General features: G+C 36.7%; 2 protein-coding genes across 2 annotated transcripts; both read left to right on the top strand.

The window, feature by feature from the left end:
* Positions 1-31,469: 31,469 nt before the first annotated feature.
* LOC139191845 (uncharacterized) lies at positions 31,470-35,782 on the top strand. Its single transcript, XM_070812870.1, has 3 exons — positions 31,470-31,577; positions 31,659-31,726; positions 35,386-35,782. Exons 1-3 carry the CDS (start codon positions 31,470-31,472, stop codon positions 35,780-35,782), a joined length of 573 nt encoding a protein of 190 aa, XP_070668971.1.
* Positions 35,783-44,655: 8,873 nt separating this feature from the next.
* On the top strand, positions 44,656-45,075 carry LOC108174761 (uncharacterized mitochondrial protein AtMg00810-like). Its single transcript, XM_017336210.3, has one exon. The coding sequence runs from the start codon at positions 44,656-44,658 to the stop codon at positions 45,073-45,075; it is 420 nt and encodes a 139-aa protein (XP_017191699.3).
* The last annotated feature ends 27,014 nt before the right edge of the window (positions 45,076-72,089 follow it).

The raw sequence follows: 72,089 nt of genomic DNA, 5'->3' as shown, positions 1-72,089 counted from the left end.
TCGTAGAAGGTGGAGATGTACAAATCCAGATTACTTGTAAATGAACAAACAACCGTGAGCAAGCTAAAGACTAGAGAAGGGTAGCGGGGTGAGTTGGTCAAAGGCTTTCTGACAGTCAAGTTGGTAAGCAATATTAAGACTCAAACAATGGGCAAAAGAATAAGTTTGCAGAGATTATGTTACCTGAGATTAACCTCAGAAGAGTGTATTTATACCATTTGAAAGAGATGACCTTTTATGATAATAGAATCTTTATAAAACTAGGAGAATCCCAAGTAATATATAGGAAGTAGATGTTGCATATTAATCTCTATTTTTTATTATAGCAGCAGTATTTAGAGAGAGAAGCCGACCCAACACTATTTCAAGTTTTTAACCATAACCTACGAGTCATTTGCAAAAACATTGAATAGATGGACCAACAATCGAATTATCAACATAGGCCATTAAGATCGATCCTTAACAATAGGCCTTACCCAACACACACTATAATTTTGTGTGTGAGATAAAGACATGTTAGTTTCATATTCCAGATTTTAAGTCTTGAAAGATCTACCATGACTTTGTTTTGAAAGACTGCGTTTTGCAAGAAATACAAGGACAGAATGAGAGAATGGATGGAGTCGGAGGGAAAAGATGGGTGAAGGTTCCAGAAGCGGTAGAGTGGGAAGAAAGAAAGAAAAGGGTTAAATTTGTTGTGGTCTATTTTATCTGACAAGGAGAGAGAGGGTCGGCGGCAACGAGAAGAGAGAGAGATGTGTTTGTAGAATTGTAGGGGAATATGTGTGTTGTTATCCCTCCTACATTGTGCCTTTATTTATAGTAATATAAGGAGAGAAGATATTCCTTCATCCCCAAGGAATACAATATACAATAGGAAAGGATAACTAGAATCAAATCTAATCTAGGATTTACACAATCACACTTAAATTAGGAATGTTTATAACACTCCCCCTTGAGTGTGTAAATACTCATGGTAGATTTATCATCATACAGAGTTAAGGAAGTCAACTCATTGGCAATAATTCTAAGGAACAATGCTTATTCTCAATAAGGTAGCAACTTGCATAAGTAGTAAGTCTCACTAAAAAACCTTAAGGCTATGGAAAAAACCCGAGTAGGGACAAAATCCACAGTCTAAGGAAAAATGCACGAGAAATGCAAAGTCAAAATAAGCGTCTATGGGACGTCATCAGGGATATAACCAACCCAAGGTGGGTGCCTCATTAAAACCTAGTTAGGTAGCAAAAACCCAGTGGGAAAAATGCTCCTAATCGTAAGGAAAAAGAGTACATTAAGATCAAGCAAGTATCTATAGGATACTCCCCCTGAGTTTGACACAATTCCAAAGAGAAATAGCAAAGTTACAACTCAAAAAGTTTATGCATACCAATTTCATGAACAAGCTTCTGAAACGTCGCCTTCAGCAGTGATTTGGTGAAGAGGTCGGCCAGATTGTCTTGTGAACGGATTTACGTGACTTCAATCTTCTAATGCTCTTATTATTGATATGAAAAGAAAAACTTCGGCGTAATGTGCTTGGTGTTGTGTCATTCGATGTAACCCTTCTTGAGCTGATCGATGCAAGCTGCATTGTCTTCAAAGATAGTCGTCGGGACATCAACGACGAGATACAAATCATAGGACATTTGAATATGGCACACTACTACTCTCAACCAAAAGCATTCCCGAGTTGCTTAATATAAGGCGAGAATTGCAGCATGGTTAGACGAAGTGGCAACTAAGGTCTGTTTAGTTGACCTCTAAGAGATTGCAGTGCCTCCAATGGTAAAGACATAACCCGTTTGAGAACACGCCTTATGCGGATCAGATAAGTATCCTGCATCGGCATAACCAACAAGGCAAGAATTGACTCAATGAGCATAGGGTACGGCACCATTTGAGGATTTATAGGGATAGAACAAGCCCAAATCCTTAGTACCCTTAAGGTAACGGAAGATGTCTTTAACGCCAGTCCAGTGTCTACGTGTTAGTGCATTACTGTATCTTACCAAAAGATTAACATCGAAGGAGATGTCGGGTCTAGTGCATTGAGCTAAGTACATTAAAGTGCCTATCGTACTTAAATAAGGAACTTCACGCTCTAAAATCTCTTCTTCATCCTCCTTCAGAAGGAAGGGATCTCATTTTGCATCTAGCGAGTGAACAACCATATGAGTACTTGAAGGCTTCACTTTATCCTAATTAAAGTGGCGTAATACCTTCTAGTTGTATTTCGATTGATGTACTAAGATTCCATCCGAACAATGCTCTATCTTAAGACCGAGACAGTATCGGGTCTTACCTAGATCTTTCATCTCAAATTCCGACTTCAGGTGTGCGGCAGTTCTCGCGAGCTCTTCAGAAGTTCCGATAAGATTCATGTCATCGACATATACTACAACAATCGCAAATCCGGAATGTGACTTCTTAATGAACACACAAGGGTATAGTTCATGGTTCACATATCCCTGACTAGTCAAATACTCACTCAGACGATTATACTATATTTTTCTGGATTGTTTCAAACCGTAGAGTGAACATCTCAGGCGAATTGAAAGCGTGTTCCGAGATTTGGAAATATTTGAATCAGTCAATGTAAGTCCTTTGGGAACTTTCATATAGATTTCTATATCAAGATACGCGGTTACAACCATAGAGATACATGGTTACTACGTCCATTAGCTGCATATCTAGTTTTTCAGAAACTACCAAACCGATAAGGTACCGAAAAGTAATCACATCCATAATGGGTGAATAAGTTTCATCATAGTCAATCCCGGGGCATTGTGAGAAGCCTTGTGCAAGAAGATGAGCTCTGTAATGCACAATTTCATTCTTCTCATTATGCTTCCGAAAGAAAACCCATTTATAGCCAACAAGCTTCACATGTGGAAGAGTATGAACTACAGGTCCAAGCACCTTACGTTTTGCAAGTGAATCGAGTTCGCTTTGGATTGCTTGTTTCTAGTTTAACCAATCAGTTCTACGTTGACATTCATCAACGGAACGCAGTTCAATGTCATTGCTCAACATGATCTCAGTAGCTACTACAAATGCTAATGCATCGTCGATAATCATCTTATTTCTACGCAACACATCATCTAAGATAGTATAATAGACCAAAATCTCACGATTCTCGAGATGAGGATTCATCTCTTCAAGGACTCTTCCATAATCTAGAATTTCCTCATGATTTAGGTATAATGAGTAAGCGATAATCGAATTCACGGTAGGTTATTCATGACCTTGTGCTTTGGTTTTCCTCTTCTAGGGGTGAGAATCTTTTGAACCAAGGGGTCTGCCATCCTTTTGTGTAAGGGCAGATGATTGGCTAGCCGCTAATATATGTGGATCACCAAGATTGGCGTACAGGGCTTCTAGAAGGGCAGTCTGTTGTACATTTGGTACATCCATCTTTGCAGGGGTATTCGCAGCTGGAATATGTAATCTTGTCTCCTGCGCTAGATCGGTGAAAACATATGGCATGCCCTGAGCTATGCTCTAAATATCTAATATGTGTTGCACTTCAGGAACGGTGACGTTCTTATCTCTCCTTAATGATGAGAAGACTGTCTCATAGAAGTGACAATCCGCGAAATGAGCAATAAATAGATCACCTGTCAAAGGTTCTAAGTAATGAATAATCGAAGGAGAATCATATTCGACATAGATTCCCATTCTTTGCTGAGGCCCCATTTTTGTACGTAAAGGTGGCGAGATCAGCACATTTACCGCACAACCATATACGCGCATTGTTGGGTTCGTATCCGGTAACCAACTAAAGGGCACTAAATGGTTGTGTCGCAATAGGCCTCAGGCAGACCAGCTTTGATGCGAGCAATATTGCATGGCCCCAAGCTGCGATCGGGAGCTTGGTACGTATAACCAATGAAAGCCTATCCCAGGCCGTTCTGTGTATGAACATAGGTACATGATGTTTAACTTCAACCCCAACTGAAATGTAATAGTCATCAAAAGTTTTATATGTGAATTCTCCAGCATTATCCAATCGAATAGATTAGATCGGATAATCAGAGTGGTGAGCCTTGAGCTTGATAACTTGAGCCAATAGTTTGAAGAATGTAGCGTTCCTTGTGGATAACAAGAACACGTGTAACCAACGTGTGGAAGCGTCAACAAAAACCATAAAGTATCTAAATGGTTCGCAAGGAGGGTGAATCGGTCCACAAATGTCCCCTTGAATACGTTATAGAAAAATAGGAAGATTCAAATGAATCTTGTCATAAGAAGGCTTAGTAATAAGCTTTCCCATCGAACATGTTTGACATGCGATTCCTTGGATCAAACCTAAACTTTGGGTTAGTGGATGCCCGTGTGAAGATTTAAGGATACGGCACATCGTTATTCTATACGGCGTATCATTATTCTATGGGGCATATGGTCGTAGTATATAAACGGCTCAGGATATGCTTCATCATTTCTAGAATACGCTTCTGGCCATATTTGTAGGAAGTTATGCACATAAATTCAACTCTTTTTTCTACGTAGGTCTCAGCATGGTAATTGTTATCTCTAATATCCTTGAAACTTAATAACGTTCTTCTGGAACATGGAGAATAGAGTGCCTCAGAAATGGTCAAGATTGTATCATTAGACAACATTATACATGCCTTACCGTATCCTTCAATCAGGTTAGATGGGCCTGAGAGGGTTGTCAGAGGTATTCTTAGGTATGAAGTTAGTGAAATAGATGCGTTTACACAAAACAGTGTGCGTGGTTCCACTATCTGCCAGACAACTAACTTTCCCACTAGTCATACCTAGAATGAAAAATTAATTTGAATCGATCACATGCATAAAAGTTTATAAAAACAAATATCAATTCAAAACAATTTCGTTTATCCAAGGATTAAAAACTTAATATCCAAAACAAATCACCAACTAATAATCCAAAGATAAAGGAAAATTGTTCAAGGGGTGGTATCCTCCTGAAAGTCAGAAACCTTCATCTTTGTAGTCTCTGATTCGTCCACTTGCATGAAGTTTGATTCAAACTTCTTACAACGAGAATGATATTTATCTACAACCTTCTTGGGAGCTCGGCAAACACGAGACCAATGGTCATTTGAACCACAGTGATAGCACATGTTCGCATCTAAGGTTTCAAGTGCTTTGCCCTTATTCTTGAAGTTTTGGGCCTTGGGAGCAAGGTTTGGGTGTTTCTAGGCTTTGTTTCCTCCCGTAGATAGGCCTTGAATCTATTGACCTTGGTGAGATGGCTTTTGGCCGCCCCTACCACGACTATTTTGGTGTTTTGGGTGTTGGTGCTTCAGGCACAGCAGTCGCCCCAGTAGGTCGAGCTTGATGATCAAATCCGAGAACTTGATAAACTTATGAGCTCTATATATATTTACTTCAGGACAATATTAGAAGGAGAGAAGGTCAAGTATGTCTTCTCCAAGCAAGAATATGTTAGTTTGGTGATCAAAACGATCAACCAAAGTGACCCATAATGCACGTGGATCCTCCTCAGCAAGATATTAAGTTTGCAAATCGTCGTGAATATGTCTTCGGATGAAGATCATAGCAGTGGCTTTTTCAACTTCGCGAAAAGGCTCGTCCGTTGCTTCTTCAACGGCAGGACACAAATTCTTTACAGTGAGGTGGAGCTTCACATCTTGGACGCACTTGAGGTAGTTCCTTCTAGAGACCTTCAAAGCAATAATGTCGAGTTTGTTCAAATTCGACATGTTCCTATCACAAAATAGATGGACAAGATGTGTTTAGTGTAATGGAGAAAAAATCAATCCATTCACATAGAAGTAGAACATATAGGTTCTAATAGACATGATTTGGTTAAATTTTGCATGAAAAAACTTCGAGTTTTCATGGGTAATATGTTTAAATGAAGAACTTCAGGTTTCCAAACAAGGCATGTTTATAAGAAACTTCAGGTTTCAAAATAATTATGAACTTCAGGTTCATATATTCCTGCAGGCAAACACAAATATATATGAAAACAAATATGCAACAAGAATATGCAAAAATATAAAATTTAGGTTTACATTTATAATTGAATTTTAATTATTTGGACTTCGGGCCAAATTAAAGTGTGGGTGAAAAAATATAAAACCCATTGGGCCTAAAATAATTAGGCAAATAAAATTTGGGGCCCAAAAGAAATGCATAAGCCCACAGGTTGGCTTAATAAAATGGGTGCCATGCTTCCTAGACCCCAACATTGGGCTAGGGGTCTCGAGTGTAGGCTGCAGGCCTACGGGGAAATGTGCCAATGGTATGAGACGTTGCAGGCAAGCCCAAAAACCAAAATTTTTTTATGCGAGCCAAGAGATGGAGCCCAATAGAGCTTGGGTCATACATCCCAACCATGCTGGGTGTGCGCTCCCAAGGAAGAACACCGGGTTTGGTCGACGGCGTCGCGTCAGGCGGTCAGCGTTGAGACAATAATGCTTGGGATGAGTCCGTGGGTCATGAAAGACCTCAAATATAAACAGAGATTTGAAAAAAAAATCTCGACATTCGTTGTAAAGCCCTAGAATTTCGAATCAGGATTTAAAAAAAAAAAGCTTATGAGATTCAATTGAATCTCAGCCAATTGATGTCGGTGACGAGCTTCAGGCCGTTGAACATGGTGACTCGAAGTGTGAGGATGGGCTCCAGGCCATCATGCAATCGTGGAGACGACGTGGTAAGCATTGAGGTGTGTTGGGTTTCAAAATTGGAGCCTACGGCTCCGGCTTGGGGACTCGATGCAAGCTACAGGCATGGCGAGGGAATGGGTTGGGCCATCGCAGGCTGCTGGCCTGGTGGCTTACAGCCTTGCATGGTGCAAGTGCACGGGTTTAAAGAACCCCAGGTTTCCCGTTTCCAGTTTTTTTTTTTTTTTTTCTATCCAATTATATGCATATAAGTAATTTAAAGTAATTCATGTATAATACAATTGATGCATATATATATATATATATATATATATCATAACCAATATCAAATTCACATAATTCAATAATTATGATTATGAGGCATACACAATTTATGTAGAATCTAAAATTCGTAAAACATAAAGTTGGGTCATGCATCATGGTGAATGTTCATGCTATCAGGGTTGCAAAAATATCGAGTTAAAAACTATTGTTTTGAAATAACCTGATTGCATGATGATATGGATGAATTGGTTTGATGCAGAAAAATTCTTCAACGTTAGATTCCTAAGCGCAACGGTAGGAGCGTGCTGATAACGTATTATGGTCTATTTTATCTAATAAGAAGAGATAGGGCCGGCAACAAAGAGAAGAGAGAAAGAGATGTGTTTGTAGAATTGTAGGGGAATATGTGCGTTGTTATCCCTCCTACATTGTGCCTTTATTTATAGTAATATAAGGAGAGAAGATATTCCTTCATCCCCAAGGAATACAAGATACAATAGGAAAGGATAACTAGAATCAATTCTAATCTAGGATTTACACAATCACACTTAAACTTGGAATGTTTACAACAAAATTAATATTATTAGATAAAATAATAAAATATTATTAGATAAGTGTTAAATAGTATAATATTATAGTTTGTTTATATTTTGGTTTTTAAGTTTGACACTGCACTAAACGCTTCACTAAGTTAGTCTAGTTTAGTCTAGTCTAAGCTAATCCAACTTAGTCCCTGAAGCTAGTCCAGTCTGAAATAGTCTGGTGAAACAAACGCACCCCTAGTTTCTTTGTAGTTCATGTAATTATAAGAAAAACACTTTGCAGATAGAGTATAAATAAAGGGAAAAATACATATTCAAGTACAAAATGGAACGAATTAACTCTAATTTGATCAAATTATATCAATTAAGGTTTAATTCCCTAAATTAAAGCTAAATGAAATAATTAATTCAAATTAAAACAAATTAGAAAATAAATCCCACCAATTACGAGATTCATATTAGGGATTCTAAACTAAGACTCAATTGTTTGCCTATAAATATTGGGCTCATTTTAAGAAAGAGGACACCAAAGAAACAAATCAAGTCCAAACCCTTGGAGAAAACCATAAAGCTCTCTAGCCAAAAGCAAACACCAAACACCCAAATACATCAAGCTCGTGGAGAAATAACAGTACAAAAAATACATGTGCCGGTTCATCCATACTAAAGCTGAAAACCACACACCACGTGAAACTGCTCGTGGTCCCATTTCGTTCAAGATCAACTCTCGACGGCCCTTGAAGAAATCTCACCCCGATTCAAGATCAAGCGCTTGCCACCCTTGGATCAAATCTTGACACTTGAGATCGAATAAAAGGAATATTCTTGTAAAGAATAAGCCACAAAGATTGTAACCATAAACTCATTAATACAAATTCATTATTTTGTACATGTGTTCTTTTTCATTCATTGCAGGAAATTTTGTGTCTACAAATATATACAATGACAAAATTGGACACGGTAGTAGGGAGGTGGTGGTGGCAACATAGTGGTGGTGATGGTGGTTGCGGTGGTGATGATGGTAACGAAAATGGTGGGGGTATGGTGTTCGTGTCAATAGTGGAGTGTGGTGGTTGGAGTTCAGAGGTAACACATGTGGTGGTGGCGGTCATTTTGTTCTCCGATGGATTGTGTAGGAGGATAAACAATGTAATTTTAAAAAACTAATGACGGTATTAAACGAGATGAAAAATATTTAGTAAATTTTCAACTTTGTTTTTTACAAAAATAACTTTTAAAAGCAACCTGCATGTTGATTTTAAAAGCTGATGTATAGAGACCTTTACTTTTAAAATATGCAGCAAATTTTTTTTTTGTCAAACAATTTTTTATTGCTTAATTTTAAAGTGAAGTAGCTTTTGGTGAAAAAAAAACAATACCAAACAGGCCTTAGCGGACCATTCTTCATCCATTGGATAAGTTTCAGATTAACACAAAATAGAATCTTTTATGATTTTCAAATAAAACTATATAAGGGGAACTACATGAAACACACACATTTTGATATATTGTTGCACTTTTTACCACATTTTTTAAAAATTATTGTTTTAATTGCTTTGCCTGTAAAAAGTCAATAATGTCCTTCGTTAATCAAAAAGGGAACAAAGTAAATAGTTTTTTTTTTCATATAAGTAATTAGTAGGGAATTCGAATACAGATCCTCGAAAATGCAGCAACGCTTTAACGATACCCAACGACACTCCTCCTTTTCGATGTTGAACCACCACTTAGACGACAGCACAACTAGACTCCAATGATTCTAAAAAACATCCAAAAACCCATTTTCAAAGAACCCAATTTGACCAAAAAGGAAAATTTCAATTTGACTTAAATTGAAATTCTTAGTATGCAACAACAACAATATAACAATGCTAAAAGGACACTCCAACTATACTTCCCATTTTTTTCATTTGGAGCCAACACAACCAGAACAACAATCAGATGACATCCCAATAATATTCCAACTATACACCCACTTTCTAATTTTGAGCCGCCACAACCACACCAATTCATTCAATGAACGCTCTTCTACTTCATTCCCAAACCACCATGTACAACCAAATTTCAAATCTGAAAAATCGAAGAAAGGATTTGAGAGGTGGAGAAATCAGAAGCTTACTTGGCTACTTCCATGGTGTTCTAGATGTTCTTCACCACTCTAAATTTGATTAGTCATGGTGGAGCAACCGAAGAATGGATCTAAGAGTGTTTTTGCGATTGTTGTGGGTTTCCTTTTATAGAAACCTTCATTTTAATCCTTGGCAAAGATGACTTTTAGATTAAAATCATGACTAAGATCAAAATCTAATTTTAGTCTCTTGATACATTAATAACCTCATTTATTAACTATATTTTAATTTTTTAATTATTTCTCTTTTTCTTCCTAATTTTTAATGTATTGATTTTATTTCATTATAATTTTCATTTTTATTTCATTTATCGTAATATATTTTGTTGTAAACATTTAGATAAATTAATTTCTATTATACAATAGATTTAGGTACATTAATTTAATTTAATACTTTGTCTTCTTCATTTAGGTACATTAAATTCATTATAATACATTTTGGTGCATACATATAGGTACACACATTTCGGTACATACATTTCGATACAAATATTTAGGTACATTAATTCACTATAATAAATTTCGGTACTAACATTTTAGTGCATACATTTTGGTACACACATTTAGCTACATTAATTTAATATAATACATTTCGGTGCATATATTTCGGTACTAACCTTTAAATACATTAGTTCAATATAATACATTTCGGTACTAACATTTATGACATACCTCGACCGGGAATGTCTACTAGGACTCCGAATCGAGTTGTGCTGGCCGACACCTGGAAGGTGACGAAGCCATAAAGTGTGATAATGTGTAAAATGTGAATAAATTTAAAGCTAAAAGTGCCTATATACACAAGCGCATGGTGAGCGGTTTTGGACCCATTTCACACGTGATACAAAGCATAAGAAAAGTACGGGGAGATAAGATAATAATTATACCATCATAAAGAGCCACCTGAACTGGGGAGTGTCACAAGTCCTCGTCGATACGAAACTTTGTTACTAGAACTTGGAGGGGTGCAAAACATAGAAAGTGTGAGTGAGCAACACAAAGATTTTCAAAATCATTTCAATTATCAAAGGTAGTAATCCATCGCTATAAAACCTGTATAGTTTCCAAATAATCATACTACGTATAAGTATGAAATCAAAAGTATAATAACAGTAAATCCAGAAGTATACCATGACACAACATCTCATTAGCAATATAAATAATCATGTGCTTAAAAACCCATGCTAGCACGCCATTCAGAGTCACCTATGGTGACCCGTACGACTGCAACCGTATCTCATCAATCAATGTTAGTACATAAGTCAGAGGCACCTATAGTGAATTTTACGACTCATCCATATCTCATCAATCAATGATAGCTCATAAGTCGAAGTCACCTATAGTGCTCTGTACGACTGATCCATATGTCATCAATCAATGCTAGCTCATAAGTCAGAGTCACCTATAATGACCTATACGACTTATCCATATCTCATCAATCAATGGTAGCTCATAAGTCGGAGTCACCTATAGTGACATGTAGGACTTATCCATATCTCATCAATCAATGGTAGCTCATAAGTCGGAGTCACCTATACTGACCTGTACGACTTATCCATATCTCATCAATAAATGCTAGCTCATAAGTCGGAGTTACCTATAGTGACCTATACGACTTATCCATATCTCATGAATCAATGCTAGCTCATAAGTCGGAGTCACCTTTAGTGACCTGTACGACTTATCCATATCTCATTAATCAATGCTAGCTCATAAGTCGGAGTCACCTTTAGTGACCTGTACGACTTATCCATATATCATTAATCAATGCTAGCTCATAAGTCGAAGTCACCTATAGTGACCTGTACGACAAGGTTAGAGTTGCCTAAAGCATAAATATAGTCATGCCATAACTCGATCATTTCAAGTAACACCATAAACTCACCTGAACTTACTTGTGTGTCATGCGTTCCTCTTCGCACTTCAAAGCATTCACAGTAATTACTTATAGGTAGTATACATATGGATATGCCATGATGCAATCTAATACTCAACCATGTCATAGCATTTACCAATATATACATATATATAACATGGCGAAAATGCATAATCTGTAACGCCCCACTCCCGAACTATTTATTTTGGAAATAATTATCGGGAACAAGTCCAACTAAATATTAGTTTAATGAACTATCATTACTTACGATTCTTTAACTCAATCTCTCAAATCCTCACACATTGATTATGACCAACATTTAACCACCAAAATCATAAGGTTAAATTTCACCTTTTCACCAAATTCCTTCACATTGCTCAATTCCCCAAACAAGGCTTTTGTCTCGATTATTTAATCTCATTTATTGTATGGCTGCATCTAACATCTCGTTGGACTGCCTACGTACCCTAAACAGGGATCAAGCCAATCGTAGTTCACAACAATTATTTGTAGGTAACATGCATATGGATATACCATGACATAATCTAAACTCAACCATCTTGTAGTACTTTAGACCATATAAATATATATGACATGGCACAAATTGCTTAATTCAATTTAAGAGTATTTTTTTAAATTATCAATCATGTGTATATACATATATATATGATAAAAAGGAAAAGATCCACTCACCTGGAATCCACCCTACCATTTTCCTAGCATGCACACATCGAGGCGTCCCGGACGAATGGTGCCTAGGACAAATTTTCAAACCACATCTCAGAATCCTTATCCATAGATCATGTAACTTACGTAAAACACATCCCTAAAGATGTTTTAGAATGATTTGATACCAATTGATCAAAAGTCAACCGTTGGTTAAGGATCGCCTGTAGGGTCCAAAACTCTACGAAACTCGATCTGGAAGATCCGCTATTCAGATTTCTGATTAGAAACTTTCAAAGATCCACATTATACTTCTAAAATGTTATCCTAAAATTTCACAATGATCGAACGGTTGGATCTCCGTCAATTGCCAAAACAAGGTGGCAGTTAACATTTATTTTATGAACTTGAAAATCCAATTCGGGAAAATTTGCAAGTTGGATTCCCGATCTGTCAATTCGTATAATCTTCAAATATTATGTGCTATCACATATTAAAGTTTAGTAACGATCCAACAGTTGGATCGTCGATTCACATAATAATCAAGTGATATACCTTAATCAAACTAGGTTCAAAATAATCCATTCACATCAAATGGATATCAACTATGAACTCAGGCATCTAAAATGACTTAGAACAACATCTTCAATCCACTAGCCATGCGCCACTACACGCTCCGCCGCGGGCGGCGGTCGACATCCCCGACTCGCCAAAAAATTCAACTATTTCTAAAAAAATTAAAACTTCACATAAATGAAGATCTTAGTGAGTAGAGCAACTTTCATACATGCGACCAAGTCCAATTTGGCCTGGAAAAGCCCCAATTTTGCAAAAACCTGCCGGAAACCCTAGATTTGGGTGACTTCGATCTGTCACGTCCAGTGCTCCACCGCCTCCAAGGTTGTTTGGGCTTTGTTCTAGACCTCAAGGGAAGTCTATTGGTGGTGTCAATTGGAGGGAATCGTTTCAGGTTTGGTGGATTTCGGCCGAGAGTCCTTACGGCACCCATGGTACCGGTCGAGATTTCCCCCCAAAATACAACCAATTTCATTATAATTTCAGTTGGAAAAAGAAGAGGGAAGGTTATGGAGTAATTTAGGTATTAGATGGGTGAATTTTACCTGAAAAAATGACATAATTTAGCCGAAAATAGAACCGGGTCGAAAGGTTTGGCATGGGTCGAGGGGGGTCCGGCCGATCCCCTTCCTCTTTTCCTCCCTTTTTCCCCTCCTTTCCCTCCTATCTGATTGGTTCTTTCTCTCTCTCTCTCTCCTCTCCTCATTCCTCCACTTCTCTCCCGGTCCCTTCTGTGCTCTCTTTTTCCCCTCTCCTTCGCTACCATCAGGCAGCCTCTCCCTTTCTTCCTCTCCTCTTCATTTTTCTAACCACCTCAAATAATAAAAATAACAATAACTATAAGAAATGAATTGAATAATAAATAACAACCCTTACCAACGTACTTTTAAATTTAAAGTTTCGTAAAACCTCTGTCGTAGTTCCGAATTCAATTTTTGCATGCGTCTACGCATTCGCACCGCTAAGTACTTTTGAAATACGATAAGGTAATAGTTCATGCGAATCATGAACTAGTGATCAACGAAAATCAATACCCTCGCCTCTAGGGTATTCTCGTGAATTTACATTTTTAGATTTATAAAATCGTAAAATGAGGGACGGGTTGTCACAATTTAGGTACATTAATTGAGTCTTTCAAGTTTGAAGAATGTTAAATAAAAATAATAAATTAAAAAACTCTTTTTTGGTCAAAAGATAAATTAAAATTTGTATATCAATAAATTTAAATATTTAATGGAAGACATTAAATAAAATGCACATTAATTATTTTGAATTAAGGATACATCAAAAGATTATAATCAATATATAATCTAACACCAGGTTTATTTTAAATTTTAACATTCTTAAATGATTAAAGTTAAAAAAAAAAAAAAAAAAAAGACCCTTTCTTTTATCAATGGAGGACAAGTTAAATTGGTTTTTTTAATCGACGAAGGCCAATTTTGACTTTTCACCTGTAAAATTAATTAAAACAACAATTTTTGCAAGGGAGTTTTAACGAAAAGGGCCTGGCACTATTCATTCTTAATCAAAATGACATTTTGTGTATTAAAAGTCCATAATGGATCAGGCTGTTTTTATTTATTTACTTTTAAGCCATTACAACGGAGTCGACAATGATGTTAACATTTATGTCTGGGAATACATTATTTTACATTATGTTATTAAACTTATGCTAATTTACAGCCAGCTCTTTATGCTTCCATCATGTTGTCGATGTTATGCAGCTCTTCTTCTGTCAAATAATTCCAGTACTGTTCATCGCCTTCTACTAGCTTTGCATCTCTTTCTCTATCTTCTTTCACCTTGTAGTACATTTTTACTGTTTCTTCTTTGAAATTTTGAGGCTTCTAATAAGGCTGATGATTGATCCTTGTCTTGCTGTAAATATACATCTCTTCTTCCTCTGCTACTAATACCATATCATAACTAAAATCTTCAAACTCATCTAAGGCAAACATTTGGATCCCTCTAAATTTTAAAATATTTTTGTCTGAAGGAGTCCACCTATGTGAGGAGATAGAGGATAGTCTAAAGGACTCTTCATTAATCATGGTTATATGCCTAGCTTTCTCTTTATGCATATGTACATACCAATCTGGAGGACTACTAATAAAGCTTATGCAAATTTCTTTCCACCTTTCCAGATAATCTTCTGCTACTTTTATAAGTTTTTCAAGAAATGATTCTAGTTGGGATATACGGTTAATGAATATTTTATCAAGATAACCAAACTCTAATAGTAAGGCAGAGGTGACTTCTACCATATTATGTTTTTTCTAATGCTCATAACTAAAATGTCATGGTCTAAAATCTCTCATGTTAATCTTGGCCACATCTATACTAACCTCTGGTTTACAAATACAATTCTCTGTACTATCACAAAGACATGGTGGATACATCTTCGTAATAATATTCATCCCTGATTTTGGATCAAAGATGGACTGATACAAGGCACATTATAATTGTAATTGTAACTCTTTCATGGACTGTGATGCTTTGCTTAGGATCTCATTTTGCATATCTGTTGGCATTATTCTTAGTTTTGCTTTTAAAATTTCTTCTAATAAAATATCATCTAATATTAAGTATAAAGATATATTCCTAAGATAACTTTCATATTTTTCTTTTTTGTCTTTGTCACTCAGATGTTGATGATGCTCATTATTTTGATGCTGCTCATTTTCAATGTCTTCTTCTAAGAGCTCATTCTTAATCTCTTCTATGGGCTCATTAGCCTTTTATTCTATGGGTTCAATAACCTCTTTTCCTTTATTCTTATGCTGATCAATTTCTAAACTTATCTTCAATTCTCTTTTTAGGGTGTCACTTGCCTTCTGTTGCATTCTAAGAGCTTGGAGTTCTTGGTTCATTTTTGTACACTTACTGAGTAAAGACTCGTGTTCTCTAGAGATGACTTGAAGGTTGTGCTCAAGAGAATGAATATGATGCTGGCTTTGATGGAAATTAAAATCAAAACTATCAAACTCTTGTTCCAAGGCTCTAATTAATTTTTTAAGACCTAACCTCATTCTTGGCTGCTTGATTTGGATATTCCAAAAATTATCTAAGAGAACATGTTGCCTATCAGATAGTTCTGGTACTCTTGGCCTATATCTCAGAGTTGGATTTCTGATTCTTTCAACAATATTGCCATTAAAGTTGAAAGTGGGTACTGGTGGTGATGCTGGTCTGCTTATGCTATTTTGAAATCCACTTAATAGTGGAGGTTGATGGTGCATCATTATGCTATTGAAAGAAGCTCTTCTGCCTTGTGGCCTTGTGCTATTTGCTAATGATGATCCACGAAATTCCATACATGTTCAACAAATTAATCTTGATAAGATATCAACTAGTGTATTGTCATTACCTTTTATATGTTCAAAACTTAGTTTAAAACCATTTCCTGTAATTGAATCAACAAAATTAACCCATCTTCGGGCTGCCTGTTTATTAGCATGTATCTTATTATAATGAGAAACTATGTTTTGACAATATGTTCTAATCGTAAATACTTCATTATGTAAAAATAAAGAAAATGCTTCAAGTGAATTAATTATCCCTAAAATTTCTAAATCTGTTGATGGTAATCTTGACTGTACATCACTAAATTTTCCTGATGAATATCTACAAACTTGTTCATCAGACTTTGGTGACTCCTTATGCTTTTTCTGGTATAAGATAAAATTCGTTCATCAGACTTTGAACTAATTTTATATCTTCACTATTAAAATATTTTTGTCCTACTTTGCTAGTTTTACTATGTAATACTGCTATTTTCCTTCCTAAATCAGGGATAAAATTTCTTGCATAATTTAACAATCCTAAAAATGCTTGTAATTGTTTTTTGTCTTCTAACTTATCTAGAAATTCTAAGACCTTTTTAGTTATATGATCTTGTAATTGTATTGTACCTGACTTGATATATATTCCTAAAAATTATATATCTTGCTTTTCTAATGCTATTTTATTTTTGCTAATCACAATTCCATTATTAATAAATTCTTGTAAAACTATCTCTAAGTGTTTCCTATGTTCATTTTTATTTTTACTATGTACTAAGATATCGTCTACATAAACACTACAAAAATTATTTGGTCCATCTTTCTTTGAAATATCGGTGGAGCATTTTTAAGTCCAAATGGCATGACAAGCCACTCAAAATGTCATTCTGGACAAGTAAAAGTTGTCCACTCAATTGATTCTTTTGCCAATCGTATTTGCCAAAAACTTGATTTGCAATCAAATTTGCTAAAATATTTACTCTCTTGAATTTTATTTATAAGCTCATCCTTATTTGGTAACTTATAACTATCTTCATATGTATTATCATTTAATCTCTTGTAATTATAAACTATTCTAGCTTTACCTCTCTTTAGTTCTGAATGTTTTCTTACAATAAATGTTGTTGATCGATGTCTAGACTTAGAAGGTCTAATTACTATTAAATTTAACAACTCTTTTATTTGTTACTCAAACTCTTGTTTATCTATTAAACTACAAGGCATATCAAACGTCTTAATGGTTAAATATGGGTTAATTATATCTCATTTTACTAGTATTTTATTTTTACTCCAATGTAACTGTGGGTCTTCTCCTATAATTCTAGTTTGTTCTGCTAATTGTAATAATTCTTCTAAACTCCTTGGTTTACTTAACTATAATATTTCTACACAATTTCCTTCTTATAAAATCGGATATTCATGTTCAAATATGTCTTCATCAAACTCTTCTACGTTATTATGCTCATCATTTTCTTTTGAGTTTTCTAAAAGATAAGTATCTTGGCCACTAGACTCTTCTATACTTATGCTTTTGTATGCTTCTACAACATTACTTTGGTTAGTTATTGTAATGGTTCTTTTGAAAAATGTTATGTTAGGGTTCATAAATAGAAAACCTTGTAAACTTTTCAAAAAATTTAAACCTAAAATAAATGGATATAATCCTACTGGTGAAACAAATGTTAATGGTAAATTAAATTGTTGTTTTTCTACTTTAATAAACTCATTATTTATACAATGTGTTAAGTAAACCGGTCTCTCTTCAAATTGTGTTAGTCTCACTGGTTTTGCTAATTTTTGTCTATATTTTTCTGGTACTAACTCTTCTTTTATGACACTCTTTGTACTCTTTGTATCTATCATAGCTGTTGTTTGTATCTTATGTTCTTTTGCTAATTCTATTTCACAATTTATGATAATTAAAGAACTATTTTTTGGTTTTTCTATACTATGAACAATATTTCCTAATATTTTAGTACTTTCTTGTGATTCTGCTTATTTTGCTGAATTAACTTCAAATAACCTATTACTATAACATTTTACTGGCCAACCTAAATTAATGTATTTATATTCTTCTTCATGCTGTTCTTCTATGAATGCACACATATACTCTTCTAGATTACTATTTGTGCTACTTAAATTTTTTGAGTCTGAATCCATCATGTTAATACTCTCTATACTATAAATACTCTCATTATCACTTAAGTCGTCTAAACTGTATATTGATTGAATATTCTCATCTTCTTCTAACTTAAACAACTTCATTAAATGTACTTTTTCTTTCAACTATTTACCTAATTTTAGACATTTAGGTCTAATGTGTCCAGCTTCTCCACATGAATAACATTTACAACTACTCTTATTTTTTGGGGCTTTATATTTTCTAATCCAAGGTCTGCCACTTCTTTTTCTGAATTGTTTTGGAATATATTTTCTTTTCCTATATGTTCTTGAAGGTCTTATACTGAAATTCTTATGTTGTTTGTAGGGTTTATATGACTTATATTTCTTTTTGTATATTTTCTTATGCTTATTTTTTTTATGACAACCATACTATTATGGTAAATCTATATTTTTACAACTCATGTAAAATTGCTTCGTAATTTGTCTCTTAGCTTTTATTTGACTACACTCTTGTCTAAGTATATCATATACATGTTGAATTCTAGGTCCTATTGCAATGTCATTTTTCTTTGGATGTTTTTGCCATTCATTCCAAATCTTTTCTCCTATTGGTCCTTTTATTTTTGTCATGTAAGTATCTAATAAATTAATATCACTAATTCTACCTGTTCTTCCTAAATATTTAAAGAAATTTGTGGTATACTCAGCCATATATTGTAAATCCCAAATTTGTAATTGTTCTAAATTTCTAATTTCCCTTATTTGTTCTTGTTCGCTTCTGCCATCTAACCTATTATGATCTAAAAACTCTTATTTAGTCAAAGTAAAAAACCATCACTATTAAAATATGTTTTAGCTGCCTGATGCGGTTCTGGATTTTGAACTTTCCATGACTGGAAATAATCAAAAACTAAACCATCCAAAGTATGCTCAAAGTAATCTAACATGTTTTGTGAATTACTAAAATCTAACATTAATGCTACATGTACGCAACATTTTTCCCATCTCTCAATCGTTCTTTCCCAATCTTGTGGATCTACATTATCTAAATTTAATATAGTACCATCTATATTAATTTGTTCTAACCCTCTCAAATATAGAATCCTATTTTTTCTAGGTTTTATCATACTTTCTTCCATATAGTCTACTTTTACTGTTTCATTATATTGTTCATTTGTTGGTCTCAAAAATTGTTGATCAGTTCTACTTGCGTGTCTTAGATTTTCTACTCCTGATGTACTACTTTCTTCTACTAGATTACATTCTGCTTTCAATTCTAATAAATTTTTATATTCTTTGGATCCTAAAATATGTTCTACTCCTATTTCTAAGATTAATTTTTTCATCTCTTCGTCTAAAATTCTATGCAGTCCTAAATCATGTCTTATATTTTTCCAAATATTGTTCTTCATCTAAATGATCAATATTTGCTATAAGCTTATCTACAATATGATCAAAGTTTTGCTCAACTAAATTAATATCTACATTATCAAAAACCATATGTATACTCTCATTTTCGATCTCACTCTCATCCTCTTCTATTTTTTCTAGTTGCTTATAATTACTAAACCTAATTGTTGCTTGACCTGTACTAGTTTCATATATTTGTACTTTATCTGGTTGTCTATTTGTTGCTACTTGTAAATTAGGCAATGTCCACTGAGTTCCTTCTAAAAAACTATTATCTACAGGTTTTTCTTTTAACAAATACATGTTTACTACCAAATGTTTGAACTAAATTTTGAAACTCTAAATTAAACTTATGATTATAACTATCAGACACTTTACCTATATACATTAAGCTAATACACAAATTTTTATATTCTCCTTTCATATTATAATTTTTTGTTATTATGCTCACTTTAATTTATTTACTAAATTCATTAATTCATAACATAATTTGGAATACAACCTATGACTGCTAAGTTTAAACTTAAGTTTACTTCAGCTGTTGCTATTGCTGCTTGTTGGTGATTATCCCATCTATCATTATATATGTATACTAATGCTTTTGTGCCTACTTGTGCTTTGGTTAATCCTGCTATTCCAATTAATATTGTTCCTATATGAATCTGACTAAAATATGATTTTCTCAAATGAGTAACTGCTTCTTTACTAATTAGATTAAGTGTGACTTCTTTATTAATATAGCTAACTTCATGTTGACTAATGCTACTTACAATTCTACTTCTGTTTTCAAATAAACCTAATTGATACAAGTTATATTTATTTTTCTGTGTTCTCTCAAAACCTCTTCGAATAAATTCTTGTGCTTCTTTTTCATTTGGATAAATATCTTCTAACTACTTCTTTTCCTTTTTTCCTAAAGAGTTCCATTTTCTATTATCAAAATGATTTAGCTTAGGTCTTCTAATATTATTATTTGCACTTAAAGTTAAATTTTCTAATTTATCTAGCAAAGATGGTGGAAGTGATGAAGATGCGTTATGTAAAACTTGCTTTATTTCTGCTATTTGTTCTTCAACTTGATGTATTTTTTCAGCCAAACTTAAAACTAATTGAATAATCAAATTATTTTGCCTAATGGGAATATTACTACTAGATACTTGTGTTGAAAAATCTGTTATACCTACTGGTTCTTTATCTAGCTTACTAATTTCTTTCAAAGCTTGGATATATTTTCTGCTAGTTCTAGAATCAGTCATTAAACTAATAATTTATCTATTTTATTATGTAACTTTTCTACTTGTTCACTTAACTCTTTTTGTACTAATTTAATTTTTTGAACTTCTAATTTTAGCTGCTTAACTATTTCTAATGATCTAAGTTCTACTTGCTTCGGCTTACTATCTATGAGATTAACAAGCTCTTTTATCTCTCTTTTGCTAGGAAACCTTTGAATATTTTTATTATTATCTTCTAACTGAGATGTAATATAATCTAAATTTTGTCTAATTATTTTTATGGAATTTTTCTGAAAATGCTCTAACAACTAGTTTAACAAATGATTATGCTTATTAGTTTCTAATTTTATGTTTTCTGCTTGACTAATAATAAGATCTACAATACTATTGGCTTGTGGATTTTCTTCACTAAGCAAAATATGATTATGCTTTCTCAATGGAAAATAACAAACTAAACTATTTTGGTCCAAGGTTATTTTTCTGTTTTGAGGTTCACTAATTTCTAAATTAAGATAACCTATCATAAACTATAATCTACCTTTCTTTAAAGTTACAGCTAATTGGTTTCTTAGAAACTCTCTTTCTTCTCCCAGGGTCTCTAAAACTTGATATGTTCCTCTTTTTGCTTCTAAAACTTTATGTTGAACTTCTGTATTATTATATTTACGAATAAATGAAGGATGTTCAAGATAACTAAGATAAAACTTCTGATTCTTCAAAGTACTGGTAATTCTTTTGGATATATATGCTAATCTTCTCTTTATGCTATTTATAGTTGGATGTCTGGGACAATAAATACCTGGTGGTTGTGACTGACAAGGTCTACAAAGACAATAATATATGTTGTTTATACAAAATAAACAAGTGTGATATCAGTTGTGTTAATTACTTCCATACCCAAGGTACTTTACTATTAAAATGCTAAACCTGGCTCTGATACTAAATTCGCACAGCAAGGCCCAGTTAAATAGTCAGATGGCCATTATAACAACTAGACATAGAACCTTGCACATGGAACTTGACATGGTTCATCATGACGGCCACTCACAGTACAAGTATAAGGCCTTAACGGCTGAACTCAAAAGTACGAAGAACTCAAAGGTACCCTGCTTAATGTGCAGTTATTTGTATAACAAGCATTCAACTATAACAGAGTGCTCGAACAAAGTATGATCATCAGTTTAGTAGGTTAATAATATAACTACAATAGTGTTTCTCTGTTTTGGACTAGAAGTCTAATTAAACAAACACACTAAAGAAAGAAAACAAAAGTTACTTAAGACTTGGAGATTGCTTGAATATGTACACTTGAACTTTTATTGATATATGGAATGTTTACAAAGATAGTTGTTCACAAGAAAGTGTTTACAAGGATGCTATAAAGACTACAGATGCTTGAGTGTATAAAGATTGAAGGTTGGTGTGAGTATGGTGTTTCTATGCTATGTTGTTTCCGTGTGTTTACAATGAAAGGAATTTCTCCTTATATACATTGAATGAGGATGCTAACATACAAAATTCTTTACAATTGAATGGTGTGCCTTATCTTCCCTTTTGGCACTATTTCTGAATCTGTAGAGACTGTTTCTGATTCTGACGGGATCTTGCCTTTTCTTCCTTTTGCTTTGATAAAGGCCATGTGAACCCATGTGAATCCTCCTGCATGGTTTATATTCTGGATCTCATGCCCTTAATTTATCATTTTGCATTCAATTATTGTCTAGAAGTTTTCAAGGGTTGCTGCATGTTTTGTCTCTCTGGAGCCCTCATTTGTCACCTTTCTTATGCCCAATTTGGGTATTACCAACAAATTTTGTCCTGATGGTTAAAAGGAAACTTTTCAGGGGCTTTTGGTTAGTTTTCTATTTTTGAAAAGAGTGATCAAAAGTGAAACAATATGTCAAAAGCGTCTATTCCAACTAATAGCCCTAAATAATGTGATCAACTTGTAAATAATGTGAGTCACAAAAGTTCCAAAGCTCTAGTTGTTAAAATATGTTATAGAATAGGATGACGTATGCCGCATATGATAATCATGTTTTCTGGATAAGCTCCTCAGGACATGTGTGTATAAGCAAACTTGATATATGAACACAGACAAAAACAATACCAGATCCCTCTGTGAAGCAATGAACCAACATGATTATAATACAAGATTTTATGTATGTTAGTTGCTTCCCCCTCACGGCATGTGTTTAATATGTTCAGAGAATGCCATAACTCACACACATGCATCCATGAATTTGTCAACCAAAGAAACACATGAAAAATAATCTAAATAAGAGATCTTTTCCTTCCTTACATCTTTGTTACTAACCAATACATGCAATAAGTTTCATTTGCCTATGTATTTTTAAGGATATTCATTAATGTAACATGAATTTGTAACAGAATAGAGGGTGGTAAAATGCAGCGTCATTACAAGAAAATGAGTTCTACAACACTAACAAATTACGAACCATGATTGTTTTCTATATATTAATACATCCCAAATAAAATCCAGAAATCTTCAAACCATAGCCACTCTTCATGATTGTCAAACACCTTGACTATGGAGTAACACAAACCAATTGATATCAATCCTTGCCAAAAACACCTTAACATTCGAAAGTTACGTGCGCAACTTCATCATTAGTAGTCATATAGTCTTCATTTTATGATTAGATTTAACATTCGTTTTCCGTCCAATTGCTTCGAGATCTAATATAAGTGGTGAAAGATGTTACCATGCTTGGAACTGCAATATCCAAATGTATGTACTTCGCCAGATTGTTATGATGACGAAATTCCTTTTTGTTGAAAATCCTTATTATTCTCACCGCAAAAGAATCACTGATTTACAATAATGAATTTGACAAACTCGGAACAATGATGACATTCATTACAGTGTATATATTAGGATAACTTTGACACGTGAATATAAATTAGTTAACGCTAGAGACATCAAAGTTTCAATTTCCTTCGATGAAGTTAAGAAATGTGCGGTAGGAGCTATATATAGCTTCTGCACAAAGTTCAAGTATATTTAGAACCCTGGAGTATTTTCCACCACAAATTGCAACTTTGCAGTTGCAGGTAAAAGGTTTATAACTTTCCTCAATGAAACAAAATTTGAAAATGAAATTATTACTAGGTAAAATCCCAGTTGATGATTTGGCAGACAGTGTCACGTGTTGGTCCTTAAAGTCTATTAGAAAGAGAGCTTAAAGCTGACCCCGAGAGAGAGAGAGAGAGAGAGAGAGAGAGAGAGAGAGAGCTTAGAGAAGCTTTCTTTTTTCTTTTGGTCAACAGAGCTAAAAGAAGTTGGGTTCATAGATCTCCTCAAAAAGTTCAGTAATTTTGATATGATTCATCAGCTAAACAAGATCATTACCAGCGCTTGGAGTAGTTTCAAAGGCTTCGGATCGAAAAGTGCAAACGTACTAAAATTTCCAGTAGGATTACTCTGATGTGGTCTCATATAGTTGAATTTGTGTATTTTTCAAATCGTTTAATTATTTGATGGTTACTAAAGTTTCTAAGTAAATAAAGAGTATTTTAATTAACAGTAGAATAATAATTAAATGACTAAACTAGTTTTTTTGGCAAAAAAAGAAAGAAAGAAAGACTCAACTAGTTTCCATAGAAAATTATCTAGTACTAAGAAAAATATCTTGCATTCTTCTCTCTTACTTCACTAAAAAGAAATGCAAGATGAATAGATTTTTTATAAGTGCTAATAATAATTTTTAATATATAATTTTAAATAAAATTGTGAATAATAATCTCTTAAAAGTAGTCCCGAATTGATACGATTTCGATCATTAATTTTGCGTAACAATATTGCAAATTAAAGAAGAAAGGCACATGAAGAAAGTAATTAGCATTCTTAAAAAAGAAGTGCTTAATTTAATTTTAACCAGTTGGCTTCTAACTTGTAATGATTATTCTGGGATAGCCCGATTGACTTGGAGAAAAAAACAATTGAATGCTTCTAGCTCATGTGTTTAGCGATCACCTGCATGATGATATTCTACAAGATATCATTGTATATTGTCTTCACTCTCTTTTCATCATTGCTTGTAATACTTATGCATGGCGTGTGCCTATGTAGACTAGACAGATTTAATTAAATCTATTATTTCGTGTAAATAAATGTCTATTTATACTTAAAATATATATAATTTCATCATAAACTACAAAATAGAATGACATATATATTATGAGCTATTGGAACATAATGAAAACATGGGAAACAAGCATATAATGTGTGTTTATTTAAATATTCAATAAGTCTCTTACAATATATTAAAAAAAATGAAATGCAAAATGAAAGTTATCTATTTTTTGTCTAAGTGAGTCGCAACCTAGGCAGGTTTTGGCGAGATAGGCAGGTGCCTAGTCGTTCTAGGCGGGTGCTTCAGTAGGTCTAGGCGCTCTTTCTTAATTTTCAAATGCCTAGGCATTAATCCGGGTGGTGACCAGCCGCCTAGTGCCTAGGCGGCACTAGGCTGAGATTTTTAGAACAATGATAAAAAAAGAGTAGAATTCTCTTCCTTTCTAGTCTCTTTATTTCCTCTTTTCTTATTTGAACGGTTACGGTTAAACCACGTTAATGTTTTATGTTAATTTTTTAATAGTCAGAAGAAGACAAAAAGTAATATATGAAAGTAAGGAAAAGAAGGGAATGAAAATAAAAGATGAGAGAATCCTACTCCAATAAAAATATTGCTGCTTTGTTTGACGAAAAATTAAATATTGCTGCTTTGAACAGTAGAAGCTCAATGTACTCCAAATTTAATCAGTTATGGCAATTTTGAGTAATATCTGACGAACTACAATACTTAAAAAGAAATTACATATGAAGGCATCGTTTGGTACACCATGTAACACACCGGATAGGACTAATAATACGGAGTACGGTGTTTGATGTCTGGTTGTATTAAATAGCCACTGGATTAAATAATCCGGGCCCACCTACTTTATACGGTAAACACCCGCTTGCTTATACCCTCCAAAACCTCGGTACAATTTAGTCGGTCACTCTTTCCTTTCTCTCCGAATGCATTGTCGATCCTCTCTAGACACTCTTTATGCCTCTTGCGCTTGCTCTCTCGTCTGAATCCAAGGTTGGTCTTCTCAAACGCCTTCTTCTTCATCTGAATCCCAGTTCATCTTTTTCTTCTTCCTAGGTTCCATACCTCCCTTTGTTCTTCCTTGCTCCTTCTATTTTTCTTGCAATTTTCTTTCAATTGATTGAATCTAGTTATTGTTTTCTCTCTAATTATGCAATTGATTATGTAATTTTGTGTTTTAATTAGAATTTTCGAATTTTAGGGTTAGTTGTTGGGGTTGAATTTTAGATTTGTCGTTGGTGTTGAACTTTCATCCATGTCAATATGTTGTTGATGTTAAACTTTCATCCATGTCAATATGTTTTCCCAGTATGATCAAGATTAAATGGTACCCTTTGTCAAAAATTTTAGCTGAGAAAGCAGCATGGGATTTCTGCAAAGAAAATGGGATTAATTTGGTAACCATCCTACCCACCTTCGTGATCGGGCCTAGTTTGCCCCCTGATTTGATTGGTTCATCATAAAGGGGTCCTGTTTGGGTAGGAATATCGCTTGTTGGCCTTCCTGGCTCGAGCACACAGCTCATCGCAGAGTTGGCACTTTGGTTGACTGTCGGGCTCTTGCTTTGTTTTTCAGGTTGCAAGAAGAGGACATGATTAATTCTGAAAGGTGCCTTTGTCGGGCCTTAAGTATAAGTCGTGAGGCTCATAGTCAAAACTAACTTAAGTGCTGAGGCGTGCCACTGCCATCTTAATATGGCATATGTGAAATGAGTGGATTTAAGTCGATTACTTGCACCCCAAGTTACTCTAACTTCTCATCATCAAAGGATTGTCGTGGATGGGTTAAGTCTACATTAGATTCTTTTCTATGCCTTTAGATTAAGGACTTTTGTATATCTTGTATGGTAAAAGGGCAGAGGTCCAGGTCTAATCACGACATTAAGTGGATCAACTCTTACGATGATGAAACCCTTTAATTAAAACCAAATCTGAGAGTAAGCTGAACTTTAGATCATTAAGATACCTAAAATGATTTGAATACATACTAGGGAATTCATTACAACATTAGATCTATTAAGTAAAAGACAAAATAAAGGGAATCGGGCAAGATTGAACCTTGTCGAGCAAGGCTGGTCCTTTCGCCATTTCTTTTCTTTGCCACTACAGGGGTTTGAGGATTTCAAGGGAGAATGGATGACAAATAAAGTTACAAGAGAAATCGATACTACTTGGTACGCAGCAGAGCTATTAAACTAGACAAAAGATGACTTTTGTTAGGGCTAATCCTAAAAATGATTGAGGTTAAGGGCTGACTACAGCTTCGTATGCAAATCTAGCTTGAGCAGAGTTTATGTATTTGTTTGTTTGATTGGTTGAGTGTCCTTGTCTCTGGGCCCTCTTACTCCTTTTATAGGCGAATTAGCCTAATTGCTTGCAGCTTGGTTCCTGCCCGAAAGTAGCTGAGAGGTAGTGACTCATCAGTAATTTATGTACTCTGCCATTCAAAAAGTGCTTTTGGGCTGAGAGTAGGTTGATTTCCATCAAGTGTCACTTCTTTCAAGCCACTAGCCTTTGCATTAAATGGGTGAGTACTTCATAAATCTTGAAATGAATATTTGGGCTTAGGTGATGAGCTTCGGGCAAAACCTCCTCCTTGGTTCTTGTTGGGCTTCTCTTCCTATTAGTCCAAAGTTCAAATATCAACCCAAACAATGCCCCCTTCAATCGTTATTAAACTTGTAAACCGAGGCATTTTAATAATGATTGAATAGTTACCGCGCGCCTACACTCGGTATGAGCGTCATTTAATGCAATCGTCGTTAACTGAGTCTTTTCCACTAACCCACGATTTTTGCCCTTTAATCAACAACTCATTATGTCATTTCCTTTAAACGGCTTAAAACCTCTGATTTTCCAATTTTTCCCAAATTCCTAAGGCTTTTAAAAATCTTTCCTGCTTCTGGCTTCTTCTTTTTTACCCTTTTAAAAATTTCATTTTTATATTTCCCTCCAAATCTTAATCGATGGCCCCAAAAAATTCTTCAAACCAATCTTCATATGAATCTAGTGAGGGTATAATCACCCTACGCCGTCTGCTTAATGCTTTTCATCATCCTCGGATAGATCTACAGTTTGAACTCTTTTTTTAGGAGGAAGGGGTCCACTCACTGGGACCTGCATGGGTCTCTCAAGTTCCTTCTGCAATAGAAGCCAGTATGCCCAAGGCCAATTGGTTCACTCCAAACCCGTTTCTGGCTGAATCGGGCATTTCTTCGTCCAAGTGGTCAAATCACCATCGTGGCTTCCCTTTAATGAACGATGAAGCTTGGGTTAAATGGATAAATGAGCTTGAGCCCATCTTAAAAAAGAAATGGATGAGTAACGGTATCTATGAGCTGATAATGCTTTCAAAGACCACCACAGTGGCAAAGCCATAATTATTGACCACTGCTCTTCTTTTCTGGAACTCGGGCACCAACACCTTTGACTTCACGATGGGTCCCATGTCTCCTACTATCTTGGATATGGAACAAATTTTCAGGCTAAGACCATCGTGCATAATTGTGGACATAACTCATGATTGGGCTCTCACTCCTCGCCCGATTGCTGAAAGTTCGGGTACAAGCTCGGGCACATCGGCTCTCTTTCTTCAATTAGAATACAACTCAACAACTTTTCAAAGTTATGGGACTTCTTTCAAGGGTTTTATCCCTTTTGTGAAAAACAACTTTGGTGCAGGTTCTTCTAATGCCAACATAGATCAAGAGCATATGTATTTTCTCTTGTACTGGCTTAACAAGCATGCTTTTCCCAATAAATCCAAGGGGGTGAAGGTCGAATGGATTCCCTTGGTAGAAGCCCTTCACAATTTTGATGATGTAGCCACATGTCCCTTCTTCCTTTCTCACTTATATCATCTCCTTTTCGAAATGACTCGGGGTAAACCATTTGAGACTAACCTCAATGGGCCCATCTAAATGATCCAATTAAGGTTGCAATGGTACTTCCCAGAGTTTCGGGAAATTAACTTGGAGTTCCTAGAGGGTGTAGCCTCTACCCGAATTTTAGCCGAAGCTCCCCCCACAGATCATTCAACATTTGCCTGCTTTTATTTTTTCAGAGTCTGCAGGACTCGGGCAGACTTAGAATGGGGAGCATCTGTTTTTCGCAAATGTCCGTGGTTTCTCAATCAGGCTTTCCAAGATGCTCTTGTAGAGGACACTGACCCTTTATGCAGAGAGAAATTTATCAACTGTATTCAATCGCGAGATTTAGCCAGAGGAGTTCGCAGCGGTCGTTATGAATGCGAACTGGAGGTTTATCATCCCAACTTCTGTAGTAGACAACTGGTCTTTAGGCAAGCTACCCCAATCCCATTTTTCGATTCTATTCATTGTGGTACCTCATACCGCCTCCTATCTCCTCAAGAAGATATTTTTCAAGCTGCCCATCATAGCCTTAAGGTTATGAGCAAGGTTGCCTAAAAACCTTTGATCCTTAATTTTGAGTATACTTCGGCATTTTCTTCTTGGCGGGAGGCGAAATGGATCAAGAAATATGGAGGAGATCTGCAGGAAGCCCATGACCGTCTCTTCAGCCAACTTTCTCTCAGATCTTTTCCTAGCTCAGGTGAACTTAAAAGTTGGAAAGAAATGGTTTCTCGAAAGAATCAGCTTCTTTTGATAGGTACTTTCTGTGCTCTCAATTCCTTCTTTATAAAAAAAACTTTATACATCAATGATTTTTTAATTCTTCATAATTTTCATTCCGTCCAGCCCAAAGGACCATAGAAACGACAGATGTTGGGTCAGAAGAAGAATCTGCCGATGCATTGATCCTTCAAGAAGCTACAAACGAAGCTAGAAGGCGAGAAATTAGAGGATGTGGGGATACCTCTGACCTTCTTGGAGACTTAGAGGTTGAGGGAGAGCTCAAAATAAGTACTTAGGCCCCTAAACGGTCACGTATTATTGTGACGGATACCTCTGATTCTGATATTGAACAACGACTAAAATATAAGCGGGCAGCCCCAACCAGGAGAAGTACAAGAGCTCAAACCTCCAAGTCTTTTAAAGCTACTTCTGCTTCAAAAGCCTCTACCATTGCCGTGGATAAGAAAAAACAAAAAGCCCCCAGTAAGTATATTTTACCTTAATCTTCCATTCATACCTCACGCTTGGGAACCAACGGTTTGGTCCTTCTTGTAATCAGGACCTTCGTTATCAAAAAGGCCCTCTTTGGTTTTAAAGGACGCTCCATTGGATGTAGAAAGGCAACGAAGAGCTAAAGATCCCCAAGATGCGGTCCTTGAAGAATTAAAGGTATAGACTGCCCCCTTCTTTTCTTAGAATTCTTTCCCCTCTTTCTCTTTTTGATAACTCTTTTACCCGATTATCTGTATCAGGAAATTCGGGCAGAGAAGATCTCTTTGCCTGAAGCTTCTTCTCCTTCAGCCCGATCAAAGCAAGCCCTTTTTTTCCAAGCACAACCCACCCCTTTAGAGGTGACTCCAATTTCTCAGTTTGATCATCGAACTAGGTATATGATGCATTATGTGGAGGATGACAATGATTCGGTAAGTATCTGTTTCTGCCATCCTATACCCGAAATTCTTTTTCTGAACTTACTATCCTTCCATATTTTCAGCCTGCCTTGGTACAGGAATTTTAGCACACACCAACTCCTACTTTTAGAGAGCTGATAATTCCTGAGATTCTTGTAGCGTCCAAGGTGACCAATCCTTCTAAGCCTCAAGTTCCTCCACAGGTATATTTTTTATTTGATTCTTCTTGCTTCTCTTTTCTTACAGGTTAGTTACTGGCTTTCACTACTTCTTCTACTCTCGCAGGCTTCTGTTGAGGTCTCGGGTACCATTTCTCTTCCACCAATAGGTAGAGAAGACCTTTCCCCACAATCACAAGAGATTACTCCCCCTCCTCTTCTTTCTAAAGCTCCGGGCTTATCTCAGGTATAATGATCTTTCATATTTTACCTTTTCCTGGCTTGAACACTTCTCTCTTATCATATTTGTCTTGGTTGCAACAGGATCCTGGAGAGGGTTCGGACAAGTCCCCTCCGCGCTTGGTGCATAAGGGAGATCTTCCACATTTTTCTTCAGTCTTCGAGGTTACAGGGGCCTCTATCCCCTGTCCTGAGCAGGGAGCCAAGACTGCTGCAGCAACTTCTCCTACTTCCGCTCTTTCTTTTGAGAACCTTCCCATTCTTCCTTCTAAAGTTGTACCTGTTGTTGCAACTGAAAGTGTTAGAGACATGCCCCCAGCTTCATCAACAACATCCTTACTCAATCTAGTGAAGAAGTTTGGCCAGATTAAAAACAAACTACAATCTCCTCCAACAATTTCTGAGCTCCCTTTATTTCAGTGTGCTCGCAAGCTTTTCAAGGATTGGAGAAAAAAAGGCTTCACAGCTTCTTTTAGTCTTAAGGTACGTTATGATGTAAAAAAAGCCCTTTTTGAACTTCACCAAGCTGAGCTGCTGCCCCCAGCTCAATACAAGTCATTTCTGAGTTTCTTCGAGAATTTGCGAGCATTAAGGGATCAGCATCTTAAGGCAAAGCGAGCCTCTAATAGAGTAAAGTGCTTTCGAGAAAAGCATGTGAAGAGTACAACTGTGCTCCGGCAATTGGTAGAGGAATGATCAGCAATGGAAGCAAGGATCACAGTGGTTGATTCTGAAATTCAGAGTTTAGAGGAGCAGCTGTCATTACTTAAAGCTGAAAAGATGACCCTTTCCAACCAACTTTCCCAGAAAGTAGAGGAGATGGAGAAAGCCTAGCAAGAAGTTGAAGATTCCGAGAATCAACTAGTGAATAGCAATATGTACTTGGGACAGCCAGATAGAATCTTTGCTATCATGCAAACTTACTTCTCTAGAATAGTTGCTTTAGCTGAAGATGTAAAGTTATTGGATTAAGATTTTTGTAATCCCCTTATGAAATGAAATCTTCTTTTAATCCGAATCCCTTTTTCTGCGTTTTCAATAGCAGAAATTTCTTTCTTTCTTTCTATTCTTTGATCACTTCTTGATTGATTATGGTTCCTGCTGGGGACACCTCTATCTGGTGTTTCCGTTGGTATTGATTTGTACAAACATTCCCCCATTTATTACAACTGCTTTTGACTTGTTTAGAGAGTTCCATCTATAGGCTTATTCACCTTACCTTCATCTCCCAAGTGGTTTTTTCCTTCTCCTTCCTGGCCCATATTAAGTTGATCATGTTGATTGGGGCTTCTGGGAAAGGACATGTGTCAATCATCATGTTGGTCTGAAGTTTCTCTAATAGCAACTTCCCTTTAACCATGAGATCTTGTATCCAATCTCTGAACTGAACACAATTAGTGATAGAGTGGTTGAAGGTATGGTGCAGCTTACAATACCCTTTCCCCTTTAAGGTCATCTCCAACCGAAGGGTCCAGAGGGCCAGAGGGTCGAAAATAGCCTGAAAACCGTCTCCAACAGAGGGCTAGGCCAGAGGGTTGTGGAATCTTATAGGGCCCTAAGAAATCAGAAAAGGCCAAAGGGCTAAAGGGCTGGCCACTTTCAGCCAACTAGCCAACCCCAGGCTGGCCACTTTCGCCGTTTCTTTTCTTTGCCATTACAGGGGTCTAAGGATTTCAAGGGAGAATGGATGATAAATAAAGTTACAAGAAAATCAATACTACTTGGTGAGCAGTAGAGTTATTAAACTAGACAAAAGATGGCTTTTGTGAGGGCTAATCCTGAAAAGGATTGAGGTTGGGGGCTGACTACAGCTTCGTATGAAAATCTGGCTTGAGCAGAGTTTGTGTATTTGGTTGTTTAATTGGTTGAGTATCCTTGTCTCTGGGCCCTCTTCCTCCTTTTATAGGCGAATTAGCCTAACTGCTTGCAGCTTGGTTCCTACTCGAAAGTAGCTGAGGGGTAGTGACTCATCAGTAATTTACGTACTCTACCATTCAGAAAGTACTTTTGGGTTGAAAGTAGATTGATTTCCATCAAGTGTCACTTCTTTCAAGCCACTAGCCTTTGCATTAAATGGGTGAGTACTTCATAAATCTTGAAATGAATATTTGGGCTTAGGTGATGGGCTTTAGGCAAAACCCCCTCCTTGGTTCTTGTTGGGCTTCTCTTCCTGTTAGTCCAAAGTTCAAATATCAACCCAAACAGGTCCTTCTTGAGCACCCCACTCAAACCTGTGTTAAATAACATTATAATGAGTTGTAAACTAAAACAACAATATAGGGGAAAAGAACAAGAATTCAAATAAAATACCCTTAAACAATTGAATCCTTCATAGCATTCAGCAAGCTTTTGTCAACTTCAGTGGAAAGTGTGTAATATAATAGAATGTTAGGTCTATACAAATATACCCTTTTGTCAAACAAAAGAACTAGGTCTGGAACGTACAGCTAAAATTTGAAGAAAGGTAGAGGGAGGGAGAGATGAAGAAAAGAAAGTTATATAGAAGATATATAAAGCTATGTTTTGATTTCACATGGTGATTTTCTATCCGCGGGTTGGGGTGGGGCTATATGAAGCTATGTTTTTACTATATTAGGATTAAAACAGAACCAAGACAACAAAAGTACTTCATAAACAAAATAACGTGCTGCTTGTAGTAGGTGTATTACCTACTTATCAGGGCCAAATGCCTATATGGTACGTGCGGCAAGAACATCCCACTCATATCTAGTCTGGAAAAAATTGCCTATATCATTCTGAGACCAATCAATGCTTACAACACCATTCGCAATGCCCTCAGCAAGTCATCTCTCTAATGGCTCTGCAATTTACAAAAGGACAAAGGTTTTTAGCACATCATAATTTAAAAACTGAATCAAATAAAATTTCTGAAAATTAGGTTGCTTCGTGTTCTACTGCATCAGATGTTCTTAGCCTGCTTAATACTGCTTATTTATGTCCCTGCATCATAAGCGCTTCGTTTAATCTTGATCAAAAGCTTGTTAAATGGTTATTTGTTTGAACATTCAAGCAGGAGAAACAGAGAAATTCAAATGGCATGGAAGGATGGGATATATTCACATTGTTCGAAATTCGAATGAATTAGTTTTGATGTTTATTTGAGCCTAGAGTGACCTAGGAAGTTGAGTGCAGAATTTTGCATTGTGGTTAAGCTTACACATATGGAGAAGGTCATTTTATAGTTAAGTTTCAAATGTGTGTTGTCTGGCTTTATAGTTACGTAGCACCTGAGACTACGAAGGTTTGGGGAACATGGATTACTTGTAAGATAGTAGTTTAGCGTTCTTATCTTTCTTGAGCTTCCTTACCCATGTATGCTTGTATCCTTTTTGTATTCTACTACTGCAGATGTTTAATCTCCTTTGCATTTTGGCTTTAATTAGCCAATGATCATGTCTTCTTGTAATTGTCAAAGATACAAGAATTGCTTCAGAAAGAGTGGATCCAAAACCTAAGATTGCTTTAGAATTGTCGAAGATGGATTTGTGTATTGGGGAGCAAATCAAGGCACTGAATATCCTTTTCGAAAAGCCACAGAATGAGAGGACATTCTTGTCTTTGGATGGTGCAATGAAAAAAATCCTTCGTACTCATGTTACTTGGACAAAGTAACCGCAATTGACATTGGAAAACAACAACAATATAGTTTGTTAAAAGCAACATGCATATCTTTTGTTAAAAGCTGTAGCATGTATATATTTTTGGTACTTGGACAAATTGCTTCTAACTGAAAGCAAAGCAACAACATGCATATATTTTGGCTATTTGGACAAATTGTTTCTTACTGAAACCAACTTGCATTTGTATATTTTGTGAACTTGGATATGTGGTTGGATTAATCTATATAACCTAACAACTGTAGTTGTGTTTTGTGAACCTTCTTTTATGTTATTGGAAAATATTTTGAATTTGAAGTATGGAATTTCCTATTTTTCTTTGTTATTTAAAAATTTGTGTGGTTTTCAATAGGTATAAATATGAATAAAGTTCAACAAATAAACAAAGATTTGTCAAAATTTGTTTTTCTTCCATTTTCTTATCCGGTTCGGTATCAAACACAGATAAATAATACAGTCATTAATCTGATATTGCACCAAACGCCCGACTAATTTAGTCAGCACTATCCGGTGGCTATTTATCCTATCCGACAGAAATAGTCAGTACAGTCCGAGCTACCAAAAGAGGCCGTAGTGGATTGGAGCAATTGTTTAGAATGCGTGATTTTGTTTTATATATATTTTACGAGGGCAACTATATGGTTGATGTTTTTGCTAATTTTGGTGCACATAATGATGTATATTATTGGTGGTCCAACATTTTTTCATGTGCAACCTCTTCTTATATTCATGACATTTCTGCTTCTATCGGCTATCGTTTTAGATTATTTTTACTTTATAGTTTCTTTGTATGTTGGGTTGATTTTTGGTTCCCCTAGCGTACTACTCAGTATGTTTTTCCTCAACACAGAACATTCAGGTGATAAAGGATAATTTGAAAGCGGCCCAAGATCGGTAGAAGAGTATCGCCGACAGACATTCTATCGACAAAGTTTATAAGGTTGGTGATTGGGTATTCTTGAAGTTATCACCGTGGAAAGGTATTGTGCGATTTGGAAAGAAAGGGAAGCTCAGCCTTACATCGGACCGTACCAGATCGTTGAACAAGTCGATGAAGTTGCTTATCGACTTGCTTTGCCACCAGAGTTGGTGAGAGTGCACAATATGTTTCATGTATCGCTGTTACGGAGGTGCGTTTCTGATCCATCACTCGTAATCCCTCCTCAGCCACTGGAGATCAATCCAGATTTGACCTATGATAAGGTTTCAATGACTATCCTTGATTGGAAGGATAAGGTTCTTAGGAACAAGACCGTGCAGATGGTGAAGGTTTTGTGGAGGAACCACTCTGTGGAGGAAGCCACTTGGGAGACAAAAGAGTGTATGCGAGATATTTATCCACGTTTATTTTATGGCTTTGATGGTAATCAGTATTGAAATTTCGGGGACGAAATTTTTATAAGGGGGGTAGATTGTGACGACCCATCCCTAATTTTCATATGTAATTTCTCCCCGAGTATGTATTTGACGAGTATGCCCTTAGTGGCAAGTGACGTGGACGTATACATATCTCTTTCATTTTATTTCTTGCTATCGCATTTAAATTGTACACGCTAGTACGAGTCGGCGTAGATTTTAAAGTGTAAAAATATCTACTTTGGATAGATTTCGATTTCCTTTTACTGTAGGAAATCTGAAATCATATCCTTTGGATTCCCTTTTTATCCTACCCGTGCATCCCCTCCATTATTTACTTAACCAATCCCATCTATCCCTACACTCTAGCAGCCAATCACATCCCATGCTCTCCCTCTTTTCTGTCACCAATCAGAAAAAGGAAAAAAGAAAAGAAATAGGAACTCTCTCCTCTCTCTCTCTCCCTCGCCAAGCTCCCTCTTCCTCTCTGCAACCTTCACAAAAACACACCAAAACTCACAAACGTGACAAACCAACTACACCATTGTGTTCATCTCAGTCCCACGATCACAACCATGTCCTTGAAATCTGGTGTAGACGAGTTTTGACTCACCAACTAGGAAGGTTCGACTCGGTGAGTTCGATATAATGATTTTCAGGCCATTCATGGCTTCGTAAGCCTCGAGAAACCCTTAGAACCTTCATTTCAATTCTATGGGTCGGTATTGATCTCTTTTTTATGTTTTGAACGTATGGTTTTACCCAGAAAACTCGAGAAGAGGAAGAACCTGCACGTTTTTCAATCAAGAATCATGACCATTTGGTCATTTTCAACCCATTTTTTCTGATCAACCTCGACCACAACTGGACTCCTACTAGGTACAAACTTGTTCTCTACATTCCTAACTTCAAAATGGCTTTTGAATCATTGAGTTTGGATAAGTATCGAGTTAGAAATCAACTCTAGAAGTTGGGAAGAAAATTTCAATTTTCTGGAAATTTACAACCATGGTCATTTGGCCACTTTTAGGCCAAATGTCTGAATAACATGGACCATATTCGAACCTTCTGTAAATTGGGATCGATACATCACATTCCTAGCTTTAATTTGGCTTTTGTAGAAGTGTTTTTGGTCGAGAATCGAGATCGTTATGAGCCCTGGAAGTTGGCCCAAAAATCTGCAAAACTGCAAAAAATCGCGAGGAAGGCGAGTACACCTGTACTCGCGGGCGCGCATGACAAATCTGTGCAACCCCTTTGGGCGGCGCGTGATGGTGCGTCCGACCTCCAGCCGACGTGTGGTCAACACGTGTGTGTTCGTGTCGTCAAGTAGATCAATTTCATATATTTAAACCCTAGGTTTGAGCAAACTATGGGGGTTTTATTTAGGTTTCCGTTATGTGCTTTAATTAATGTTATTTTAGTTACTTCACATATAGGGGAAACTTAGCCTGAGGATTTACGAGGCCAAGCTAGGCTCGGGGGTTACGACCCAGCAACATACTTGTGAGTGGGCAGTTTGTTTTATACCTATACATATTTATAGTTTCCATAAATGCGTATTTACTTCACTTTTACATTTATATTGCCAAGTATCGTTTTTGTGATATATATTGTGATAAATGCTGCTATATGGCTGAGATATTACTGTCATGACATTCATACATACTTGTGTACATGCTCATATTGCTGCACCTTGGTGTTAGTACTCGCCTCAGGGCCAGGGCCAGTCCTTCACGTGCATGTTCACATCGCACCGTTCGCTCACCTTGGATCCAAGTTAGGTGCCAGTCCTGTCGGGTAAATTGCATTAGGCAATCCGACTTGTATGTGACCATGCTTCTGCACCAGCCTTCATGTGATCGTAATACTAGAGCATATTGATTACACCCAGTCCTGTTCGTGTCAAAAACTATCTGTTCGAACTTGTGTGTCAGCTTAGATGGATGAGCACTTAGTTATACTTGATTATCACATGATTATTACTTGGCATTTGATACATCATTACTTGGCATATTCCTAGTTATATTACTGCTATAATATTATCGAATTATTGTTTATATACCTGAGTAGTATGTTTTAAGGAAACTATACTTGTTTTACGACGAGGGGTTAGTATTTTCAAAGTTAAAGGTTTTCTTATAAGCATTGTTTTGTTGACCCACTCAACTTTGTTTTTCACCTCTCTAGGACCTAGATAGTTGTACTCTTTGTGGCACTCGAGGAATCCCGGCAGTTTTGACATTTCCTTCTGTTTTAGACGTACAAACTTATCACTATTATGTAATAAGTGTACTTTGGTTGTTTTGACTACTCTTCTGTAGTCTCACTGTTTATTACGCTCTGAATAATCGTAGCAGGTTCAATCCACGATTGCGCACTCTTTCACTGTTTAGTTCTAATTAGTTTTAATCTTATTCACTTTTTGCATCACTTACCCTTATGGTTACGTCACCTCACCGTGATGGCTAGCATGCTTCGATCATTTCATGTCTCTTCTCCCATCAATGTGGGATACATTCTCAACATACTTTGCGTACACTTATAAATTGAATTACTCCACATATTACCACTTGATTTTATAGTGGAACCGGATGTATTCAAGAACACTTTTGTTATTCTATTAAAAAATAGAAGAACCGTGGAAAGATGGAGTTGGGGAAATAAAAGATGAAACATAACGGCGAAGAAGAGAGTGAAAGGGGAAAATACATGAAATGAAAAATACACATTATCTGAAGTTGCTTTAGAGGGTTTGTCGTTTCTATATTACCATTTGTATCTGTTTCCAAACAGTATGTATTTTGGGCATCAATCAATCTGGTGGAACCGTATAGCAAATTTGGAGGCCAAAATAACAATCTAATGAGCTGCTTGTTGCATTATGCTCTAGGTCTAGGGAACGAAAAATAAACATTTTTTTGTGCTAGCATCCATTTGCACACAAAAAAAAATTGCAGTGCTCCGAAGTATAAGATTTTTGTATTTTTTTTTAACCGTTTAAATTTTGATTGTTGTTTTTTTTAACAGTTGAAAAAGTCAAAATACTCCATAATCTAGAGCACCCTAAAAAATCTCTTTGCACTTCACGAAGAATCCTTTCAAATGTAGCATCAACTTACTATGTAAAGGACATTATACGGAAAAATTAAGAGAAAAATATTTTGTTAACTTAGCATAATTAGTTTAATTTTGCAACCCCATTGCTATCTCTTTAAGATTGTTTTATACAAATTGAGTCTTCTCGCCTTTTATTTTTCATGTCATGGAAGCTAACCCTAGCCAGTTTCCTTTTTGCTAGAACTCAACATAGTTTGCGAAAAAGTTTTTCATATCCCAAGATGACATAGTTCACGGAAAAAATAAATTTTAAACTGAATTTTCAATGGTGCAATATTATCATACAAAGCTTATTTTGTATAAGCTCACTTTTCAATTATTTGAGAACTTAAATATTTATTGAAATAAAATGTATATATCGAGGACTTTATATAAGTGAACAATTACCAATCATTCATGCACAACCAATTTGAGGTAACATATTGAGACTCAAGTAGCATAATATCATGTTGGGAAAAGAACGTAAAAAGGAAAATAAGGACATATGTGTTGAAATAGCGGCTCAAATTTACGTGTTTTGGGTTGAAATTTCTTTTGGAACTTTTTAAAATACCGTTTTTGTTTCAAGAGATCATCAACGTGACATAACTTAAGTGAGCCGGTCAATCACATCAAAGGAGAAATTTTCTCTTGAATGCATAGTTTTAAGGGAACTTTAACGAAAAGCACCCGGTACTGTTCACTTTAACGAAAAACCACATTTTTACACTAAAAAGTCAATCCTGGTACTATTCACTTTACCCTTTATTTTGTCCTTATCATTAAAACTCAAAGTTTTCAAGCCATTTTCATTAGTTTTCCTTAGTTTTAATAGTGTCACTGGTCAATTGAAATCAAACAGAAAAATTATAAAATAAGGTGCTTATTTTAAAAGCACCGCAAGTGTTAGAATAAGCTATCTCTCCTCTTTGTTGTACTTATTTCTTTTTACCATTGTGGATCACCCACATCGTCGCCCTGTCGATAATCTAATTTAGAGTGAACCTCGTTAAATTCTTGTTGATTATTGTTTTTGTGCTTCTATAACTTGTTACTGGTATAAATTATCATGACTTTTGAAATACGATGATCAGTTTCGAAAGTAGAATAAAAGAGATGAGTACCACAGTACTACTACTACCACCACTCTTTCATATCAGATAGGAAAGAAAAGCAAGATTAGAGTGACAGAAAGTGAAAGGGAAAAATTGGGCTTCCCATTTCCTATCATGTATTCATTGATTTCATTTCACAAAACGACAAGTACAATGACATAGAAAAGTGTATTGTATGGGATTGGAATACTATCACGTCGCATAATTAACTAAATTATATGTTAATCCTATTATGCATCAACAATATAATCTTACGATGATGCACTCACATCGAATGAATTTTTAATGACTTGTACATGCACTGTAATATTTTGAACTAATAATATAATATTATGTATAAATTTCTCTCTATTTATAATTATAGTATTCAATTAAGATCTCACTGAACAATTACCATGTTTTAAGAGTGAGAGTCACCCACTTATGAGCCCCACACACAGATACTCCCATGCAAAAAGTTCATCTGCCATTCAACAGCTAATTGCAAAGGTATAAAGATCCCGCTCAAGTTCAAGATGCTTCAGTTGCTGCCAGTTGTTAAGAGATTAGATAATGGGTTGTTAAGTTTGTAATTATATGATTGCTTAGTCCGTAAGAAATGTAGCTTGTACAAAGGACCTTTGTACTGCATTGTTAATCAGTTAATGAAAGAACAGAAAACCTTATTCTCTCTTGCTCTTCTTCGATCTCTTTGTTTCTCTAAATCACCATAGCTACACTGCATACATTTCTATCAAGAGTTACTAACCAACCCTAGACAGATTATGTAGATTATGTAATCCGGAAATCATGGCCTTTCTTTGTCAACTTTGGCTGCCTAGTTGCACCATGGGCTGCTGTGTTTTCCTTGACAGAAAAGTGTAAATCACTCCTTACTTGTGGTTGGTTTCCTCCAATTAAGGAGTATGACCGGTCACTAGTATTTGGTGTAATGTTCTTCAATTAGGGAGTATGGCCAGTCTCTAGGGTTAAGTCTCTAAGGATAGTTGGTTGTAACTAGTCCTTCTTTATATATATATATCCTTGTACATTCAATACTTATGAAATATACAAGAAAACTTAAACCAAATTGCAACATGGTATCAGAGCAGTGTCATCCTTGACCTATCTCTGCCCATTTTTTTCCGTTGTTGTTCATCTTCAAGCTCGAGTTATGGCTGAAGAAAGCTCAGTAAACCTTGGAGGAGAAAACTCGCAAAGTTCTCCCTCTTTTGTTTCAGATACTGAGATAAATACGAATCAGCGTTTATGCTCCGTTTTGTTAAATGAATTCAACTATCTCCCATGGTCTAGAACAATGTCTCTTGCTCTCGGCGGAAGAGGAAAGCTAGGGTTCATTAATGGAGGAGCTAAAGTACCTGAGCCTTCTACCCAAGCATATGAAGCATGGTTATGCAAAGACCAACTGGTCATGTCCCTGTTACTCAACAACATGGAGAAATATGTAGCTGAGATCTTTAACTACTCAGAATCCTCACAAGACTTATGGAAGTCTGTGAAAGACATGCATGGGAACCAGAATAATTATGCTCGTGTGTTCTAGCTAAAGAAAGATATTGCAGGTATTCAACAAGAAAGAAGAACCTTTGTTCAACACCTTGAAAGCCTTAAAACCATGTGGAATGAGCTGGATGTATATCCTTCTCATACCACTGATCCCTTTATTCTTCTCAAACGTGTTGAGGAAGATATGATATATCAGTTGCTAGGAAGCTTAAGCTCCGAGTATGAAGATCTCAAAAGCCACATTCTAATGAACATGGAGCTGCCATCATTTCAAAATGTTTGTGCTACTGTGCAACGTGAAGAAGCAAGAAGAAGGGTGATAAACCAAGTGCCAAGCCACAAACTACTTAAGACTCGATGGTATGCTACGAACTACATGCAAACTGACAACAAGGTATACAAGGGAAGGAATCCACACCTAAATTGCAAATACTGCAATGTTACAGGACATGTGGAAGAAAAGTGTTAGGAACTACATCCAGAGCTAAAACCTAAGTTCAAAAAGAATGTTAGGCCATTCACTCCTCGAGCATCACAAACAACCCCCTACAAAGCATAACATATTGCAAAGCATGCCTCGAGCTCGCTCAACCATGGTTCAGTAGGCTTCACTGAAAACCCCTTATCTCTTATCAATGAATTTGCAGCGTATCTTCAAAGCAAAGGACATGGAAAGGTTGTACCAACTCCTAAGGTTGAGAGTGACAATCACACTGCACTTCTTAGCCAGTTTGCTAGGTTCCTTGCTGACCACGATCATGTCCATCCTGATAAAGCTGCAAGTATCTTAAACTCCTTCTCCACTGCACTTCAAACTAGTATTGAACTTCATTGCTAGATAATTGACTCGAGTGCCACTGATTACATGACCAATAAAGTCTCAGATCTGCATGATTTTCATTCTTTTTCAAAACCTTCTCAGGTGTCAATTGCAAATGAAAAAGTGTCTCGGTGATGGGTAGAGGAAAAATAAATTTGATGTAAAAAAACATCGAGTCTAATGCTCTATATGTTCCATCCTTTCCTTTCAAATTACTTTCCATATGGCAACTCACTTCCACTCTAAAATGCATTGCCATGTTCTCACAAACTAATGTGATATTTCAGGATTGTATCACTAAGAAGATGATTGGTGAAGGTTTTTTTTTTCTAAATGTCCTGTATTATTTTTGCAAGAATTCTCATCTACCTAAAGCTCTTCAAGCAAACTCAAGTAAAACTCAAGATCAACAACTTTGGCATCAAAGACTAGCTCATCCATCCGAAGTTGTTTTGTCAAAACTATTTCCCATGTTTTGTCACCCATCCTTTAAGTGTGATACCTGTCATTTTTCAAAATTTGCTAGACTTCCTTTTGGTTCTTCAATGTCTAAGTCGAGTACACCATTTGAAATGGTACACACTGATCTATGGGGTTCAACTTTTGAATCAATAGAGGGTTACAAATATTTTGTCATATTTTTGGCTGATCACACTTAAATTACTTTTCTTTCTCTCATGAAATCTAAAAGTGAGGTTTCAACTATTTTTAAAGACTTTCATAAGTTGGTGGTAACACAATTTCACTCAACCATTAAAATCTTGAGATCAAACAATGGCACTGAGTTCTTGTCCAATATCATAACTCAATATATGAGTTCACAAGGAATAATTCAGCAAACAAGTTGTGTGGGAACCCCACAACAAAATGGGATAGCTGAGAGGAAGAATAGAGATCTATTTGAGAAGACTCGGGCACTCATGTTGCATATGAATGTACCCAAAATGTTTTTGTCATATGCAATTCTTACAGCCACCTATTTGATCAATAAGCTTCCCAGTCGAGTTCTAGGATTCAAATCACCATATGAAACCCTTAAAGACAGACCAATAAATCTGTCAAACTTGAAAGTCCTCGGTTGCACTTGTTTTGTACATGTGCAAACTCAACATCGTGACAAATTGGATGCTAGTGCTGTGAAATGTGTGTTCATGGGATACTTCTCCACTCAAAAGGGATATAAATGTTTTAATCCTATCACTAACAAGTGTGTTGTATCCATAGATGTTCGCTTTGAGGAAGAAACTCCATTCTTTAAAAGGGATCCTACTTCATGTGAGGGGGAGCTTTTGTGTGATTTGTTTCCATTGCCTATATACATTGAGCCTTTGATTCATGATGATTCCTTAAAGGGTAGTAGCAGTCGTGAGGTTACATCTCAATCCAACTCACAAGAAAATGATGATCTTGAGGCTACATCTCAATCCTTCACTCACCAACCTACTCAAGAAGTTAGAAGAAATCCACCTCGAGAAAGAAAAACCCCTGCCAAGTTTGTAAACTATGTTACTTATACTTCTAGATATCCCATCTCTGAAGCAATAAGTAATTACAATTTCTCAAACTCACATATTGCCTTTCTTACTGAAGTTTTAACTCTTGTAGAGCCTAATACCTTTCAAAAAGCCAATCTCATCCCTTATTGAAGGAAAGCCATGTCTGAAGAACTTCAAGCCTTGGAGGAGAATTGTACTTAAAGTATCATTTAATTACCTCCAAGAAAGAAGGCAGTCGGGAGTTGTTGGGTCTACAAAACTAAACTCAAGTCTGATGGCTCAATAGAGAAACACAAATATAGGCTTGTTACTCGTGGTTTCACTCAAACCTTTGGGGTTGACTACAAGGAAACCTTTGCTCCAATAGCAAAAATGAACATAGTACGTGTGTTACTTTCAATTGCTATCAACTACGGTTGGTCGTTATATCAAATGGATGTTAAAAATGTTTTCCTTCATGGAAAGCTTCAGGAGGAAGTATACATGCAAATTCCCCACGGTTACTCTCTAGTAAAAGATGGCATGGTGTGCAAACTTCACAATGTCATCTATGGTTTGAAGCAATCACCAAGAACTTGGTATGCTAAGCTAACCTCAGCATTGGAAAGGGAAGGTTTTCTTAGAAGCAATCCGGATTCTTCCTTGTTTGTGCACAATGGAATTAGTGGGAAGTTGGTGGTTCTTATTTATGTAGATGATCTTATCATCATAGGTGACAATGCCTCTAAAATTGAAGCCCTAAAAGCCTCCCTACATCAAACATTTTCCATCAAGGATCTTGGGAAGTTGAAGTATTTTCTTGGCATTGGGATGGCAACCTCATGACAAGGTTTGTTTTTAAACCAACGCAAATGTGTCATGGATCTACTCGAGGAAGCTGAATTTACTGATTGCAAGCCAGTTGCCACCTTAATCAATAGCAAACTCAAGCTTACCATAGATGGTGAAGCACTAAAAAATGTCACATATTATAAAAGATTGGTTGGTAAGCTAATCTATCTTACCATCACTCGTCCAGACATTACTTTTGCTGTCAGCTTGGTCAGTCAATTCATGCAAGCACCCACAGTTGAACGTCTCAGTATTGTTAAAAGGATCCTTCGCTATCTCAAATGGTCCATCGATCGGGGAATTCTTCTGCGTAACAATCATTCCACTGAGATTCATGCATACACTGTTGCTGACTGGGCAGGCAATGCAATTGATACAAAATCCACCACTAGTTATTGCACATTTGTTCGAGGCAACATTCTTACTTGGAAGAGTAAAAAGCAATAAGTTATTGCCCGCTCAAGTGCTAAAGCTAAGTACTGAGCCATGGTTACTACTGCATATGAATTGATTTGGCTCAAAGGTCTCTTGTTTAACCAAGGGTTCTCGAGTACCACTCCCATGTCTCTCATATGTGATAATCAAACAGCCATGCACATCGCTACAAATCCAGTTTTTCATGAAATGACCAAGCATATTGAAGTTGATTGTCACTTCATACGGGCTCAAGTTCAGTCATAACTCATTCAAACAATCTTCACTCGCAGTTATGATCACTTGGCAGATGTGTTCACTAAGGCTCTATCATTTGCACATTTTCAGCGTCTTCTAGGCAAGCTTGGCTCGACTATACTACTCGATCCAGCTTGAGGGGGAGTATTGAGAGTTACTAACTAACCCTAAACAGATTATGTAGATTATGTAATACGGAAATCATGGCATTTCTTTGTCAACTTTGGCTGCCTAATTGCAGCATGGGCTACTGTGTTTTCCTTGACAAAAAAGTGTAAATAACTCCTTACTTGTGATTGATTTCATCCAATTAAGGAGTATGGCTGGTCACTAGTATTTGGTTTAATCTCCTTCAATTAGGGAGTATGGTCAGTCTCTAAGGTTAAGTCTAAGGATAGTTGGTTGTAACTAGTCCTTCTTTCTCATATATATGTGTATCCTTGTACATTCAATACTTATGAAATATACAAGAAAACTTAAACCAAATTACAACAATTTCCTCCTTATTCTTCTTCATTTCTATATGGTATCTTCACCGGCAATCGGTGTATGTCTTTAATCTTGATTTTCTGTTGCTTTCGTGTTCTCTTCTACTGATTCATGGTATAATTTCTTAATTCAGCTATCGCTTCTTCTGTGAAATTGGTTTTTTTCTTCTTCAGGAATTACAATATATTGAATCTTGAGTTGTTGCCATCATCTATTCGATAAAATGTGTGCCTGAAATTCTCTTCTTTCTTGTTAATTTCACTTGCAAATATCTTTCTTTAAGTCTGATTCTTCCCTATAATTGTTCAAGAAAGTGTTCTTTGAAACCCTAACTCTCAATTTCTTTGATATCTCATCTATAATTCAATCATTAATTCCAAGAATCAAGAAAGAATGGTGACTGCAGCACAATTATAGATTGTTCAATCTCCTATTACGAATTTAATCCCTAAGTGTTTCAACCTCTATGACTGTGAAACTTATGATCTGTTTAAACCAAATTCGCGCACCACTGAAGGTAGTGGAGATACATAAATTGGAGTAACCTGTAAAAGAACAAACAACTATGAGTAAGCGAAAGAAGAGGGAGGGGGTGTGTGTCGGCCAAAGGCTCTCCAACGGTCAAGTTAGTAAGACTCAAGCAGTGGGCAAGAAAGTTAGAGTGTGATGATTGTGTTACCAAAGATGAACCCTAGAAAGATATATTTATACTAGTCGAGAGAGCGACTTTTTAAGGATAGAATTGCCCCTAACTATGTATCTAAAAGGAACTTGTTCCCCTTGAGGATGGATAGTTATCCAGAAACCCTGCATTTCAGAGTAAGTTGGAATATTTATGTGATACTTGAAAGGCAAATGTGTTTTTATGTTTTGAAGGAATATTTATATGACAATGTGATACGTATATACTAATTTAGTATTATGTTTTTTATTTGCTTATTTATTGGTTTAAAATATATTTTCTTTAACGGGTTAGGTTATATTACCCGTTAATATTAATGGGTCGAGTTCGGGTCGAGTCATATTGCTTGTTCATTTTAACGGGTGTTACACAACATGACTCGTTATGATATCGAGTATGACACAAAAATGACACGAAAACAAAAAACATGACATGAATGTCAAGTCTACATCTCAGGACGTTCTAAACATCTCTGCAGAATGACTCGAACCCAAAAACCATCATCCTTCGTGCAAATCTCACAAATAAGCTATGCAACTCAATATGCCAGGACAGCACGCTGGTTATTTATTTCTTCGCTAATAAATCGCTTAGTAGAAAAATCTAAAACTTTAACACAAACAAGTTGAAAGACTCATGAACATCCTCCAATTTGAATCACTCTAAAATTTGTCTGTTTGATCACTTTTTGCTGAAGAGGAAGTTGAAAGTCCTACATTAGAAATATAAACCAAAGTATCAAAATTTCACCTAAATTACCAATAAATTAATACTAAGAATATGGGGGTAAAATATATAGTATAATATCAACTTAACAATTTTAAAGCAATTTAGGAGCATTGTTAGTGTCTTTCAATACTTGACCTTCAATAGGCTGAACATTGCATTTGTAGTCAATCATTGCTACCAATTTATGCATCACCCTATGAAATCTCATGTTGTGCCAGTCAAGAGGATTCTAGGGTATCTTAGTGGCACCATTGATTTTGGCATTCATTTTCAACCTGGTAAATTACATCTTCAAGTAAACAGTGATGCTGACTGGGCAGAAGATCATAATAACATAAGTCCATTTCTGGTTATATAGTATATTTTGGTTCTAGTCCAATCTATTGGGTATAAAGAAACAACATACTGTGTCTAGATCTTCTACTGAGGTAGAGTAAAGGGTTTTTGCCATGGCAGCAACAAAATTGGCCTAGATTTGGCAGTTATTGTGCGATATCCAAGTTCTTTTATTTGCTCTTCCTATGATTTCCTGTGATAATATCTCAACTATATATTACATTATCCTCTGATCCTATGTTTCATTCAAGGGTAAAACATATTGAGATAGATTATCATTTTGTGAGAAAAATAGTAACTCGAGGAGATTTAAATGTGCAACATGTTTTTGCTAATATATTAACTGAAAGGCCTGTCCACTTCTTTATTTGTGCAACATTGCTCCAATCTCATGCTTGGTTATAGTAAGTATGAGCTTGAGGAAGGGATGTAAAGGTATAAAAGATCATGATTCAACTCATGTTCAAAATGCTTCAGGTGCTGCCAATTATCAAGATATTAGACAATGAACTCTTAAGTTTGTTATTACATGAGTGCTTATTATGTAAGAAATGTAGCTCATGTAAATATAATCTTTGTACATCATTGTTGATTAGTTAATGAAAGAACAGAAAATTTTATCCTCTCTTGCTCTTCTTTGATCTTTCTGAATTTGTAAATCTCCGTAGTTGTACTGCATACATTTTATGTTGGAAATGTGCCCTAAAGCCAATCATATGATGATACTTTACAGATATTCAACATGTTAAACTAATCTAGTTTAATACAAAAGCAAAGATTATTGTTTAAAGCCGTATCATATAAATGTTATATGCTTAAAAGATAAGTCCAAGGAATATGTAATCGGGAGAATGTGATCTAAAGAAATTAGATTCATGAGACCATTCTCTTTCATATGCATATCATAAACGTTCCTGATCATAGGATTGCTAATTAGGCATTGACAGTCCGTTAAGATCAGTATGTGCTATGTCTTCTCTTAAAGAGAGTGACTGGTCTCAAGTTATTGGTGTGACCGACATTAAGACAAGCATGTAGGTGCTCAATAGAGAATGAATTCATTAAACACAATCAACAAGGAGTTCTCATACTCATGTCACATGAGAACTCATGGTTAGGATAATGCAAAATAGTCATTTGACCTGAGGCATCATAGTTGTCATGTGGTTATGTCCTTGATCTTTTACTATGTCAAAGTCACTCCATCAAAAGGTGTCCACGACATAGTTGGGGTTAAGCCACTTAGACATGGAGGCAATTGAATGCACAACAAGGGATCTCTAACCTTCAAACTGTTTGAGGGAGAATACTCTATGATATGAGTAAGAATCTCTGGACAGAGTATGAATGAGATTTAAGAGGTCATTCCAAATCACATTCAAGGTAATCATATAAGTAAAAGAATCACATTGGATAGTAGACATGAATAAACTATCAAACCAAACAATGTAGTCAAGAGTATTGTATTAGAGAATGACTGTATTGCATTCTAATCCTAAACTGAATAAGTTCTCCACCTCTTCTGATTTGCTTAGGTAACCATGATATATTGTTAGGTGTCAATCATGGCTTGTGGAAGCCTTAAAGGTGTATAATCGCTAAAGGGAGAATTGAAAGTATATTTCAATTCACAAACAATTTGAAGAGTTCTAATCGCCCACTGCCTCGCTAAAAGGAACCTAATGGATTGTACACCGAGTAAGGTAGAGATTGAAGAAATAACAAAGATGAGTAAGGATAATTAAATGGTTTAATTATCTATGGCTAGTTTGCCACTCCATTGTGAGGTGGTATAAAGGCAACTTTATAGTCATTTCATCCTTAAGGTTTTCTAAGGGAAGAGAAGAGAACACAACGCCCTCTCTTCTCTAATGAAGGCCGGCCACCCTAAAGGAACATAGCTAGCAATCTTCCTTCCTCTAAGTCACTCATCTCTTCATCAATGCTCTCCTTGGTGTGGATACTTAGAGGTTCTCTATTTTGGGAACTTGGAGAATCCGAATCCTTCATCCATCCAAGATGTCATGGAGCCAAGAAGCAAAGTTCCACCATCCACATCCATGGAGCCAAGGAGCAAGGAGACTAAGGAAGAAGGTCCTCACATGGGTGAATATCCTTTGCTAAGCAAAGAGGTGCTTCGAAGGTATAAAAGTTTCTCAACTCTTTTCTTTGAGATTTGAGTTGTGTCTTGGTTCACCACAATTACTAGGCCTTGAATTTCATTGGTAATGTTTTATTTTTTAGTGCATACAAGCATGATTCTGCCTTTTAATTGTTAATTGCATGCATAGATGTTGCTCAAATGAACTTGTTTTCACAAATATTTCCTTCATTTCCTTTTTTGTCTTCATTTCTATACTAATAAGTTGAGCTTCTTTCACAATTCTCGAACACAACGCATAATCAGGGCACAGAAAGAGGAGAATAACTTATGTATAATGGATTTGTTTGCATCATATTTCATCAATCCTGAAACTATCGAGGATCCGTCAATTGTATATCTTAAGAGACCTATTGAATATTTTGTGTTGAGGCACTAGTCTTTCTAAATAGCATGAGTTTCTCTCCAATTAAGAGACAAATCATTATGCAACATATGTCAACACCAAAATAAAGTCCCTAGAGTCTCACATTGACCACAGCTGACAACGGAGACCCTCCTTAACTGTAAAGGGAAATCATTATCTCACCATTAAGTTTCTTTAGATCTAAGACTCCATAATCTATATTTAGATCTTATTAATGATGATTATGCTTAAACCTTTGTATCATATAAACACTATATTATCAATGAAACTATTCTATCCTCATGGACGTCGCCCAAATGGGTTGAACTATGTACAACTTATGTTTGTTTTTTCATCTTTTATCTCTATACACAATACGTACAACTTGTGTTTGCTTCTTCATCTTTTATCTCTCTGCACATTATCTTCACTTAGTCACCGAAGCAACTCTGCAAAGGTCATTCATTGACACTTAACGTTGATCCTAAGTTAACCTAATTTTGTGCATAAACATTTTTATTGATTATTCTATAAAAATAAAGCTTAGTATCCATGTCTAGTTTAATCTTAAGATTTAGCTAGTTAGATTTAGAGTAATTAAATAGTTCAAAATAAATAGGTACTTTTAATTTTCCCTTTGTCGTTGGTATTCGTTAGGGTTTTTCTCAAGCATCATGTTTAATTGGCAATATAGGTAGTAGCCCAAAATCATATAAGCACATAGCAAATCTTGTCCCTCAACGATGTGGGACAACTCTTAACATGCCCCCGCACGTGTGGCAGATTTTCAAGCCTACACGTGGACAACAACTGGGTGACGTGGAGCGCGTGTGGCTGTTGGGCTTCACACGTGGACAACCTAGCTCTGATACCATGATGAAATTGAGGTTCAACCATAAAACCAATTGGCAATATGAGAAGTAGTCCAAGATCATATAAGCACATAGCAAATCCTGTCTCTCACCAATGTAGGACAACTCTCAACATGTATGCATCGCCAAGCAGCGCCTTAATCAGTCCACTAAAAGAATAACTTGAGATGAAAAACTTATATACATTATTGTTTAGGGGGTAATATTCACACACTTTTTTTTACTTCTCACACACTATTTTTATTTTCAACCGTCAGATCTGATGAATTGAAGAAGATCAAAAAACAGAAATTAACGAAGAGTTTGTGAGAATTAAAAAAGAATATGTAAATAACACATCTCTATTGTTTATTGAACCGAAATGTCATGATTACAGGGAATCGTTCCAATATAAGCCTTCGTCGTGGAAGGAAAATGGGTCCGTACGTGGGACCCAATCAAATCTTTAAAAAGGGCATAGTTTAAAGGAAAAAGGTAAATGAAAAGCGGTTTCGGTATCGTACTGAGAAAAAGTGAGATGATATTGTGGGCGTTGTTGGATTCTTGTATTCATGCAAATGCAAACGCCACAATCATGTTCGAATACCACCAACCAACGGCATCTCTTTCTGTCACTCGCCCTCACAACCAAAACCGCTGTTTTTTTTTCTATTTGAATTTGTAGCTCAACGCAAATTGTTTCATGCGTCTGTTAATTCTATTAATCCCACCCAGCACCTATGTATCCGACTCCTATGCACATTATTGTTTCAATAATTCATTAATTTTATGGTGCACATTGAAATGAAAAACTGCCAAATTTACTCATTCGTTTATATAATTAATTCTCTCTTAAAATTTAGATTGATTACAACTTAACAAAATAATTTATAAACTACATATGTCAAATAATGTAGGTCAGAGAATAGTTTCATCGTATGTCAAATTTTGGCAGGCATGACCCATGTATCCTATTTCCCATGTGATTTTTATGGATAAGTTTGCTTGAAGTTCACGTTTGACATGTTTGTCTCATGTAAGTTATTAATAGTTCTTAAAAAAAATTCGTTTGATTACTTTGATATAAAAAAAAATATCAAATTTAAGAAGTTAATTGTTTTATATTTATTTATTATTATCATAAAAATTTAAATATTAATCTAAATTCATAGTTCGATAACTAACTCCCTTTAGTCTAATAGTATTTCTCCCAAATGTTGAAAGAGATCTAAAATTTAAATCTCGTCCCTTTGATACAAAAATCCACCATGAACATAAATCAAATTTTTTTTAAGTAAACTTTCATATAAATAATAAATAAGAAGGATTACATCTAAAAGGGAGAAAACTTAGTCCCCCTCAGAACATGAGCTAAGAAAACTTAAATACAAAATAGCAAGGTAAAACCCAGCCTAACAAAATTGCAAATTGGATGGTCTACTCTAAATTTTGCCAAACAAGCAACCACATGATTACCTTCTTGAAAAATATATCTTAACTCTGATGCACATAGAAGAGAGCAAAGCTCGACAATTTATCTAACGAACTCTCAAATGCTAAGGAACGCGATAGTGAGAAGCAAAAATGAAAAGAACAACCAACAATTAGTCACACTCAATCTAAAGGGAACAACAACCCTTTTCCCAAGCTAAGTTTACCACATGGATTATATAGCATACAATTTAGATCCTAAAGAGGTAGCCACTCCTAAAGAACTAGCAAAAACATCCTAGGCATGAACCAAAATGATCATGAAAGAATACCATTAGAACCAGCCAAACCCGATGATTCACGAGTTGTAAGAAATAATTATGATTTTACTTCCACTACCAGAAACTACCATTTGCTCGACAAAAGTTTGCCTGACAAACCACTTTTCGTCGGGTCAAGGAGCTTTACCCGGCGAAAAAAAAAGTGATCAGGCAAACCTGGTCAATAGGATTTTGTTAGAGGCTTTGCTCGACGAAAACATTTCGCAAGGCATAGTTTATTTCATAGGGTAATGTTTTGGCGCCAAAGGAAAAAATTGTCTTGTATTATGTTGACGAAAGTTTAGTTCACCAGCTTATAGAAAGTTTTTTGATGAACCATTTCATCGGGCAATGTGTGTTAACCGTTAGGCAAAGGTCCACAATGCCCTATCAAAAACCTCATAAATACTTTATTTACTTGATAGTGTTCTTAGCTTTGCCTAGCAAACGTTTTCGTTAGGAGAAACTAGGGGTGGGTTCAAAAAACCAAAAACCAAAAAAACCGGACCGAGGCAAAAAAAGCCGAACCGAAAAAAAAATCGAACCGAAAATGTCGAACCAAACCGAACCGAATCTGGTTGGTTCTGTTTCGATTTTTGAGGTTCGAAAACCGAACCGAACCGAAATATATTTTAATCATTAAAAAATTTTAAAAAAATATACCCAAGGGGGTTTGAACCCATTCCCACTTAGTTGAGTATCTTCCCCTTAAACCATTTTGATAGCAAGGTTTTTCTAGCTAATACCTTATGAGTGGCATATTTATAAAACGGGATCCTAATAGGTTATCAATTCTCATCTTCCATCCAATCCCAACTTCTCTTAACCTAGCCGAAAAAAAAGTCATATTTCTCAATTCCCATCTCTTTCTTTCTCTCCCTCCCCCTCCCTCCCTCCAACCAAACAAAACCAAAACCCAGAAATCCTACCTCAGATCAAGCTTACCCACTTCCCCAACCTCCAATTCCCACCTCCCTTCAACAGTTCAACATTTTGTTTTGTTCTCCTTTGCAAGTTCATTGGATTTGACGAAACGAGTTTTGTTCGATCTGCAAGATGGAGGTAAAGGTTTAATTCTTGGTTTTCTAGGTGAACTGGAAAAAAGAATGAACTAGAAAAAAGAATAAACTGTGTTGTAGTACTCATTGTAAAATTGCAGTATTGTGTTTCTCCTAGTGCAAATAATTTAATAACAGAAACCATGTTTATAGATTGAATCTCAAAGCTCAAGTTTTGTTCGTATTGCTAAGCACTCATCGCTTTAATTGTTTAAGTATGATGCCTTTTTCATTTACCACTGACTACTACTTAACTTTTGTTTCTGTTTTTTTTTTTTTTTTGTGTGTAAAGCTTTGCTTTGCTACCTTTTGGATTCTGTTAAAATGCATAGTTCATTGTCGATTTCAGAATACCGTTCTTGCAAATTTAGATTCCATGTTGTAGGTTTATTTCTCACTGAGAATGCTTAAGGCAGGGAAGCATGTTCAAGCTCCAGATTAAAAAAAAATCATGGAAAAAACCGAACCAGGCCGAAATCGAACCGAAAAAAACCAAAACCGAAGAAAAATTGAACTGAACCAAACAGTAATTTCAATTTGGTATTCGGTTTTGGCCAAAAATCGAACCGAACGGAACCAAACCCACCCTTAAGAGAAACCATAAAAAGATTTGGGCCTTCTCTTTCTCATCCTCAATTTTTTTCTTCTTCCACCCAGCGCTACGTTGCTCTCTTCCTCAGAAATTGATAATTTTTCAGGGCCAGCGTAAGACGGATAAGAGTATGCCTACCTCAGAAGTTCGGTCATGGACTCAACAACCTCTATAACATAGCTAACTAAATGAATCAGTGATGCCATCATCATCCTGCCCTGAAATGAGTGGGCGAAGTCAGTTGACTTCACTAAGATAGACCATTTTTGTTCAACAAGATTCGGGAATCAAATCCAGTAGGAATCAGCAGGTTTCCTATAATCTTGTAGTCTTTACAATCTAAGGATTAGCGTGAGCTGTACGTAATAACAGACTTAAGAGGATACAATATCTACTTCCTAGATATCCTCATGGATTCTCCCGGTTTAATACGAATTTCAACTATCCTAAAAGGTTATCTCCTTGACTGGTATAAATCCACCCTTCTAGGGTTCATCTCTTGTAACACAATTTTTGCACACTTCTTCTCTTGCCTACTCCTTGAGTCTTAATATTGCTTACTAACTTGACCGTCGGAAATAAAGGAAATATTTGTGAAAACTATTTCATTTGAGTAGCATCAATGCATGCAATTAACAATTAAAAGGCGGAATCATGCTTGTATGCACTCAAAAATAAAACTTTACCCATGAAATTCAAGGCCTAGTAATTGTGGTGAACCAAGACTCAACTCAAGAACAAAGTGAGTTGAGAAATATTATAACTTCATTGATTCCTCTTTGCATAAGCAAAGGCTAATCACCCAAGAGAGAGGGCCTTCATTCCTTACTTCTTAGCTCCATGGATTTCTTGGAGGAGGATGGATGAATGGATTCTCCAAGCTCCCAAAATATGGAACCTCTAAGTCTCCACACCAAGGAGAGTGTGGAGCCAAAAATAATCACAAGGCAACACGTGGATCTTTGGATAAAAAAGGACAAGAATACCCTTGAGGCATACTGGGATTCCTACGCGCAAGCAGCATGCAATTATCCCTCAACCAAGTCAAAAGTGCCCAAAATAGGTATCAACTTAAAACCTAATTTATTCATATATTTCCCATTTCATTATTTAGCTAATCAATTAGCTAAATAATATACTTATTCCCTTCATATTTCCTAAAATCATAATAATTGACTAATTAAGGGATTAATTACCTAATCAATCCCTTAATTATCAATTGAAACACCCATCCAAACCTAAAACTACTAAAGTGGCCGGCCAATCCCATCAAGAAAAGTAAACCATCTTATTCTCCACCTTTTCCACTATTTTCCCTTTTTAATTACCCTAATTAACTAGCCAATTAATTCCAAAAACCACCAAAACATTCATTTTATGTTTAAATAGCCAAATAAATTGGCTAATTAAACTAAATCAAACACAAAAACCCTACCAAGGCCGGCCACCCCTATCCCTATAAATGGATTCCCATTTTCACCAAAAGATCATTCCAATCCTCTTGCAAAAAATACTAAACACTCTAAACACTTTTTCTTTCTAAAATTCTAACTTTGGCATCGGAGGTTCTTCGGCCAAAGCCCCCCCTATTCATCGTGGGCGCGTGAGGCTCTTGGCCTTAACCTAAGGTGTTAATTGTTTTGTAGGTGCAAAATTGTCCAAGATCAAGGAGGGAGAAATTTGCATCCACAAATTGGTGATTTCATTGAGAGTTGAAATCCATACTGGTAGAAGACTCTCGCACAAAAATGTTTTTTCTTTATTTTCTAGTCCATTTGAATATTTTTCATACGTTCTTATTATTAGAATTTTTTACTTGGAAAGGTTCTTTGATAAAACGTATAAGCAAAATATAATGGTTAGAAAATTCCACAAGTGAAAATTCTAATGTTCAAGAAATGGGATTGCGGAGATCCGTGAGGCTAAATGCGACAATAAGTGGAGCAGCAGCACCACCACCAGTTTCCACCATGGGAACCACCACGGTGACTACCTCGGTAGCCAACCGTGGCGAGGTCCATGGTGCCTTCACCACGGCTCGAGCCGTGCCATCTAAGGCTCACTGCACCAAGGCCACGGCCCAAGTCGTGCCATCCAAGTTTGCACGGGCCTGGGCCGAAGCCTCGCATTTGCATGCATCACATACTAAGCAGCCTGCTTCCGTCGAGCAGCCCACTCCCGTGGCCCAACCTGCTCCCGCCAAGCAACCTGCTCTCGCGGCCCAGCTTGCTCCTGCCAAGCAGCCTGCTCTCGTGACCCAGCCTGCTCCCGACGAGCAGTCCACTCCCGTGGTCCAACCTGCTTCTGTCGAGCAGCCCACTCCTATGGCCCAGCCTGCTCCTGTCGAGCAGCCCACTCTCACAGCCCAACCTACTCCTGCCGAGCAACCTGCTCTCGTTATCCAGCCAGCTCCCGACGAGCAGCCTACTTTCGTGGCCCAGCCAGCTCCGGTCGAGCAGCCCACTTTCACGGCCCATCCTGCTCCAGTGGCTTTCCAAGCAGCCCAAGTCGGCCCAAGACTATCTCAACCATCCGGACCTACCATCGAGCCGGGGGCATTCTCACCATATTTTTTCGCGGATTTGACATTTCCCAACTCAAATCTCGCGCCCGGAGTTTACCACCCTTCCATTGCCCAATGAGACGCATTCATTCCAAGCTCTTCCAATCCAAATGGCGAACAACACTTGTCTCGACAAGTCATAGAGTTGACGAGCACCCTTGTACAATAGACAACCTTGGTGAATCAACTTTTGCAATGCATCAGGATCCAACGTGCCCCGGACGAGGTATCCCGAAGTAGGACAAGGGCAGACGGACCTTTCCAGCAGCGTCCCGGCAAGCAGCCACGAGCCGAACATTTGGGCAGTATACATTCCCGTCTTAGCGCGCGGAGGAGCACGCACTCTCGACTAGGCCCACGGATGAGTATATATTCACGGTTGGGGTCATACTCCGATAGTCAACATGAGCAACTTTCCGGATAAATTGTCTATTCGCAGCTAAGCCCACAAGGAGCATCATCCACCTCACATCAGAGTAGGCAGCACGACGGACGGAGAGAAACAGTCACTCAATCCAGCTCAAGTTCAACCAGCAGCCTGCGAAGAACTCGTTCGCCTGCTAGGAACGCACCACATGCACTGCATCCGCGACATAGACGAGCCAAACACATGGAAGAGCAGCCTAGACCAGCAAGTCATGGCTGGGGGCAGCCGATAGCTCCACTACCCCAACAAAGGCAAATTTAGGAAGAAGTAGAGAGACTATTGACCAAGCGATTGCATGATTTTCAACGCAACGAGGTCACCGATGAGGCACTACGACGGAACATGACCAACATAAGCAGGTCACCCTTCACGAACAAGATCGAGCAGGCAGAGCCTCCACACGAGTTCAGCATGCCACATTTCACATCTTTCAAAAGGGATGAAGACCCGGAGAGACACTTAAAGCGCTACCGAAGAGCAATGATCCTTTATCGAAACAACGATGATCTCATGTGCAAGATATTCGCCACCACTCTACAAGGCAAGGCGCAAGATTGGTTCTACACCCTACCGCCACAATCCATCCGGAATTTCTACGAACTTTCTTTGGTTTTCACCAAAGAATATTCATCTTATCGCTCGATCAAAAAGAAGTCTGACCATTTGTTCGACGTCAAGAAGAACCCAAAGGAGTCGCTTCGCGACTATGTGAAGAGGTTCAAAGTAGAGAAGGTAAAAATAGTCGGATGCAACGACTCGATAGCTAGAGCAGCCTTCCAAAAAGGACTTCCAGCAGACCACCCGCTATTCAAAAAATTGATCATGAAAGAAGATCTAACTCTGGCAGACTCTTTTGCTTTGGCAGAGAAGCATACACTTTGGGATGAGGCTCGCCAATGCATATTCAAGGACTTGAAGAAGTACCCGACATCACCTCCTTAGAAGCAGCGGATGACTTATTCGCATGTTTGACGGTATCTAAAGTAGCAATAAGCTCTACCATCATGCGAGAATAGCTGGGGGCCCGACTACTTGTATTCTACAGTTACCTGTATTCTACAGTTCAAAAGCTCTCCTCGATGCTATTAAAAATTCAAAAGCTAACTTTGGCGATAATTGTTGTAACCCAAAAGCTTAAGTTTTACCTTCAAACGCAAGCAGTCATCATCATGACGCACTATTCCGCCGAATCCAAACCGGCGACGATAAAGGCGTAGACCCTGGCAGATGTAAAGTTTTCTGACGAACGCAACAACTCGGCCCAACAATGCCCCGAAGGTAGCCGAGCACATTTTAGCCACACCTGATCCCTCAATGGAGATTTCTGGAGTTTGCATGTCGACGGCGCATCCAACTACGAAGGCTCGTGAGCATTCGTGGTTCTTACCACCCTAGACATTTCAATGCTCAAGCAGACGATCACTCTAAACTTCAAAGCATCTAACAACGAAGCAGAGTACGAAGCCCCACTAGCAGGCCTTCGAATGACAAAAGACTTAGTAGTGAAAAAGCTTTCCATTCATTCCGAGTTCTAGCTAATCACCAACCAGACTACCAGGGGCAAAAGCATGATGATCGTGGCAACCGACTACTTCACCAAATAAGTAGAAGCAGAGCCCATGACGATCATGGTTCAGACGGACATAGAGCGCTTCATATGAAGGAGTATCATTTGTCGATTTGGCATCCCTTAATCCATCGTCACCGACAACGGCCCGCAATTCGTGGGCAAAGATTTGGCGAAGTTCTTCTAAAAATATGGCATCAAGCAGCACATGTCTACGCCAAGATATCCTCAAGGCAATAGGCGGGTCAAAGCATCCACTAAGATGATCATCGACTGCCACAAAAAATCCCCCACCAATAAGAAAAGAAAATGGCCAGACGAACTCCAAGGATGTCTATGGGCATATCGCACAACCAAAAGACGAGCAACCGAAAGGAGATGGCCACAAGCTTAGATTTGGCAGAAGAGAGGCACGAACAGACTATCACTCGCATTGCAGCCTACTAGCATCAGCTCCTCTCCAGCTACAACAAAAGGGCCAAGATCCGGCAGTTCCAGCCCGGAGATCTGGTCATAAGAAAAACCTTCATCTCTGCCAGCAGAAAAGGCTCCAAAAATATGGATCTCATCTGGGAAAGTCTGTACAAGATCAGCAGAGTAGGTGGCAAGAACAATTACACCCTCGCCACCATAAAACGACAAAAAGATCAAAAAACAGTGGAACGCCTACAATCTAAGGAAGTACCATGTGTGACCTCTCGCTACATCAAAGCCCGAAGACTCAAGCAGCTCGACGGGCACTACCTCACCAGCGGAGGATTATCCAGTTGTTATGCAGTTCTTACCTTACATCTAAGTTCTCGTTCGTTTAACTTGTTTTGCAATGAGGAATTTAGAAGTAATCACGACTTGGCTTGGCTGCATGCTTACAACAGCTGATCACTCCTACACTTCAAAAGAAGACCGCGCCCTTCTTAGGGACTTACCACAGGAATTGCGCCCCCCGAATGACCAACCATACTCTCTAGTGCGAGAGGGTAAACTAATTGCTCTCCAACACGAGAGGGTAAACCAATTCCCCGACACCCATATGGATCAGTTCTCCAAGAACGGGAGGATAAACTCTACACTCCGAATATCCAGACGTGGATGAACCGGGCTGCCCTAGTATAACTAGATTCACGATGGCTTACGTCGGGATTCCTAGAAGTAGCCGTAATGGTCTTTTTCAAGGCTTAGCTAACTGAAGGATTTTGGGGCTCTTGGCCTAATTCGTGGGGAACCGGGCTCTAGAGACGGAGAGGGCACATTACGCAAGACATCTGATGAACGGCTGCCCTGGAATCCTAAAGCTGCTACCGAGTGCACTAAGGTAGCCTACGGATTCCGGAAGACTGCCTACGGCTTGCCCTTCGAGCAGTAAAGTCGCACTAGACTTATACAACCGCACATTCTTGTGAAAGGTTAAACAAGCTAGCACGCATATACGAAGTTTTATCCACTGCCGACATGATACGTAGTCGATAAGCTTCACCTCTGCCAAGCGCGGAACAACCTACACCAAGTCCTAAAGTGTTGTGATACTTGCTACGCAACCTACGGAATTGGTGAAAGTCAAGGTTAACAGCCTAGTGGTTACGCGGACTTGTCTGCTTCTGTAAGTGAGGCATTCGGCTGCCAACCCAATGGCTAACAACTTTGCAAAGTTCTACACCAACACCTACGGCTGCATAGGCTACGCGAGCTTGTCTGCTTATAAAAAAGTATCATGCTTGCCACTGGTCTATCAAGTCTAAAGGTTAGGGCATGAACAAAAGAAGCAAAAATGAAGAAAAGCTAAGGAAAACATGTTTATAAACAATTAGCAAAGGCCGAAGGAGTTCAAGCAAAACAAGAGCTACAAGGAAAAATAAAGAAAATCTTAAAGGCTACCTAGATGACTACACTTTAGCAGCCTGGACATCCCACGACTATTCGGTCGCCACACCTTCAGCAGTCGCGAAGCTCTTAGCAGCGGCATCACCCTCGACTGCTCCAGCCTGGGCACCAACTTCTCCAACTACTTCACCAATACCAACATGGACGCGCTGCAGCTCATCCACTTCTTTCTTCAAACTTTCGTTGATCTTCAGTACACCTTGAAGTTCCAACACTTGGGGTTCAAGCCTATCGACGATTCTCTTGAAATTAATCACTTGATTATAAGTAGCAATCAACTTTTCATCATTTGCATAAGCAACGAAAGAAGTCTTTGGTTTTTTCTCAGCCGGCATCTGTTGAGCAGGCAAGGAAGATCCATTTTCCCACCTTCACTTGCAGCAGGATCCATAACGGTGATTGGACGAGCTAATGCATCCGCCTTGATCCTATTCACCTCTTATTTTGGGAGCAGCCCACGTTTCTCCTGACGAAGAGAGTTAAAGTAGCCAACGCCATTCGTGGTACCCAGCAGGGGAGTTCAACCCAACATTCCAGCAGCTCATGAGGCCCGTAACCTCTTCATTTCTTTCAATCACCTACCTGGCCCAAGTCAGGTCCAAGAGCCCAAAGGACATGAGCCATGCGGCTCGCCTAGCACTGCGCCCCAGCGCCACAATCCGCTACCCCAGCCGCACAAGCTGCCCTTGGCTCAAGCCAAGCCAAGCTGCCCAAGCAGTGGTCCCTGCCACGACATCTCCTCGGCCCATGCTAAGAAAACTCCTGGCCCCTGCCAGCCGACGTGCCGCACCACCCCGACGGCTGCCCCGCAATAGCACTATCCAAGAAGAAGGCAAGAAAAATTAAATTATCCAAGAAGAAGGCAAGAAAATTAAGTTTTTCTTACATCGGTGCAGCACGGAGAAGACGAAGAAATCAACGAAAGACGGTCCTTTGCACGGGCAAGATGTAGAAGATTGCTAGAGGATGGGGAACAAATATCCTCTAACTTTCTCTCTCTTGTAGGGTAGAATAAATTTCTCTTCAAAGTTGATTAAATAACCCACTTAAGGTGGACTTAAATAGGCTTTGAGAGAAGTTTATTTCCCTTTCCTAGAATGACCTAATTTCCAATTAAAGAGAGAATCAACATCAAAATAGGAAGCAATCCAACGTTTCCTGAAGCAATAAGATCTCTACACCTGCTGCCATTTCTTACGAGCATCCCAACAGGTGTGGGGGCATTTGTGGAGCCAAAAATAATCACAAGGCGACACATGGATCTTTGGATAAAAAAGGACAAGAATACCCTTGAGGCATACTGGGATTCCTACGCGCAAGCAGTAGGCAATTATCCCTCAACCAAGTCAAAAGTGCCCAAAATAGGTATCAACTTAAAACCTGATTTATTCATATATTTCCCATTTCATTATTTAGCTAATCAATTAGCTAAATAATATACTTATTCCCTTCATATTTCCTAAAATCATAATAATTGACTAATTAAGGGATTAATTACCTAATCAATCCCTTAATTATCAATTGAAACACCCATCCAAACCTAAAACTACTAAAGTGGCCGGCCAATCCCATCAAGAAAAGTAAACCATCATATTCTCCACCTTTTCCACTATTTTCCCTTTTTAATCACCCTAATTAACTAGCCAATTAATTCCAAAAACCACCAAAACATTCATTTTATGTTTAAATAGCCAAATAAATTGGCTAATTAAACCTAAATCAAACACAAAAACCCTAGCTAGGCCGGCCACCCCTATCCCTATAAACGGATTCCCATTTTCACCAAAAGATCATTCCAATCCTCTTGCAAAAAATACTAAACACTCTAAACACTTTTTCTCTCTAAAATTCTAACTTTGGCATCAGAGGTTCTTCGGCCAAAGCCCCCCCCCATTCATCGTGGGCGCGTGAGGCTCTTGGCCTTAACCTAAGGTGTTAATTGTTTTGTAGGTGCAAAATTGTCCAAGATCAAGGAGGAAGAAATTTGCATCCACAGAGAGCATTAAGGAAGAGATGAGTTACCTAGAGGAAGAAAGATTGCTAGCTATTTTCCTCTAGGGTGGCCGGTCTCCTAAGAGAAGAGAGAGCTTTGTGTTCTCATGTTTTCTCTCTAGAAAACCCCTAATGAACTTTTTGGCTATAAAGTCCTTTATATAGTCACTTCACTTAAGTGACAAAAAGAACCAAAACCCATTCACTTACAATATGGCCGGTTTTAAGCCCAATGGGCCCTTTTGACTCTTTAGTCATTAAGTTGTCATACAACTTAAGTTAATAGGTTTGACGGTTCTAAGCCCAATGGGCCTTGAGGTCGAATAATTACTCAAAAGTTAAAAACGAACTTATTCGTTTGATTAATTAACATACTAATTAATCCTAGGCATAAATAATTAAACCATTTAATTATCCTTACTCATCTCCGTTGTTTCTTCAATCTTTACCTTACACGCTGTACGATCCATTAAGGTCCTTTTAGTGAGGCAGTGGGCGATTAGAACTCTTCAAATCAATTGTGAATTGAAACATACTTTCAATTCTCCCTTTAGTGATTATACACCTTTAGGGCTTCCACAAACCATGAGTGACACCTACCAGTATATCATGGCTACCCAAGCTAATCAGAAGAGGTGGATAACCTATTCAATTTAAGATTATAATGCAATACAGTCATTCTCTAATACAATACTCTTGACCACGTTGTTTGGTTTGATAGTTTATTCATGTCTACTATCCAATATGATTCTTTTACTTGATTACCTTGAATATGATTTGGAACGACTTCCTAAATATCATTTATAATCTGGCCAGAGATTCTTAATTATATCATAGAGTATTCTCCCTCAAATGGTTTGAAGGTTAGAGATTCCTTATTGTGCATTCACTTGCCTCCATGGCTAAGTGGCTTAACCCCAACTTTGCCATGGACACCCTTTGACGGAGTGACTTTGACATAGTCAATGATCAAGGACCTAACCACAACACAACTATGATGCCTTAGGTCAAAGGACTACGTTGCATTATCCCAACCATGAGTTCTCATGCGACATGAGTATGAGAACTCTTTGTTGATCGCGTTTAGTGGACTCATTCTCTATTGAGCACCTACATGCTTGTCTTGGTGTCAGTCATACCAATGGCTCGAGACCAGTCACTCTTTCTAAGAGAAGACATAGCACGTACTGATCTTAATGGACTGTCAATGCCCAATTGGCAATCCTATGATCAAGAATGTTTAGGATATGTATACGAAAGAGAATGGTCTCATGAATCTAACTTCTTTAGATCGCATTCTCCCATTTACATATTCCTTGGACTTATCGTTTAAGCATATAACATTTATATGCGATGGCTTTAAACAATAATCTTTGCCCTTTATATTAAACTAGATTAGTTTAACATGTGAAATGTCCGTAAAGTGTCATCATATGATTGGCTTTAGGGCACATTTCCAACAGGAAAACCTTAGACCGACACACCTCCTAGTCCTAGGCTTGCTCACGGTTGTGTGCTCTTTTATAGGTAAATGGATTCAAGCATCTCTGCCATTCACGGTGGTGCGCAAATTTGATTTCAACAATCAATTATTTCATTAAGAGTTAAACTCAAGAACCTATCCACTAGATCACTTTACCCTAACAAATGAACGTTGAAGAAAGCTCTGTCAATACTGGCATAGACCAAGCACCTGATGGAAGCCCAGCCACAAATGACGCATATGGTCGTGCTAAAAGGCCCCATTTTTATATGGAATAGGTATGTGATACTTTGATGAAGATCACTGTTAGAACCAAATCTGCGCATCTCTGTGAACGGTGGTTGAACACATTACGAGTAAACCTGAGCAACCTACAAAACAGTAAAACAACCATATGTGAACCTTAAGGTGAGGCAATGTGCCAGCCAAAGGCTCTCCAACAGCCACATTAGTGAATGATTTGAGACTTAAGCAGTGGGCAAGAGAATTCAAGTGTATAGATTGCGTTACTGTGGATAAACCCTAGATGTATGTATTTATACAGTGGGAGATATACCTTTTTAGGATAGAACCTCGTTCTAAGTCAGAAGAATCCTAGAAGATATCTAGTAAGTAGATATTGCATCATCTTAGAAGTTGTGATTACTTGTAGCGCACGCCTATCCCTAAGTTGTAGGGACTCCGAGACTTATAGAATCTGATTGTGTCCGTATCGGATTAGATCGTGTGTCTTGTTGACCAAGCATGGTCATCTAGCAGAGTCGCTAGGACTTCTGCCTAGTGCTCCAAAGTAGAGTGATGGTGGCACCCTACTCCGTCTAATACAGCTCTGCACGAAGCTGGTAAGTCTATGACTGGACTTCTGAGGTAACTATATTCAGATTAGCCTTACTCCGTCCTGGAAAATTATGGCCACCAATCAACTCTATTTTTTTGACAAATTGCAGCATGCCTATAATACCTCCTGCATGGAGAACCACGCAAACTTCATGGATGTGGAGAAAAGAATGAAGGCTTTGGAGAACTCCACCTAGACCACCCGTAAACTTAAATCTCTATCTCAAGTTATGGTAATATTAACACCATAACCCTAACGGACAACCCATCGACCCAACCTCTACTTGAACTCCAGTAGACATGGCTGATCCTAGTACTAGCTTGTCTCATGATGGCCAAATCGTCAATCGCACCACTACGGACAGGATGCTAGCTTTACAGGACTGAAGACCCTCAGATGACACCAAGGCACATCAGATGCAGTGTGATAACCTGTATTTTATATTTTCAACTAGTAGGACTTACCTATATTTGGATCAAATATTTAAGCCCAAGTTTTGAACTATTAGCTCAACCCAATATATTTGGCTCCATCATTTTTCTACATTGACCTGTTTCATATCCTATTTATTATGTTAATCAGCCTAATTCCTCTCATACCATTTGCATGTTTGCATGCCTTCACCTCTTACATGCAAAAACTAGTGAATGGGCATCTCAAAGACACGTGTCTTTGTAGCAAAAGCTATAAGCATTATCACCATGATGTTCATCTACTTTGCTGAGATAAACCATGCTTGTTACGCTAGATACGAAACCTGATCGAGTATGGAATTTGCCATGTTTTTGGAGATTCCTACAATCTAGTGATTTGGAGTGCACCATAATTAATCACACTTCTAAGAGGATCAATATCTACTTCTAGATATCTTTTGGAATTCTCACGGTTTAATATGGATTCTATATCCTAAAATGACTCTTTCTCGACTAATATAAATACACCTTTGTATGGTTCATCCCTGGTCATAGAATTATCGCATAGCCTATTCTCTAGCCACTACTTGAGTCTCAGATATTTGCTTACTAACTTGACCGTTGGAGAGCCTTTGACCAGCACCCAATTAATCCTAAGGAAAACTAATGAAAAGGGCTTGAAAACTTTGAGTTTTAATGATAAGGACAAAATAAAGGGTAAAGTGAATAGTATCAGGATTGACTTTTTAGTGTAAAAATGTGGTTTTTCGTTAAAGTGAACAGTACCGGGTACTTTTCGTTAAAGTTCCCTTAATCCTAATGTTGCTTTAGATGGAAGAATCTCGGCTTCGAGGCAATGATGGCAGCGCTCTTGAATGTGTGTTTTTTTTTTCTTTTCTATTTTAATACTTTTATTAATCTTACTTATTTATATTGTATTTTTCAAACTAACACTTGTTCTTTTGGCTATTTAAGAACAAATTTGAGATCGATCTAGAAGAGCCATTTATGTCCGACTACATAACCTAGTTGTGAACTCTTCGGTTCAAGGAGTGGATGCACAAGCTGCTAACTACTACCAAACTTTTCCATCTCATGATAAAGCTCTGATCCATCCACAGCCAGGGACGAAGTTAGAGATTTGTATGAACGGGAACATTCTCAAACAACAAAGTCACAATTAATTAATCCATTTACTTTTTTCAAATAACATATTACAAGAATAATCGACTCATTTTCATGTTTTGAAAGCTTTGCATGACAATATCATTATCAATACCATCAAATATCTCTCTCTATAAAAATAGCTATGTTATCATTCATCCATTGATCTCTAAAGTAGAAAGCTAAATTCTAATTGTAATGCCAAAAACAAATTAATGAAGTAAAGTCATATAAAACACCTTGTGGTGTAAAATTCTTGTGTCGAATTTTGATACTTGATTACTTGAACTCCAACGCTATCTATCAAACTTCAATTCAATTGAGTTTTGGTTGAATGAAAGGAGAGGAAAAATCTGGAGAAGATGAGGACTGGAAACTGTACGTGGTGGGATGAGTTATTGAGGATTAACGACCTAGGGTTAGGAAAATGGGGAGGCACATTTAAATTAGGAAAAATTAGGTTCTCATCCTTCCTTTTACTACTCCATTGATTAAAATCCTATTCATTTTCAATTTTTTATCAAGGTCCTTGGTAGAAATAAATCATTAATTATTTCAATAATAAAATATTTTTTATTTCTAAATATATTCATTTAATGTTAAAAATGTTACAATTAGTATATTTATATTTATGACTAAATTTTTTATCATATATTTTTAGTTTTAGTTTGTATCCATTTTTAATTTGTAATTTTTTTTAATTTGTACCAATTTTCTTTTCAATTTTAATTTGTACCCATATATTAATTTCTTTTTGTGCCCATATTTTTTAAAGTTTATTTGTATTTGTACCCATATATTTTTTTTATTTGTACTTTTTATTGTGCTAAATGTACCCATGCTAATTATATGTACCCATTCATGTAAAACTTTTTAATCTTAAAATGTACTCATTCTTAAATATACAAATTTGTTATATGTAAAATGTACCCTTTTTTTAATATAAAATCTATTCAATTTTTTTCTAATCCATTTTTAAACTTATATGGGTACATTCTTTTTTCTTTGATTTTAAAATGTATCTATGTCAACTTTAACCGAAGAAATTTACTAATGTTATTAAGCCTAATATCTTTTTCTTTTCCTTTTTTTTGTGATTTTGAAGAATGTACCCATGTTTTGCTTTTTTGGTTAATTTTGATGAATGTACCCATGTTTACACACACACACACACACACACACACACAATAGTATATTATATTTTAATATTTTTAATCCCACAAATTATGGTTTTTTATTTAAAATCTCATTTATACAAACAACTAAAATTTCTAATTTTTAATTTAAAAAAATAGTAACGTACATAGAAATAAATTATTACATTAATTTCAGGGATCTCAATCAAAAATTAAAAACTAACAAGGTTTCAATCAAAGAATATTCATGACTAAGGACTGCATCCAAAGCCTCTCATTATATTAACTATTAATTAAATTGTCATCCGGTAAGGCATTGGGGATGAAAACAGTAGATTAGTTTAGTTGTCTACCAATTTTTTTCAATTCTAGTTTATTTAGGGCTAGTCATTGAGAATTGAAATGCAAACCATACATGAATTTTTTTTTTTAATGAGTGGGGGCATTCGCCCCTAGGTCTACACTAGCTTCGTCATTGTCCACAACCAAATTATGTGCAAAGGATGGACAAGTGACACTAGCTCTGCGGTCTTTTTCAGAGCTTGTAATTTCTAGAGGTGAAAATTTTCCAGACTCAAGTAGTTCGACATCGATTAAGAGACAATGCGTCACCGAGAATATATATATTTCAGTTTTAGAATATATAGGTGTACTAACATTTCAATCTCAATATAATTCAATAAATTTTTCTGTGTTGTGATAAATTTTGAGATTAATATAATTAAAGTGATGAAATATAATTACAATTAAATATTGTAAATTAAATATAATTTAAACTAAAAAAACTAATAAGTTTGTCCAACGAATATATTTATCGAGCATGTATTTTGGTTTTTTTTAATTTTTTTTTCTTTATTTTACTTGCCCGCTGAAACTTTCTTCGGGCAACAATTTTTTTATTTAATTTTATTTCCATGCATGCACCGTGGAATGAAAAAAACTCGGTCGTTGACTAAGTTGGCCTCGTCGGGCTAAGTTAGTCAACATGCTTTGCTCGACGAAATTATTATCAGTAATTTCGTCGGGCAAATATAGTTTGCCCAACAAATTTTAAAGTTCCATTGGGCAAAAGTTCGCGTTACAATCTTGGCACGACAAACTTTGGCCGACGAAGTTCCATAAGGCGAAACTGTCGGCAACAAAATCTTATTTGGCCCAACAAATAAGGTTTGGCTGCTCAGCTAAAGAGAAATGAAATGTGGTGGTTTGAGTGGAACAAATAAAGTTTGGCTGCTCGTGTACGTATTAGTTGAAAAGAAATGCGAAAGAGACTTTCTTAGAATGGGATGAATGACTTTTTCTATTGATTTCATTATTTGTGTCAGCTATCCTAAAAACAGAAGGAAAAGACAACAAAAAGATTACACCTAACAATATCCTAGAAGATTATCGTAAAAATAGTATTATCTTATTGTTAAGTAAATGGTAAGATTAATAATGTGCCACGTACAACTTTGACATACATAAATAATCAAATTAAGATATACCACTACCATTACGATGTGATGTCAACCATACAAAATTCAAGATATATTCTTATTATCCATCACTTATGAATCATGATTATATAAATGTACAGTAGTCTAAATAATGCTGCCACTGCCAACTAAGGGTAGAATAAATCGATGTTTTCTCCAAACCGCGCGGCTATTTTTCCCTTCCCTCTAATAATATTATTGTCGAACTGCGTGTCTGCTTTCTGCAACATGTAAATTAGTTTTCCACTGTTTATGTAAACGACAGTTATCAAATTTATAATCAAAATTTAATATGTAAGATTAACGTACAATCCCTAGTGGTTTAGCAATTAACTAATGCTCCTTAATTCCAAAAAATATTAAAGACATGATCATCCAATCTCGATACCTAGCTAAGATATATAAAGCATAAGACAAGATGCGCCCTAGAGAATAATTTGACCCTTAATACAAGATTAAGGATTAATAATTCATTAATTACGTAGTCTCCAGACCAGGTTGACCTATATAGTTTTGGCATGTGCTTGCTACAATTATATATATATATATATATATTACACACACACACACACACACACTTTGGGGCCGTGCTAGCTTCCTGAGGCTAGTCTTAAAGCATTTCCATGCTTATTAGTGAAAAGAATCAATTCGTAAGCTAGTCTTAAAAGTTTTCAATTCCTTATATAATTTGGATATAGGCATATATCTATATAGAGCTTGCGAAGGAAATACATGCATATTCATGCCAGAATTATGTTTTCCATAAAAAGAATGACGTATTCGGCTACTCGCCATTTATATTTTCCGTGAAAACAAAAGCGTATTGACATTGGATGTTATGTCCCAAATTCTTGTTTTGGTGGCCATAGATGGGCAAGACTATTAGCATATTAGCAGCCCTCATTAAGATTATAGATGGGAAGACTAAATAAAGGGTTATTTTGTACCTATTATTTTGTCTAACAAACTATGATTTGCGGTAATTGTGTACTACTTCACAATCATGTACTTAAACCTCAAGGGGTTTTTAGCGTTGAAGTATGTAAAGTCACAAAAAATTTGACAAAATTCAACCCCTTATATTGAATGTACTAATTGCATTGATCGAGAGCTATTTGTACAAAATCTTACACATTAAATTACACCATATGTGATTAAGTTGAGAACAATGTCGATATTGATTAGTAATGAGCTGCTGAATTGTCTCTAAGATTTTTTTTATTGTGTCAAGGTGGGCTGCCTCTAGACCTGATTGAACTCGAAAAATCCATGAAATCCAAATCAAATATAATAGGGTTATTGATCTGGAATTCATGTTACGTGTGACAACTCACTAAAACATAGTCTCACGTGATCAAGAGAATACTTACTTTTGCACATATACGATTTACCCTCTCTAGTATCGCTTATATTATTTCTTAGACAATTAGCATGAATGATCATTTTTTTACATTTGGCCTTTACATTCATCATTGTGTCATCATTGTGGCATCAATATATAAACAATATGTCGTCGTCATTAAGAATGATCATTTTTACAACCAAATGTCAAAAAGTGATCAACCATGCTAATTGCAGTATTTTTTTTTTTTTTTTGTGAGTCTGTTCGTTAAAAGTTTAGAGAGGAGGGGAAGTTACCTCATCCCATGGCCAAGGCGCACCACAAGTTTTTTGAGGACTTATAGAGGAGATCTTAGGCTCTTTTTTTTTTAAAACAGATCGCCCACCAAGAGATTACTGACAATGGAACTTGAAGCTAGATTTTATTCTAGTAAAAGAAATGATAATTGCCAACTCAATCAACCTTCACTTACATTAACCTAATTTTTTTTCACAAGTTATATCCAATCCAACCGTACCAAAAGAGCCAACATACGTTAAAATATTAGCTAATAACTTATATTAATTTACGTAAGAGGAATCTTGTGTGCATGCAACCCTTATTTCACTAGTACAAAAAACTACTTGCGTGACAAAAAAAATTCCGGTTTGCGCAATGAGGAACAGACCTTCGTCGCTCAAGGATAGTGAACTTTGTGGGACAGAGCACTTAGTCGCACAAAACCTTTTGCACGACGACAGAAAACATGTTCGTCGGCAAAGCTTGTTCATTTTCTTGGGCAGAACATTCAGCGCTTTGGAAACCGAGGAACACTTGCAAGACAAAGGCTTCGTCGCGCAAGTTACAGTCATTTTTTTAGAGCATTTAGTGCATGTGAATCAATAGTATCTGAAACTATTTAGTGAGGTCTTTGCGCGACAAAGTCTTCGTCGCGCAAAGGCCCTACCCTTCCTATAAATATACCCTTCTCCTCTCATTTTTCTTCACAATTCTGTTCGTGCTGAGATGGAGGATAAAAACAAGGATGATAAGGCGACCGACGCCGATCCGAATGATTTGATGCAGCATTTTCAATTCGAGCATGCGATTGCTATAGCCATGGGGAACAATTGTCCTACTACGGAGTGGCGTTTTTGGAAAGAAGTGTTGGAGAATGCAAAGAAGGCGGTGGTGGATGAATTATTAGTAAGTATAATGTTGATGGATCAATAATTAATTTTGTGAAATTTTTTTGTTATATGTTAGAATTAATTATTTGCGTATATGTGTAACAATGTAAGTATACTCTTGATGATGAGCCGAGGAACTGTTGATGAAGTTGATGGAGGATGCGTTGGAGGGAGGTTACAATAGGTGGCGTTATGATGTCTTGCAGAATGGATCAGGACCATCAAAATAGTAGTTTTAAATTTATGTTTTGTATGACAATATTTAAATTTAAGGTACTTTTTTATAAGTTATGTATTCCGACTTAATTATGTTTTAATTCATGTTTGGTTATTTAAATAATTGA

This window comes from Malus domestica, chromosome 15 (assembly GCF_042453785.1).
Source record: "Malus domestica chromosome 15, GDT2T_hap1".
In the NCBI taxonomy this organism is placed as follows: Eukaryota; Viridiplantae; Streptophyta; class Magnoliopsida; order Rosales; family Rosaceae; genus Malus; species Malus domestica.
Note: the sequence above shows the minus strand (reverse complement) of the source record. Positions and strands in the feature narration are given on the sequence as shown.

Bases quoted from the DNA above. Each gene is read 5' to 3' on its own strand.
- LOC108174761 (XM_017336210.3), top strand. From the start codon at position 44,656: ATGGATCTACTCGAGGAAGCTGAATTTACTGATTGCAAGCCAGTTGCC.
- LOC139191845 (XM_070812870.1), top strand. From the start codon at position 31,470: ATGGAAGCAAGGATCACAGTGGTTGATTCTGAAATTCAGAGTTTAGAG. The intron at 31,578-31,658 runs GTAGAGGAGATG...TACTTGGGACAG, and splicing joins CCAACCAACTTTCCCAGAAA to CCAGATAGAATCTTTGCTAT. The intron at 31,727-35,385 runs GTTATTGGATTA...CACCGTGGAAAG, and splicing joins GCTTTAGCTGAAGATGTAAA to GTATTGTGCGATTTGGAAAG.